We start from the raw sequence: 72,089 nt of genomic DNA on the forward strand, positions 1-72,089 counted from the left end.
AAATGACCCCAGAAGTGTTCCAACCGCTTGAACCCTCTAGACCTAGTACATTTGGACCTGATTTGGATCTGTACTTGGACCGCTTTTCAGCCTCTACACTTAATCTCTAAAAAAAAATGCTGATCTACAAGCTCACAATGCATCATGTTGGGACTTGTAGATAGGCTATTTTTGGCTAATGTTCCCCCCAGAATATGGATGCTGGTGAAATATTTAAATTAATACTCCACCGTACACCAGTGTTGCACAGCAAAAATACTAGATTTAGATAGTTTATCATTTTTGACCATCGTACCCTCCTGATTCACAGGAAAATACAAGTGACAAGATGAAAAACACAGAGCTATAATATGGATTTTCAATGCTATATGCCCAAATGTGATATTTTGCAAGAAGACAGTAACAATGGATAACAGTATGATGTATTTATTGTTGCCATAGCCAATGTTTGTAGAATTATATGTACCCATAACAACAATAACTGGTTGGTAAGCAAACCATACCCCCCCCCCCCCCCCAAATTACAGTATTTGTGTACATCTTAATCAGATGTTTTTCAAACCATAGACCATAGTCACAAGGTGGCCATTTTGCTCTTACTTCACACTTAGGGTGATACATTTTCCTCATACCCAAGTATGAGCAAAATGGCCACCATGAATACTGTATGGTCAATGGTGCCACTTGGTCCAACTGTCGAGTATGATATTCCCAAAACTCTGATAACGTAGGCTAATGAGCTAGTAGCTACAGCTACTGTACATGCAGATAAACAATAAAGACAGCCATCCTGCAACTATCAATAATCCCCCCACCAATAAAATAAAACAGATTGGCACTCTTAATAAATAAATTCTGTGATTATAGTCTATACACAATGTACAAAGCCCAGTCTATTTACGTTACCAGATTATGAAAGGACTCATGTGATTCGGACAATTAAAAGGCTACTACTGGAGTGTACTTTTGCTTGACATAACCATCCATCCCCCAAGTAACAAACGCAAGTCCAACTAAGAATCCAACCGTCACTTCCTGAGTATAACCTGCTTTGATTACAGTAAGCTTTTTTACTGCAAAAAAAGACAAATAACTCACAGGACCTGTAATAATTTCCTCTCAAATCTGTGGACACAAGCTAACCCTAATAAAGATGAAAGGGTTCAACTTGAACAGAAACAGAAACAGTGACCATGTGCCTTCAGTCCCATCAAAAACAGGATGGTTTTCTTCGTACGGTACTAGGCATGTTCCCAGGAAAACAATCGTTCTTCCTTGCAAACATGAAAAGGATTGATGTCTTTTGAAGAAGCCCTGAAATTGTTGTGCGTCTCAGCGTGTCTTGTGGGATGAGTAGAAGGGTTCAGACCTCATTTATCCCCTGGGTCCTCTGACAGCCCATATTTACGCTCCAACAAATCCACCGTAGCGGAGAAGGCACTGAAAAAGGGGAAATTACATTAAACAGTGCAAAATATAATTTTCTATTGTTTCAGATGGCCCCAAATCTATATTTTCAGGTGCTTCCTATTCCTCGATTCATTCCCTGAAGAAGACCTCTGTGAAAACGTGAAACGTTGGTTTCCTATTAAAATGAATACAAATTAAAAACCTTTTTTGCATCGTGGTTACGAGCTGTGCGACCTCTCTTCTTTTGTATACCTTTGCACCGTGGTCAGCACCTCAACAATATTGGTGTGAGCCCTTTCCGCCCGTTTTCTTTGCCAGGTGCTTCCTATTAACACAGTGGTTTGTCCTAGAAGTACAGTACACAGTAAGGGAACCTGTGGCTGTGGCAGTTTGCGTGTGCCAAGGCATGCATATTATTTGAGAAGCAGATATGTGCCTTCACACTAGTGATGCAGGGTTGATTGATACATAACCTGCAGGTTGACCCATGGGCCAGATGGGTTCGGCTAAGCTTTACTAGAAATAAGTCACGGATTCGGGCGGACGGCTCAACACACATACACATGCATTTGTTAAAGTGTTGAGGCTTCACCTACGAGTTCACACTGCTGGTGCATACATTTTTTAGGTCAGAAAGAGGCCGACTTAATCAGAGCAATGTTGAAAACGGACGATGCTAAGGTTGCACGCAAATTAAATGGGCCAAAAAAGTAAGGCGTGGGAGAGAGAGAAAGAGACAGGAGTTCATGTCCATAAAGCTACTGCTTTAAGTGTTAAGGATGCATCGCTTGCTTTCATCATTTAAACACCCCAATAGACATAAAAAGGAGGTAATGTTGATAACGGGGCTTCCACACTATAGGATTGAATCAGACTGCAGGTTATGTCAAACATCCCTGAAAACAGTCAAACAGCCCTGAAAACAATCTGCAGGTGCCCGTCTAGGGAGCGAGGACATGCCAAACAACCTTAATACCCAAGCAGAAAGACTATTTTGACAAGATAAGTACATTGCTTGCCTTTTGACTTCTGCCACAGAAGTCATATTGCCCTCTGAGCTCTGACTCCCAGTCATTGATAACATGTACAACTTCCTCTTTCAGAAGTAACATCAAAATCCTCACTTGCAAGGGCAAATGCCTGACTAAGTTATCTCCCAGACAAACTTGACCATTCCTTACTGACTACATTCAAATAGTAAATCATAAACATGTAGTCAAGAGAGATCGAACAGCTCTACAATTTAGGCATTTAGCAGACGCTCTTAATCCAGAGCGATAAGTAAGCAGTAAGCAAGGAAAACATGAGGTAATACATCAAATGCATAAAAATAGTAACCTAGAAAAGGATCATAGGTAAACCAAGAACCTATCATCAGTCTACTCTAAACAGTATAATATCAAAAGATTGTACTACATACAAACTATGTCAGGTCAACAAATTAACCTGGCATCGGTCTACATAACATGCCATCTAAATTACATTTTAACCTTTGCATAAGCCTGCAAGGTGAAGGTCGTCATGGCTAAGCCAATGCTACGGCAAGTGCTACGGGCTAAGGTGGAGTCTGAAGAGGTGAGTCTTTAGATTGCGGTGGAAGATTGGGAGTGGGTCTGCAGTTCTAACTGCAATGGGGAGTTCGTTCCACTGCTTGGCAGCCAGAAGGGAGAAGAGTCTGGGACGTGTGGAGCGTTGTCCAGGATGTTTTAGGGAAGGTTCTGACAGTTTCCCTGTGTTAACTTATCTGAGTGAGGGGTTGTAGGGTTGGATCAGGCTTTGAAGATATGGGGTGCCATACCTTTGGTTGCTTTGTAGGCCAACATCAGTGTTTTGTACTCTGTGCTCTAATAAACATCACCTGCAGTGCACCTCAGTTCATTCACAATCGCTGACTCGATATGCAGTGTGGGACATTAACTGAAAGATTTGTTGACTTTCACCCCGTGCAAATGGAAGCACAAGGAGTCCCCGCCTAGCTGGGAATAGCACTAACACAGGCCTGAGCCTTGGGCCTGCCTGTTTTGACTACAACTTGCTTTATCTGTACAGTATGTCACAGACACTAACATGGCCTGTTCTCCTGGCAATGGACTATGTGGAGCAAAAATGTTGTATTCCTGTCTTCGCCTTGTTGCCGGTCTCAACGTGTAGTCCTATCATTCTTTTTCACCTCACACTACACAATTTGCAGTCATAACACCCTGTAATATGACACAAACATGTAACTTCACGGACCCATCAGAAACAACGGATTCTCATTTTGAGAATGGTACATAAAACTGAAGAAATATTTTTATCAAATAAAACTGAATAAATGTAACGACATATTAACGTGCAGGGGAAAATAAAATTATAAAAGCAAAAGGTCAAAGCAAAATATTAACACATTCAAGCAAATTAATTTAATATGGACGCATTTGTTGTAGTTTATTAAACAGTGAACATTGACTGAGTGCTGGTAGAATGGTACTCCAATAAAAAAAGTCCCATTGCTTAAATGTTTTGATAAATGCTTTAAAAAGAATAAACAAATAAAATAAGTGTTAAAGATTACACCCTGCTGGTTAAACAAACAATTGGCCCGATTCACTAAGAAATGTACGACCATATTTTGATCTTACCGGCATTTAAGACAATTTTCTTCTTGTCTTAAATGCCGGTAAGATCAAAGTATGGTCGTAAATTTCTTAGTGAATCGGGGCCATTGCCCTTGTCTCACTACAGACTCCAAGGAGGCATGGTAAACTAAACAATGATAGGGATGTGGCCTTGAGTTTCTTGTTCTTGGATTGACTGGGTTACCATAATGAATAAACTAGTAATAATAAATATAGATATGTTATACAAGTGCCTGGTATTTATTGTTTTGAGTACAGCTTAGTCCTATGACACAAGCTCTCCCCCCATATCTTTGTATATACAGTAGGTAAGCTCTTCTCCCTGCTTTCACTTGAACAGTGGTTCTTAAAGTGGGGTTCAGGGACACCCTGGTGTCCTTGAGGGGGTTTCAGGGGGTCCCCAGTAAATATGAGGACCAGTTCCAACACTTGAGCCCACAACAAGCTCACAAATTCCTCGACAGCTACTATAATGCATATACAGTAGTGGTTTGCAGGTCAGGAGGTTCATTAATGTACATAGTTGTGGGTTGGGCGGCACAGACTGGCTATGTTTAGCTCCTTTATCGTTTGGTCACAGACCAAATAGACCACTAAATTTGAATTTCAATAAATTAAACAAATTGGTCATATTACCTTGCGGTACAGACACGATTGTGTAACAAATCTTGCACAGTATTGTTGTTAATAAATGAGGGCATCATTGCAAATGGGAATGTGGCAGTGGCACAATAATAGTTTTATCTCAATGATCTTATTTGCATAATAGCTGGAAGCCAAATGTGTTAATTGGAATTAAAATTCAATTATTTGAGCCATAATTGACTCCATAACATATAATATGTAGATTTGTTTCTGTGTGGGAGCCTGGGAGGCCTATGTAAAATGGTGGGAGGCCATCATAAATTACTGGAAACACTGAATACTAGCAGTCTGTATGTGCCATTACTCACCAACCAGGCCGGATGATACGGTATTTGCCGAGCACCGATAGGTCGACCACTGTTGACCCCAGTCGGCTCTGGTCTCCTATTGGCCCGCCGTCTACCACCACTGCTAGCCTAGGCCACAGATCCTGAAACTCCTGGACATGAACAAACACATCAGTGTTTACATATCTTACATAATCAGTGAATATATCTTTATAAAATATGTGATTGACTGAGACATTGTTGAGAATGTGATCATAAGTTCACATAACTTAGGAGTTAAGTGTCTGTGTATGTGTGTAAAGTTATAAAATCAAAATATATAATAATTTTTGACAAGACTTTGCAGATGGTCATTGCATCTCTACCATTTGTCTAAGAACAATTTCTCCCAACACAAAAAGTTTAATTTCACTCACATGTACAGCCACAGTGCTGTTGTGTGTGCTGATGTTAGCGCTGGTGAGTGCAAGTGGCTCCGCACACATCTGGCAAAGGTGTCTCAGGAAGTCGTGGTCTGGTATACGTACACCCACTAACTGGGGGGGCATAGGAAACAGTTGAAGATTGAGAGTCCATAGGGACTTTTGACAGGTGGTTGATGACAGGGTTATTACTTCCATTTTGAATGATTAGATGGATGAATGAATGTGCACATCATAGGGCTGGGCGATATGACTTCAAATCAATATCACGATTATTTAACTATTCTGTAATAGCGCTATTTTTGCATGCCACCATTGTACATAGTAACCCTAACCCTATAGAACAGGGCTTAAGACAAGTGGTAAATCAGACTATTTTAAAAAAATAGTTTCTTCATGTTGATTCCTTGATTAACAAACAAAATATATACCGGTATATATAAAAAATGAAATATAATATTTAAAAAATATAAAATGTATATTAAAGCTGCATCTTGATTATTTTAAGTCTGTGGCCAGTTTGAGGGATGGACTTACCGGAGTGAAAGGGTTGAGGTCTGGGTTGAGTACCTCTGACCTTTCAAACACCAGAGTAACTGGACCAGGCAGCAAGTCACCTAGAAGCTCATCCTTCACCTTCACCTTACAGTACCTGTCCAGGAACAAGGACATGACACATTCACATCACCCACGGTCAACTGCACTCTTTTGAAGCTTGCCGTTGTTATAGGGCAAGTAGGGCTGGGCAATTAACCGAAAATATTTCAAAACCAAAATGTTGAACAATCGATTAATCGAGAAGCAGATTTATTTTGGCAATTTTTTTTCAACATTTCTTATATATCAACGAATCGACTTCAAATAGATCTTTTACGTTCGTTGTACAATGGTGGCCTGCAAAAATAGTGAAAATCTATCTGCTACTACTGTAGATCTGCTATTTTCAAAGTTTTTTTAATAATTGTTCATTAATCGTAATCGAGGCAAAGGTTTGAAATAATCGTTATATATATTGATTTGAAGTTATATCGCCCAGCCCTAAGGGAAAGCAAGTCTCCCCATTTTGGTCATAAAGGTTGACAATTTTGCTATTGACCGTCTGCAAAATAGTGTAGAAATGTAATATGTTAACAACAGTTTGTCTTTACTTGTTTATGCACCTAGACTACAACATGTAGTCTAGGTGCTAGTGGAGGGGGGTGGAAATGCCTGCGCACAATATGGACAAAATTCCATGCCTCAATAGTAATGCCATAGGATACAATATACCATATGACTATTGGGTTCACACTAATTTTATATTCCAATTGTAGCAACCGTGAAAACGAAACAGTCTTCAAAAAACTACTGAACCTACTTATAAATGTCCTGGGTTTCTCCCACACAAATAGCCAGCGGTTTGTTTCCGTTGCGTCCCTTGATGTTGTACATCTTCTTGATGGCCTGTGAGTTCTGGGCCAGACACGCCAGGCCATAGATGGTGTCAGTGGGCAACGCCACGACGTGGCCCTCCTTCAGAGCCTCGGCGGTGACGTTCAGGATGTCAGCGCCATCTACAGGCCAAAAAAACAAACCTGGGCATCATCTCCATGTCAACTCTTTGCAATACATTGTCACAGCCTTGCAAAAAAAATAAAAAATAGATCTACAACCGACTATAATAGCTTATATTAATGGGTTGCGACCGACTTGCGAGGCTGTCTGGTAATCAGAGGGTCCGCCTGTCGAAGTGTCTTGCTCAGGGATCCTTTGAGCAAGACAGCTCCCCTACAAGTGCTTGCTCAACATGGCCATCTGAGCAGCCATCAGCGGGTAAAGCTGAAACAGAATTTACCCTGCTGCTGGATGCTAACTTGTAGATCAGCTCTTTTTTGGCCAAGCAACATCGTCGTAAGACCCATTGATAACATTAAATAGAAAGCTAGCCCTGAAATATGACTGTCCATATGACAGTCATGGATGGACTTCAACCTGTTTGCACTTTCTCCATTTACATGGATTTAGATAGATGTACATCTACATTAGAAGTACCCATATCTTACGTATTGTTCAATAAAAAGCATTGGAATCCGATCGGATTTTTTTTTTATGTTGATGAATTGAATACATAGGATACGACCCCAATGGAAACAAGAACGCAAGGACTTTTTTTTTGTGTTATCCTTTTAGACCAAGTGTTTGACTGTACTCGTGCATTTCTGTATAATAAAATATTCAATCAATCAATCGGTGGCCATTTCTCAGTTATAAGGAATTAGAGTGCAATATACCTCCCAGCCGATAGGATCGCGTAGCTGAAAGCATATGGCAAAACAACGGAGCAAATGGTCACCGATTGGATTAAAATGCTTTTTATTGAACAATAGCTAAGATACGGGTACTTCTGCGGGCCCGAACATAATTGTAATATCCATTGCCATGGGGTAAGAACTTTATATTTGAAATCTGAACGTTTCTGTAGATGTACGTGCCACAAAGGGAGAAAGTGCAAACACCAGGTTGAAGTTCATCCATGACGGTCGTGACAGACGACCGTCGGGTGTGATCCATGGCTAAATAGAACACGTGCTTCATCAACATGGACAACACCCATTATGAGGACTAATGTTTTGACCTCGTGTTGGGAACTACTGGGTCACCACCATAGACTGTATGGTCACCACATGGACAGCGTTACCTGTTGGCTGGCCCTCATGACGGGCAGAGGGTCCATTGACAGTCGCTGGTAACAGAGGCAGCACTTTGGTCTTCAGCTCTTTACACATCACTGGTCGTTGTGTTGTTGTGACAGCGGCACAACTGTGAGCGTTTCTTGCTTCGATCAATTTAAAACAAAGATAATAAACGCGCTTCATACATAATATACACACACACACACGACTACACCAACACCATGTTGTCGTCGTCGCCTGAATGATGACACCTCTTCCGGGTTACACCCCTTCGTAACGCCCACAGACGGTTTCTTAAAGCGACAATGCAGTGTCCCATTATCAGAGCTACAGAGCACTTTGCTGGAGTCCACGCACGCATGCGCGTGTGCACACACACACACACACACACACACACACACACACACACACACACACACACACCTGTGGACCCCCTGGAACCCCTTCAAGGACCCCTGGCTGGGAGTCCCTCCCAATTTGACAACCACTGATTTTTAGAGTGAGTCCCTCATATTGCCTGTGATGACTGATTGATAAACAGACTCCACCTGTGCACTAGAAAAAAGGTAGAAAAAAAAAACACAGTAGTAGAGCAGCCAAGCAGGAGAAGTGGACTATAAACTCATGGCTTCTATCTCAGGTAACAAAACACAAATGCTTTGTTAGGCGCTCAATTGCTGCAACGTCAATGTGTCTTATAATATTTTGTTATGATCTTCAGATGATAAACAGCCAGGCACACAGGCTGGTCAAAATGCTGAACAAGATGGCTCAACAACAAAGGTCACCAGTTACAAGTCCATGAAATTGCCCATGTTGACCAATAAGATATTGCATATTTGTCGTGAATTCTGTGTAATTTTGCACCAATTGAAACACATGAGTGACCCATTATGTTTTGTCCAACACAGCTCTTGGGAGACATGGAGAGCCAATTGCAAGACCTGGAAGACAAGCGGAAACTATGTGAAAGAGTCTTGAAGGACTGCCATGCTCTGCAGGGCATTCTGGTGGTGAGTTTGTCCAACCTGCACCTTGCTTTAAAACTAGGGGTGCAACAGTTAATTGAACTAGTTGATTAAAACAAATAATTGATAATGAAATCCAATAATTGATTAGAAATCTATCCTTTCTTTTGGGCATGTCTTTATAGGCAAAAAGTTTCAATAAATGTCAATTGTTCAAATAGCTGACAAGCTCAGAGTGCATCAGCGTTGTGAGCTTGTAGATCTGCTATTTGAACTATTGTTGCGTGACACCATTGCACCATTAATCAATTAATTCATCTATAAAACATTTAAAAGTGATTGGTCTGACTTAAACTTTACTTAAACTCTTGTATTTGTGTTCTACAGAAGAAAGGTCTACAGGATGTGGCGAGACCAACTCAGGAGTGACCTGAAGTGAACTTTTCAAATTATGCCAATATTTCAAATTTAATAAATTGAATTAATCTGCATCGCCATTCCTCAGCTTGTTTTACTTTTTTTTTAAAAAGAAGAGCACTGTGACATGGATACCTTTTTTTATTAGTATTATATTGCTCTCAATTCAAAAAGTTATTACTTTATCATAATACAACATTACTTTATACAAAACAAGCATAAGCAAACATTTTCACATTATACATTCTTTTTAAAAAATACAAGTCCTTTACAATTCCTCACTCTTTGGGTGTTAAGACATTGATTTGGAAGCATCTTGTTAATTTTTTTCTCTTTGCTAAAATTACCCTTTGAATATGTTGGAAATGGGAGATATTTCTTCTTCTCCTATGTACAGATTTCCAGAATACATTATTCAGTTTGACACGTTTTCTTGAAACATTCTGCTTCCAAACAAATGCCACCATCAGTTTTTTTTGCTCATGGAACATTTCCGGTATACTTCCAAGAAAGACAAATTGAAGGCTCCAATACAAATACAAAAACAAACAAACAAATGTCTTTGCCTATAATTACAACAAAAAAAAATCAGCTTTCTGTCATACCCCATGAAGGCAAAACCAGTGTTTGATTTAGAGCAATTCCACTTTAAATGGGTAAGATAGGTTTACTTTGAGTACATTAGTACACAGCAAAATCGTGTTAACTCATTGTAAAAATGCACACTTAATTACCCAGATTAACCGTGGCGTACGAATTATCCCAATTATTTTTTTAAACAACTTTGTTTTCCTTGGCAAGCAGACCTAAAGGCTCATGAGTTGTGAGCTTATAGATAGGCTATTTTCGCTATCCCTCATATGACGAAGTACGTACATAGAGATTAAGTGGTAAAATAAGGATTTTGCTGTGCATCAATTTTGATACTGTAAAATAAGTTGACTCAAGTATACAAATAACATTTGTGACCAACTGAAAAAGTCCAAATGTTTGTTTTTACCCATAATGTAAAAATGCTTACATTTGACCAAAAATAATTCTTAAAACAGAATCATTCATTTACCAAGTTCTCATTTCCAAGCAAATCCAGTTGGTTTTAAACCAGTTATCTCACAGAGGCAAAACATTAAAAAAGGATAAGTCGTGGTTCAATAGTCATGAGAAAGCACTCGATAAAAATAAACAATGCCCAGATTAACCCTACTCCACATGTGATCTATCAAATGCCATTCATTGAATTCAAACTTGCTTGTGACAGACTGGCAAACTGTAGGGGGAAAAGTACATTTACAAGTATTTATTTTTGAAAATTGTGTCGTGGAGTTTGATGTTTACATGTCATTAAATGCCAGTCAAAAATTGCATAGTTCTTTTCCTCAGTATGCATGAGTTGATGAGCATAACGGCAGTAAGAGTGGTTCATGGTAATAATTTGACTGAATGGTCAGTCTGAAAGAGAACATTCAAACGGTAAATTGTGATTGCATGGGGATTTAACTATATTTAACTGGAATCAACAGTGCGAAAAAGTATTTTGTGTGGCATATCTAAAACCAAATAAAAGGACCAAATGCATATATAGCAATTATCAAGAGTAATAATGTCTGCTAACAGCCTTGATGCATACAAGGGAAAAGTTCTGCTCATGTGTACTCCTGCACACTGAAACAAAAGCACGTCCAGTTGATGCTAGACATAACTCCAGAGTATTAACATTTATGTACCAATTTTGTTTGATACAGAAGATTAGAGGTGATTGGTGAAATGTATTAGTCTGCCTGGAACTGTCAGCTATATTTTTCTCAGCAGTGATAGTTATCAAAAGTCTCCCAAAATGACTCATCTGTGGAGTTGTTTGGGAGATCGTATTATGATAGCTGACTAAAATTTCTCTAGGGAGTCTGCACTTTGTTTCTTGCCAATATCTCAGTGGGTTTTCCACTATATGGCATTGACTGAGACTAAATTAATATGATTGAGCATAGGGGTATATGAATGGCAAGTCTGAGGCAGACCGTAAAGGCAAGGAGGTTCGTAAAACAGGAGTTAACGCGGTGTAAGGCCAAATAGCTCTACATGTCAAATATAGGGCATTATGCCTTATCTTTCATATCATTGCATTGTGTCCCATCATGTGATACAATGTTATATTATTCTTTCAATAGGAGGCTATGTGTTGTGTACAATGAATATACAGTACTGACTGTACAGAATCCCATAGGCTTGCAAAGCTTTTCAACTAACCATGTCAAAAACATCTCTTTTCTGCATAAATCGTGACTGCCTGCTTAGGGGGAATAATGCAAGGGAAAGAGGGTATTCTTACATCAGCCGCCACCTCTGAGACATTATACAAAAATACAAATTCTAAAACAATCTACATGTTTTATGTTTTTAAAAGATGCTCAACACTACTAAATGTACTATATTTACACTGTCATCGGGACACCGTACCCCCCCCAGTTTAAACGCGCCTTTATAGCAGTCGTACACAAAGTCTGTAGTGGTGCCACAGCTCAACTGACGAGTCGCCAGGTTCCTTACTAAACAAGTTATTGTGCAATAAGCAGGGAAGAGTGCAGCAAAAAGTAGGGCTACTGCTAAGGGGGGCGTCAGACTGGTGAGAATGTGCATGTTGAATGAGTAACAAAATCAAGGGAAAGAAAATCAGTTATGACTTAATGCATCCCTGAGTGGGTTTATCATTCTAAGAAAAAACATGGTGTGTTGACAGCAATTGCCTATACAGCAAGATCCTGAGCGTTGATTTTTTTTACCGCTCCATTTTTACACTTTCAATTAATTAACACTCAGGACTTTGCAGTGTAAAGAGTCAATTTTGGACCCCAGAGGGCTACCTGCTATACTGTGAAGTCTAGGTGCTTTGTTTCTTCATATGAAACTTGCTTTTAGCAACAATACCTATCAGGCTTCTAGGAGGAAAAGAAATCAGTAACATGACACAGAAAGCACAACTAAAAACAAAACAAGCTAAGAAAAGTAATTTGAATAAATTAACAACTAACGATTTTGTTCCTGCAATTTTTAGGAAAAACATTGAAAACAGCATAATGAAAGGATAAAGAATTTGAATAAATTAACATGTACAAATTAAATATTAGTTTAAGTTATAGGCAACTTATTGATGTACTACCTTAATTTAAAAAGGCAAGCAGATTCGCTCACAGGTTCCTTTCTGCTTATATGAACATACACGCAAAGAAATGAAATAGCACAAACACTAAAGAAATCACATTTTCTGGAGTACACAAGTCTTCCTAGAAAAACAGAATACTGAGGAAATTACTTCATATATATTGGCATTGTATGGAGGACATTCAAGGGAATGGACAGACAGCCCCAGCTAATTCCTGCTGGGAACTGTACTTGATATAACCATACAAATTAATTTTGCATACAGTGCATTCTGGTCAGTTGCATACCAGCTTTAAGCATTTGATAGGACCCTTAGTACAGTACAAGGATAGACAGACTCAAGTTTTTCTTTTGTTTCCTTGCTCATGTGTATGAGCTTCAAGCCAGGTCAAAATGGAATCTTCCTCAAATTTCAGCGCTTACATCAATGCCAAAGTCAATTCAGAATACACCAGTGGTATTGTGTATAGCTTGTTGCCTTGCTTTGAGTGTCGCAGGAATGCATGACCAGTTGCCATTTCTCCTGTGTCAGTTAGTATTAAGTTAAGCTAATCCTCATAAGCAATATGCTAATGAGAGCTAAAAAAAAACAAAACTTGGAATCAAGGAGCGAATGGATTCAGATAAGAGCCCTCATATTTTCTACACAATGTCAGACGGAACAGAATGCACTGCAGATAGAGGGTGACCAGTGCACCAAGTAAACACAGGAACACTGCAGAGGGCATTCACAGAGAGAGAACGACTCGAGAGTTTGAGTGGATTAGAGGCCTGTGGCGGAGCGTAGGGTTGGGAACCTATAGGATTGTAACGAATCATTGTAACATTCTCGTTTATTGAAAAGCTTTTGGAATACTGCTCTACCTATTAATTTTGAAATATGAACAAACATCTGTGTAAAAGAGACACAGGTATTGAAATAAATGGACATTACAGCATGTTTCCAACAAAATCTCTAAAACTCTAGTCTAATGACTTTTATGCTGTTTGAGTTAATCCCTCAAGTTAACATTTCCATTGTAAGAAAATGAGCATGGTTGTTGGGGTTTTTGTGAACTACTTTCTATATATAGAAAAATATAACGTGACATTAATGTTACGTTATATTAATAAACGATACATGTATTAACGTTATTCCCAAGCACACCTGCAAGTAACCTAACAGTACACAGTAAAATCCTCAGGCTACAACTGCTGTTTATTTCCTTCCCAATTCCAGTTTGATGATTTCGATTGATGTTAATTTATGGCTCACATTTTCAGCTTATCCTAATGGCTGTCCTATGAAGAAAGAAAAACGTGGTTAACAGCTGCAGCTGCTTCCTGTGTCCTGTGCTGCTCGTATAGTCATGGCATGGTGCATCAAGAGATGTTTAATCAGCCTGATTTATACGTCGTTTTAGGACAACTGTGTCTCTAGCAAAAAAGTAACCGATCTACAAACACGTCATCAAACTGTAGTGTTGCATGTCATGCGCTTGTCTTCGCCCTGCTTAACTGAAGTGCAACAACACTTTTGATTTATTTTCTCTGTTCAACACTCGCTCTGAGATCTGAGTGCATTTCACACTCTGCCTCTCCGCTCACTCACTGCAGGTGACCTCACAGCTTGAGTCACTTGCCCACAGCCAAATAGGCGCTAATAAAGAAAGAATACATACTTTTAAAGAGCAGCTGAAAATTTGGGAATTGTTAGCGAGGACCGTTAATGTAAATGTGATGGAGCGGTTTCGGTTCCTCAAAAGGAACCGGTTCCGGTTCCAGTTCCCAACCCTAGCGGAGCGTGGGCGCAACAGACAAGACAAAGCAGATGAAGAGTGGGAAGCCCCAACGGCCCTGAAGAGGCGTCTCCCGTCAAGGGTTGCCAGTGCCGTCGGTGACCATGCTGAAGTTGTCGGCGACGAGCAGCAGAGCCTCGATGTTGGCGGCCGTCTCGGGGCTTTGCAGGGAGAGGAAGTCAGACACGTCCATGTTGGATAATCCATCACATGGAGGGGGAGGGTTGGCAGCGGCACCTCCAATGACCACCGGCATAGTCTGAGTTGACGCGGAAGAAGAGGTTGAGGAAGAGGGGGTCATTCCCAGTCCTACCACCTCACCCACTTTGGAGGAAGACTGGGTTAAGCTCGAGGGCGACGAGGGGGCCGCGGGGAGCTGTGGGGTTTCGGGGGTCGGCAGCGGTGGAGGAGGGGGGTCTGGAGGTTGTTGTTGCTGCTGTTGTTGCACTACAACTGGAGCCGTGGAAGCAGAGCTATTTGAGCTCTTGTCCTTAGCGGAGTCCCTACAGGCACAGTGACACTGGCAGGACTCCTCCTGTTTTATAATGATGACCGGCAAACTGAGACCAATCTGCTGCACTGAGCTGCCTGGGAATGTAGTTTGTCATAATTCCAAAAGACGAAGATGAAAATGTGTTAGTTAAAAAAAGCATAACATGAAGCAAGTTATTCAGTTCAAATAAAATTAATTGACACTGCTTCATTATGACTTCTGAATATCCATGCGACTGAAACAGGGTTTGGATAATAGCAATATATTCCAACTCGTATTACTCACTATAATTACATTGAAATAATGCAGACTCAGAGGCCACACAGTCCAAATACTTTGAAATATGTCTTTAAACAGTATTCATATAAATTATAAAACTACAAACGCAAATAAGAAATTAAGAAATATCAACTGTCAGACCTGTTTTTCTTTTATCATTTCATAGTGATGTGTTACTAACAGAAACTCAACGACTCCAACCCCTGGGTATAAATCTGGGCCACTGAAACCAATCCAAGTAAAGCTAAGTACTACCCTGTCAGTCAGGATGAATTTACAATTTAACAACCTTTTGGCTGGAGGCCACACCACAACGAGGAATACATTAATCTTACCTGCATTTCCTCCCACTGGTATGGCCGTGGTGAAGAAAACCTTCTCTACTTTTGGAGCTCCATGACGCTGCTGTGAACAAACATTTAATAACCTGGGTCACCACAGTCACAGAAACCAAACCTCATAAACCCTAAAATGTATGGGCTGTTCACACCAAGCACGATAACTGATTCCGAGGGTGAGACCGATTGCATCCCAGATGTCCTTCTGGTGGATTTTGATCAGTTTTTCTATTATTCATCAAATCGCTCTCAAAGTGAACCAAACGATATCGTTCACCAGTGCCACTATCGTTGTCATTACACTTGTGGTGTGGACTCTGCCATCCAATTGAGTAAGAACACATTGTAAAACAATATATTTATAGTTATCGTTCTTGGTGTGAACTCAACTAAGATTAGGACAAATAAAGTCTATTGATAATTCCCTGCATTTCTAGCAACCCATACTTAACCACTTAAACCATATATGCTTTGTTGACCGGGGGTCTATCCTTGGCCCACTCCTTTTTTCCCTCTACACCAAATGTCTTAGCGCTACTCACCACCTGGTCTGGGTTCTGCTGGCTGTTAGCGGCACTGCTGAGAATCCATTGCAGGCTCTGGTCGGACATGACCAGGCGCCCAGCCTGGTCATGCAGCAGGTTCTGTGTGGGTGCAATGGTGATGGTGGCGGGAGTGGGAGTCAGACTGGGGGCGGGGGCAGGGGCAGGGGCGGGGACAGGGGCGGAGACAGGGGCAGGGTTGGTCGTGGCCAAAGGCACAGGGTGAGCCACAGCAGGCAGAGTATCCGTAGATGTGGCTACAACAGCAGTAACAGCAGCAGTGCCCGGCGCCACGTTCTTCAGCACCGGCACCTCAGGAGCAGGAGCGGAGACGACAGGGGACGTGAGAGGAGCAGTCTGAGTGGTGGTGCCTGGCTGCAGGAACGTGGGCGGTGGCAATGCCACGTAATGCTGCTGGGGTGTAGCCTGGGTTGGGTCCTGGACTGATGGCTGGGCAGGCATATCTGGCGTTGTCTGAGAGCTGGCTAGGGCTGTTATGGGTACAAAGGCGGCTGGAGGCTGGGTGGAGGCAACTGCTTTGCTGATGACGGCAGTAAAGGTGGAGGTCTGAGAAGCTGAAGAGGTCTGGCTGTGTTGGGATGGAGCTTCCAAGACTGGGGCGGCGTGGGAAGAACAACAGGACGAGGAGGTTGAAGGATTGAGATTGAAGGAGAAGGAGAATGAGGCATTGGTCACTCCTGGCTGAGCAGTGGTCTCCAGGCTGAAGTGTTCAACGAGGCTCTCTGAAGGAGGAGAACAAGCTGCTGTCAGTAGGGAAAGATCATATTCAATTTCAACTCAAGATGAAAGGGTTTGAAAAGCACTTGCCATTGGGAGGAGCATCATCTTGACTGACACTGTTTTCTGGACTCTGGAACATCAGCTCAAAGATCTTCACAGGAGTCACATTGTTCAGGTCCAAATTCTGAGCCTGGAATACAATTATTATTAGCAACAAAATAAAACCTTAGTAGTTTGATCATTAGAAAATAAAATAGCCGATCTACAAGCTCAATGCCTTACAAGAACAGAGATGCTAGTGTTCACTGGTTATGGGTTGTGTCCACCAAGGTGTTTTTTTTCCTGAGCACAGCGTATCTTTTGAATTGTTTTCAATGGGAGCGCCACGTATTTACGCTGTAATGGAAATGCCAGCAGCGTTACGAGGCACTGAGCATCTATTGTGCTGCGCATTCATGTCGCAGAGAGTTGGAATATTTTCAAATTTGGCCGTTTGGATGAGCGCATTCAGCTGGGGGAAAAAACGCTTTGGTGGACACACAACCTTATTTGGTCCGTCCCTCTTTTCCCTCTTCACAAAATCCCTTTGCCCGAAAATAGCAGATCTACAAACTCACTATGTGTCGTGGTGGCTATTTCTGGCATGCACAACAAAGGACAAAGCAGGCTTTAGCCACTTTCACCCAGACATCACAATTTTGGGCATGTCATAGGCGAACATTGAAAATGTGAGATCTACAAGCTCACAATGAGTTTTAGATTAGATTAGATTTTAGATTTTAGCAATGAGTTGCGTTGTGAGCTTGAAGATCTGCTATTTTTGCAGAATGTTTGCCCCAGAATAGGGATGCTAGGATTCATGTAGTTAAGTGGTTAGCTGTCAAGCTTCAACAAAAAAAACGTCCTGTATCAAGTTTGATCTAATCAGAAATCCTGCTCAAATGTTAATTTGACAGCGGTAAGGCAACAGTTAGACTTACATTATGGATGTTCTCTCGGAGCTCAGAGTCAGTGGAGATGAGGCTCAAGTCACTGAGGCACAGTGAGTGATTTGCATCCTGTAATAAAAAAACGGGCCAAAATTAGTCCAGCCACGTCTTGAGAGACAAGAATTCGATCACAAAGACTGATTGAGATGGAAAACACAGCCATACAATTTCCAAACCTAAATTAATGGCACCAAGAACAATTACCGGCTGATAACTAATCAAATCAGGAACACACAACATAAATCCCCCATGTTTAACAATGGGCTGTCCCTTTGTTTCTCTAGTAGCCCATGAACATATTATGTTAACTAAATAACTGTTTATATGATATGCTATTTCTTATCACACACCATATGCACTGTTGCAACTTTCACCAGCAAAAAAATACAAATACATCTCTTTTTCCAAGATCAATTTTCTTAAAATCGATCAATTTCTATAATCAATTAAATTTAATAGTTTGATTAACTGTTGCAGCCCTAGTATGTAGAGGCCTCTAAACCCCAGGTTCAGTAGAGTTGTTACTGTATGCAAAACAGGGTCTGTGAAGTTAGCAATCAGGGGGACAAATCTTCTGGTGGGTTGTGGGGGTGCTGTGACTCACTTCAGACAGCGGAGTGGTGAGGTGGACAGTAAGGCCCTTGTCATGGCCTCGGACGTGACTCTTCAGACTGTACTGGCTACTGAATGCCTTCTCACATGCATCACTTGGGCAGTGGAACGGCTTCTCACCTATGGGGAGAACAGAGCCACATGGAGTGTGTGTGTGTGTGAGAGAGAGAGAGAGAGAGAGAGAGTGTGAGAGAGAGACTATCAGTCGGAGAGGGCAGGTGAAGGGTTAAGGCTCACCTTGAATCTGAGGCGCAAAACCTCAGTCAATGTACACCAGAGATGCTGCTAGCCCTGCGTCCTGCGTCTCTGACGCACATTTTTAATAAAGGACGCATTAAACCAACCATCACAGCGTCCACGGGACGCATACAACCAAAGCGAGCCGCTAGCCACGCAGTCGTGCTCCAAACCGAGCCACGCAGCCGTGCACCACACCGAGCCGCGAGCCGCGCCCAAAGCGAGCCGCAAGCCGCGCACCAAACCGAACCGCGAGCCGTGCACCAAACCGAGCCGCGATCCGCGCAGAAAAGTGAGCCGCGAGCCGCGCACCAAAGCGACCCGCGAGCGCACACCAAACCGCGAGCAGCAAAGTGAGCCGCGAGCCGCGCACCAAACTGACCCGCGAGCCGAAACACAGACGCGCGACACGTCGTTTTCAGATCGTTATTTTCGGTGCGACACAAGCATAAATCATTTGAAGGGAATCCCACTTTTTAAGAAGAAAACACCAGAGCAATAAATACTGCCGCAAACATCTACTTTTCTTAAACAAATATCTCTGCTCCGTTTACATTCTCTTCCACAAAGTGTTGTTGTTCTTTAGTTCCTATCTATCTCTGCTCCTATGAAGTGTACATTATCTTTTTCATATTATTATTATGAACTTTATATTGTAGTTTGTACCCTGTATTCTGAGTTTGTGACTACAACAAGTAGCAAAATAGAATGTACATTAGGACAGTGGTTCTCAACCTGTGGGTCAGGACCCCCAGGTTCCCCACATGATTTGGGGGGGGGGGGGGCCCAGATGACAGTGAAGTCACAATTTAAGGACTTTTAAGATATTTTTAATACCTCAAGAAAGAAAAGAAAAAAGACTATTACTGCATCCAAACTAATCAACAAACTATACTATAAATACGGTCAAAATTGTGAAATAATATAAGAAAGAGGCGATCTACAAGCAAGGCGTTGTGAGCTTGTAGATTAAAAAAAAAAAAACGACCTTGTAGATCTGCTATTTTGACTATGTATCTGTGGAACTGAGTTAAACTAAATTAAATGCCTCAACTCCTAATTCCAAGCGCTTCTCAGGGTGGGGGGTCCCCAGTTCAAATATGATTATTTTGGGGGGTCGCTGCCTGAAAAGATTGAGATCCACTGCATTAGGATATAATGTACACAGTCACACACACATAGAAGATATGGAGATTGGAGATCAAAGAAAACGATAGAAGGGGGGGGGGGAGACGTGTAATTGGGGACCCATAAAATGTTTCTGGGACCCATTTGAATGACCACCTGTGGGTCCCGGGACCCATTACATTGAAAACCTAGCAAAATCACTGGTACACTTCTGAACAATCTCAACATCTCGGGCTAAAAAACTATCGAGTGATACGGATTTCATGTGAAAACAAAATAGCTACATAGGATGTTATCAATCAATTTTGTGCCATTAAGTTTAAAGAAGAGAAATTAAACATTAACATACCTGTGTGTGTCCTTACATGTGTTTTTAGGTGATGGCTAGCAGCAAAAGCTTTGCCACAGCCATCGTGGTCACACCTGGGGGTGTAAAACACCAATCGCATCAGAGACATGTAATCCTCAATGCAAGCAGAGAGACATTTCTAGAGTTGTTATGATACCATTATTGGATTCCGATACAGCCTAAAATGCTGGATTGAGTATTGGTGAGTATGCAAGTCTATGCACCGATCTGATATCACGTAGTTTATCATGTGATGAAAGCTTATTTATGGCATAAAGGGCAAACAACATGTGGTGCTAGTGGAGGGGTAGTGCTAGTGGGATTTGGGACTATAATAAAACAGAATTGAATTGAACAAACAACTTTTTGTTTTAACCAAAATATATCACTTACTCTACCATACAAATTGGTCAAAAATAAAATTGTATTCACACACAAAAAAAGTTCCAGATTGCAACTTGAAATTAACGGGACAATTACATCAGTATATAGAACAAGCCTACTGAATGCTGCATCAGATAACAGAGGTTAAATTGTATCACCATAGCCTAGGAATACTTGTCCTAACTGGAACAGAATAGAGTAATAAAGTAATGAAACTCTACAACAGATGCGCTCCTCTCCCTTGTGAGATATTAAAAACTCAGCATGAGCTTGGCATTGCTCACCGGAATGGCTTCTCTCCAGTGTGAGTGCGAATGTGCTTCCTCAGGTCGCTGAGGGTGGTAAAGTACTTGGTGCATCCGTCTGATTCACAGTTGAACGTCTTGCCCGTGTGAAGCCTCTGGTGTGCTTTCAGTCTGTGGGGAGAAGCAAGTGTGCTTTATTAAACCACAGAGGGGAACAGAGAGAACAGGATAGAGAAATCTAAGAAGACTTATTTTTTTCAATTAAACAAGTTATTTTTGATAACTTTCACTGGTATATTTTTCACAATAACCTTTCCACATACGTTTTTTGACACATTTGGCAAGTACGCAACTCAAAAGACCCATGACTTTGGTGCCAAAATGACACAGGCATCGGAAATGTCTCTGTGGTGCTCTTGGACAGGAGAGGAAAGCAGTGTAGCATTGGTTGGCTGGCATTAGAAATCACCCTGAAAGGGAGTCAATGACAAAGGCACCACTTTATCAAGCCCCAGGCAGGATGTCGTAGCAACTGAACCAATACTGCCTGCCCAGGGGCAATGCTACAGTTCACCTCATATCACCTCGGCTTGTGACGGCAGACATAAAACGACTCAATACGACAAACTAAGAACAAGTTGGCCAATGGCTGGTTACATTAAAAGGGATAGTTCACCCAAAATATTACTTATTTTCTATCAATTACACACCCCATGAAGCCTTGAATTCACGGAGATTTCTTTGTTTTTATCGTATTCCTAAGCCAAAACTTTGATGACCGGCGAAAAGATGCTAATGTCTCCGGTAGGAGACTCACCGGAGCTGCCGCCGGTCATCAAATTATTGGTTTAGGAATGCGACAAAAACTAAAACATCTCCATGAATTCAAGTCTCCATGGGGTGAGTAATCGATAGAAAAAAATTCATTTTGAGGGTGAACAATCCCTTTAAGGAAGCAATTGAATGGTTATTCATAATAACATACGTATTCGTTTTGTCATTCTGTGCTAAACACAGACAGCTTCCATGAGAATTCAGGTGAAGAAAAAGAATACACCAAGCACATGATTCATGACAAGCTGCAACCAGCTCATACAGTGGCCTATACTAGCTGCATGCTTGTGGATCTTTAAACAACACATCCTTATCCAGCTCACGTCTTATAAAAAAAAGACACAATCTACATTGTTGGACAGACAAAAAAGGGAACATTTGAAAGCACGCCAGAAGCACTTTAAATGACACACAGGCACCACTCATTGCACAGAGGTTCTCTCTAGATTTGGAAATGTCTCACAAATGGCTCAGTCATTCTCTTACAGTACACACCACATGTGACAACAATCGTTTGCTGCGTCAGAGCAGATCTAAAAGAAATGTGTTTCATGAATCTCAATGTGCTACAGCACAAGGAAACAAAACCTAACCTGTAGAGCGTGTTGAAGGCCTTCTCGCAGCCCTGCACATCACACTCGAAGGGCTTCTCCTTGGTGTGGACGCGCACGTGGATCTTGAGGCTGTAAGAGGTGAGGAAGGCCTTGCCGCAGCCCGTCTGATTGCACACGAACGTGTACTCGCCCCTGTGAGTCTTCTGGTGCGTCCGCAGATTACCAGCCGTGCTGTAAGTCCGCGTGCAGCCCTCAAACATGCACTGGTAACGCTTCACCTGAGAGAAAGGAACACATAAGAGAAGAGGAGGAAGAGGTATGAAGTGAGTAACTAACAATGGTGTTTTATGTTCTAACAAACAAAAAGACTGCAGCTAGCATCATGCAATACTGAGGACGTTTGAGGACGAGACATTCAGCTTCAGGTCTGTTACATGTATGTACAAAAGGGCATCATTGTGGGTTAGCCATATACTGTACGTCTTTGCCAACATCCGGCCAAGATTTATCAGAACTTCACAAATCCCGGGAGATGAGGGAGAAACGTACAGTCGGATTTAGCTAATTAATAAGGGGCAAGCCAAAATGTGGAAGCTACAACCACTGAGTCAGCGTGACCTTTCGTGGAGGAACAAACTCGGTGACTCACCACCTGTCAGCACATGGAGCGGTGACAGCAGTGACTTTACCCCCCCCCCCCCTCGCCTGTGCAAGGCCTCCAGCTGATTTGGTTTCACAGCGCCCAGCTCGACTGCAGTGAGGCAGTCTCCTCCTATGTTCACATACAAAGGCCCTCAGGCCACAGGAATAAAAGCAGCCTCTTCTCTTCTCAGAAAAACGCATGCTTGCATTGTCATAGCACAAAGCCAGGGAGGTGGAAGCTCCGGATAGAGCCCTCTCCTCCACAAAAAAACATCCACCCAACCTCTGAAAAAGCTAATTCAGAGGTTACTGACAAATTACGTACTTGACAGTAACCAAAGCAAAACAAGGTGTCTTGTGATGTCTTGGCATACATACATATATATATATAATATATATATATAAAATATAAAATGCTTTCCCGGATTGAATGGGCTAAACTTATTTTGGGCTATATACATTCATGAAATTTGTCCATTTACCCATCCATACTTGCCCCACCAGAATGCATTTCAAGCTACCAAGTACGAACAACAGAGATTGTCAGCACTATAAACTGAAGCATATGATTAGATTAACAGCTACCGTTAGGGTTGGAAAAGATAGGGAAATGAGGCCCATGTCAAATTTCGGAATTCCCTATTAATAACAGTGTTGTTCAATAGTACAGACTGGTTTAATTAAATTTGACCCACAACACCCAGTATATCAAACCAAGCACTCAGCAACTTGACCAACTCCAGCTGTTGTGTCCACTAATTGATATTTGATCACATCACCCAGACACACAAGCAGCACTTGTATGCACACTATGCTGTTTTGCCTGACATGCTTTTCCAAGGCGTTTTTTAAGCAGCTGTGCTTGTAGCTACGTGTCTAGCTGTGATCACCCCCTACAGGCCCATTTAGATTATACTTTAGGCTCTGTCCATAGTTTATGCTGCGTTCATTTAATTTGTCTTTCTGTATGTTGTCTGAAAGTGTACGGATGCTAAATATACGCATCAATAAGGTGCAATCCCGCAAGAAACTGTGATCCCCTGCAAGGCGGACACAGCAAACAGAACAGCAAAGAAGAAAGAAGGTAGAAGGGAGATGAAGATAGATACACATCACTTCCTCCACAGTCAGCAGAGAATCACCATCACGTTGCATTGGGGATTGTGTAGGTCGGTAGAAAATGTTGACTTATCCTGTCCTCTAGCTGATCATGACATAATTGAACCTGCATTTAGACATTAAATATGGATCGAGGTATGTGAACAATGCCCCTTGCGTGTATGTACAGACGTATCCGTTCGGAGTATAAATAAATGCCTATAGAATAAAGGTATAAATAAAAAGGTTGCTGCGACAGACATTCCTTTCACTGCTAACATCTATGATGGGAAAAATGTACAGCATGTCTTATTATTCATGTTCACACAGCCTGAGCGAAATGAACAGCAATGCCCCCAAGGTTAAGTACAGCTCTTATATATGAATGTGTGAATAATAAGGACCACTTACAGTACTACTATACTGCTGCTCTTACTGTGGTCTGGAAAGTGACCAACAGAAAAGATTAACAGTCAGAATGTTAATTTGGGAAGAAGATTTTTTTCTATTTAGACAGCTCAGATCGGTAGCCTGCCTGAGAATATGCAACATATAAAATATCAAAGATTTAGCATAGATGGACAGCAGAGAGAACAAAATAAAACAAAGTCTGCATGTGGGGGACATAGAGGGAACGCATTGAGGGAACAGCTGTGGATGTGTCTCAACAATTACTCAGTAATATTACACCTTTGGCTTTGAGTATGTCCTAGTTTTCTTTCTTCTTTTTATTCAAAGTTGGTCACAACAAACAATCCCCTTCAATAGTGAGATAATGGAGGTGCATGATATAGCGAGGAGGACTGGATGGAATCCAACAGAGCACTAAAGCCTCATTCATACTTAGTTGCGTGACACCTAAAAGAGCAGATCAACAATGCCATCGCAGCACGATGCTTTGTGAACTTGCAAATCGGCTATTTTCGGTGTGTGACACTCGCGCGCAACTAAGTACAACTCAGGCTTTACAACAACATCAACACAGTGGGCCTCAGTGCCACTGGCTGACAACATGGTGACAACAGGGCAACATGGACAACAACCAGAAAGTGTAGTCTGAGCTGCACCGAGGGTGCAATGTTTGGCTCAGCCTGGACGTAATGAGCTAGCTAGTTTCGGATTCGGAAGCCCTTATGGCTGAGGTGATCTGAGGTAGTCTGTTACTAGCAGTAGTTAGTTCGCATTTTACAAGGAAATACACAGATCTGAATAGTAGCACCCTCTAAAGCTGGCTACTACTGAATACAAAGAGTGGCGGCAAATGGGGCCCACAGCCCCTGGATTGAAGTCACATCTGGGGTGCCACAAGGGGGGGTAGTCTCCCCATATGTCTTCCTCCTCTATATGGCCACCCGGGACGCTGTGTTTGAGGACACTCTTGATGTTGGATACGCAGATGACATCGGGCTGTCGAGAGCGATTCCCATATCCAACATCATGTCAGACACATCAATGCGCCTGGAGGCACAAAGGCTGGACGAATGGGCAGAAAAGAACAAAATGATGTTTTGGCATCTGCTGGTGGCGCTATAACAGGCCAATGTGAAAAGGGTGGCATTTCTTCCTCGGCCTAGTGGGAATGTGCGTGTGAAAATCCACGGAAATCGCAAGCTGCGTGCATAGTTTGAGGCTTTTTGTTCAAAACGGACCAATCCTGCAAACTTTGGAAGCCAACCATAGGCAATGAGGATGGAATATGGGAAATCGGACAGATTCGTGTTGATCACATGACTAAAGAGATACTGTGTACCGATTTGCATGACGTTTGGATAGAATCTGTAGGAGTAATGCACAAATCGGCCTCCTGGTGGCGCTATAACAGGCCCATGTGAAAGAATTGGGGCAGAGGTTCTGAATTGGCATCCAGGGAGTGTGTGTGCATAGTTTCGGAGCGACCGGGCCAACGGTGCCGGAGATTAGCTGCTAACACACAGACAGGACGGACACACACACACACACGGACGGACAGGGGCAAAAACATACTCTCTCGCCATGCCTTTCGGCCTGGCGGAGACAACAATAGCAGCGGGCTTATGCAAATGAAAGCATTTAATTCAATCATTTCAGTTCACATTCAGGTTTGCTCTGCACCTGTGCTCTCTGTTTATCTTTTACCCATAAGATCTATTCTTAAATAATAAACAAGCAAGATGTGTTCTTCAGTAAATGGAACTATGCCTATTTGGAGAAAAAGATAGCCCATAATGAAAGCTGGGTTCAAGTTGATCGTAATGGGAGTATAGGACATATGACACCACAAAATGCTCCATTGGCTAGTTAGTTAGTTTATTTATTTTGTTATTTAGTTAGTTATCTATAGCTTGCTAAGCCCAGAAGTTAACAAGCAGCCATGTCAGGCTAGTGGCTGAAGGCCACAAGATTGAAGATAGTGGTAGTCGTAGTTAGAAATACACAGGATCACCAAGAATTGACAAGATCTCCAGAGAACAATATCAACATATTATTAGGAGGACTCATTTTGTAACACAGCCAAACATACATACTATAGAAATCAAGTTCATGGCCCCGGCCTAGGCTGCAATGCCAGCCTGACAGCGTGTTGCGGGTTCGAATCCCGATCCCGACAACCTTTCCTGCGTGTCACTCACGCTCTCTCTCCCCATTTCCTGTCAGTCTACTGTCCTATCAATAAAGGCAATAAAAAAAAATGAAGTTCATTCAGGCCTCACCTCTCTCATCTTGGTCTCTGGGCACTGAGTGCTGAGGGTGAGTGTGGCCCCCTCTATGTTGCGTGGCATAGGGGTGGAGCCTGGGTTGATTATGAACTGGATCTGGTCCGCAGAGATGGTGTGGTGCACATAACCCTGTGACATGCCGTCCGGATCGGCCATGAAGCCGTCGTCGTCATCTCCATCGCCCTCCCCCTCTGTCAGGAAGGTGATCCCGTCTTCATCCCCTCCGCAGTGGACGTCCTCCTCCCCCTCCTCGTCCAGCCGGATGGGGTCCTGTTCGATGAGCACCGTGGTGCGGTCGTACATGCGGCCGGACGACGACGAGGGCTCTGCGATCAGGTCATCGTCGTTGTCAAAGTGGATCTTGTCCTCATCCTCGTCCTCGCCGTCGTGCCCCAGCCCGTCCACCTCCACCTCAAAGTACATGGACGCCTCCGTACGAGGGCCCTTCTCGCTCATGGTCCCGGCCTCCTCTTGGGTGCAGAGGCTGGCACACTCACACGATCTCTACCTTTAACAGAGGAGGTGCACACGATGTAGTCATAAGACAGTAACAGGGAACAAAAAAAAGTTGATCATCTGATTATATTCTCTTATAAATCATACAGTAAGATTTTGGCACAGCAAGACGGCCCATTATGGAGAATTGAATAACATTGTATGTGAGCACATGAGCAGAAAGATCCACTGGCTGTTAGTGATAATACTGAAAGGCTGAGTCAAATGTAACTCTTAAAATACAAAAACCTGCTTTATGGAAGTCTCAGATAACAACATACAACAATTCATCAAACTAGGGATGCACTACACTTACATATTGGGCGATATCCAATAAGAGATTACTTGCATGGTCAAATCAATCGATACCGCTATCATTACAATACACGTTTCCAGTAGGGTTTACCTTACACCTGTTATATAGTGATTGTGATTCTGGGTGGAGATGCAGATACAGCACATTATTATTACCTGATTATTACCTATTAGGCCTACTGAATGAATGCACATATTAGATCAAACAAGTTTTCAAAGAGTTTTCCAACACGTTTGCTTTTATTTGTTCTACAAGCAAACCCCTTTGAAAGCTTCCCCAGCACTGACTGAATCTGCAGCATTTGATCATCATCACAAAAGGCTTTTTCAGCTTCACATTCAAACATCAATTATGGTACTAGATGCCTAAGTTGGTCTGAACTTGGCAAATGGTAGGTTAGTGGGTCTGATCTGACCGAGCAAAATTTATTTTGATACTTTTTTACAGAAGAGAGGAGGGGGAAGGTGCTTGCGCTGCTTTTTATGCTGTTGTTTTTGGTCTGCCAAAGATGTACCCTGGTGGACTTCAATAAAGATGGATATTCTATTATTTTCTACTCACCAACGTTATGTGTAGTGAAAAGCCTGCTTAAACCCTTATTTAAGAGTATAAAGCTGGTGATGACTGATGAGTAAGCTTGCCGTTTGCTGACAGATGTCCCACACCATTCATTTAGAATGTAGAAGGGGAACCAAAGTACAAAGAGAGTACAAATTGACCCTTAAAGCCTGGTTTATACTTAGTTGCATGCTGGTGTGGCATGCAGTAAATAGCAGATCTACAAGCTCACCAGCTTGTAGATCTGCTATTTACTGAGCACGGCACCAACATGCAACTATAAGTATAAATGAGGCTTAAAGGAGGAGTTCACCCAAAAAATTACTTATTTTCTATCAATTGCACACCCTATGAAGCCTTGAATCCATGGATTATTTTTTGTTTTTGTCTAATAATTTGATTCCCGTCTCCTACCGGCTAATGTATCCGGTAGGAGACACAAAGTAGATTATTTGTGTCTCCTACCGGAAATACACACGGTCATCAAATTATTGTCTTAGGAATGCCACAAAAACAAAAATAAATCCATGAAATCAAGGCTTCATGGGGTGTGTAATTGATAGAAAATAAGTAATCTTTTGGGTGAACTCCTCCTTTAAGGGTTCCACACTGAGGCTAAACTAACACCATGATCTCTAGAACTTTCTCCTTTCATTGACAGCCATGCAGTCAAGGGACTGTTGGTTGCTGCTAGCAATGGAAACAACAGTCAATCGTTAGTTTTGCTGGTGGTACACACACAAAAATGACGTTTTTTCACTTTTTATCCAATTTTACATAACAATATTATAATAATAATTTGCTTTAATTTTTTTGGGGTGAGCTCACTCATGTCAACATTACATTATTTATCATCTACTGATGATGTTCGCTTTGAGGAAAAACACCAAGTATTGTTCACCAAACACACAATTCTACTGCAGATATTAATTATATAAATATATATGTATTTATTTTTTTAAACGCACTGACGTTACATATTGAAATAGTATGTGCTAATAATGTTAGCAACACCTCCAGGTTAAAGTGCTAAGGCAAACATCAGAGAGGGAATCATGTCTCTTTTGTCGCCCAAACGACCAACGTTATAGCATATATATATATATATATTATGATGTATTCCATATATCAATGTCATTAATCTATACATGCTGTATTATTCAGACACTGTGACCGGTCACACTAACGTTAGCATAGCAGCTAGCAGCCGTTTGACAACACTAGCATCAGTGGTGGAAAAAAGTACTCAATTTTTTTTTTTTACTTAAGTAAAGGAATCAATACTGTAATGTAGAAATACTCGGTTGCAAGTTAAAGTCCGGAATTCATAATTTACTTGAGTACAAGTGCAAAAGTACTGGTATCAAAATATACTTAAAATACAAAAGTAAAAGTACTTGTTATTATACAGATATGGGATATGGCCCAGTTTACAAGTTTTCAAATGGATAAATCTTTTGAAAATAGCAGATCTACAAGCTCACAATGATCTGCTATTTTCAAATAGACGAAATGCATATAGGGGCTGAAGTGGTTATGTATGTTTTCTAACAATAATCAAAATCTACAAAAGTAACAAGTAACTAGTAACTAAGGTTTTCAAATAATTGAAGTGGAATAAAAAGTACACTATTTGCCTCCGAGATGCAGTGGCGTAGAAGTAAAAGTACTGAGAATTGGAAATACTCCAGTAAAATAAAAAAAATACCTCCAAATTGTACTTAAGTACAGTACTTGAGTAAATGTACTTAGTTACTTTCCACCACTGCTGGCGTCTCCATAACATACACACACACACACACACACACACACACACACACACATAGCTGTGCTAACCTGCTAGCCTATGATGCCATTAGCTGCTCTACTGTCGACGGATGAATTCGCTTCATCTTCCTCGCATTAAGGAGCGGAATAAAGTTTCATTTGGCCATTTAACCAGGCGCGGGACGTCGCTAAAGCCGAGCCAGTGACCTGAAAGAGGATGACATTGTGATATTTACCTTGTGTAGATGAATTATTATTCCTTATCTTTATGGTTTTGGTTGCTTAGCACTTTCTGCTTCCCATCCCCTCCCTTTGGACACCATGATAGCACTGTTGCCAAATGTTGTGAGAGGAATAAGCAACCAGGTCTAGGAAAAGAGGCCCAAAAGAAGCGACTTTAGGCCACATGAGCACTTTAACGGCTATTTGAAAATAGCCAATCTACGCTTAAGTTTGTGTGTATTCTTTTCATGTTACCCGTCTATTTTGTGTATATGTCTGTTTGTTTTTGTTTAAAAAAAAAGGAAGCAATCCATATATATGAACAGAAATGTATAATCTTACCCTGTGCTTCACAATAAAAAAGATTTGAAACTGAAAATAGCCAATCTACGAGCTTGTAGATCTGCTATTTTCAAAAACACTTGCAATAAAATGTGGAATATTTGGATTTTTTAAAAAACATTCTAACTAACGACACACACAAATGCTCCCCTGGGAACAGTTTCACAAAACATTTTCATGAAAATATCTGAACCACTGGTTTAAATAAAAATGTAAACATTTGGAAGCAAGCCTAAATAAGCAACTACACTTTAGAAACAAGCCCAAAAAAAAACGAAACCACCAATTTTTACAGGCAACTTTACAGAAAAAAAAACCTTATAAGTCCCTTATAATAAGCAGACATGGCAACGCTGCATGATATTGATCTCGCGTTAGCCAGACCCCCTGCTAACGCGAGATTATCCTGGGTGTGACGTATGTGTGGGGAAAACTGAAAAATACCACTTTATTTGTTTATTTTATGCACAGTAAAATCACAAGTGTTAATTTAACCACTTAAACCCCATAGGATGGATAACCGGAGTCCATTAATACAATAAAACAGCACAGTTGCAGTGGTCTCGCTACTCTTCCATTGATACATCTATACCCTGGTGTTGGGTAGGACACCTATACGGTTACTGCTTGACAAGTAGTACTGCCTGAAGCTCATAAACATAATATCTCCGTTGGCTATAAGTGGGACTGGCTCTTGAATACTATGCTATATCATAACTCTGAGAGTGTAGTCAGTGTACAAATACAAATGGTTAACTTTGGTACCATTTACAGAATTAGAGCAATATTTTACTGTGTGGTAATACCACAGCTGTCATGCAGTGTTTTTACTTATTCATTTTATTGCATCATGCAGAGTAGTTTACTAGAACAAGAGAGACAGAGTGTTATAAGTGCATATTAATTCCGTTACATGATCACATACATCCACTGTACATCCCTATTGGTTTTAGATGGTTTGAAAAAACATGCATCAAACAAAAATGAGACACTGCTTCTGTTTTCAGCACTTTTTATATATATAAAAAGAACAATCAGCTGCTGGGTGACTTGAAACATCAAAATACAAATTATCTCTCTTTTTTAAATAAACGTTAATATATACATTAAAAATAACCAGCTCTCCACAGCTGCTCTGTGATATACAATAAAAGCTGTACAGCTCACAAACGTCGCTGTAAAACATTATTTAAATCAAATAAGACGATCAATCATACAATCTTATCAGTGGTGTAGTCTAACTGAAATACAGGCATTATATGCCCTCTAGACTTTTCTGTACAACAGTGAGTGCCATCAGTAGAAAGACGGAAACTGAACAGGCGAGAACGTAAACACATGGTAAAGGAAAGGTGTACAGGATAGGTGTCAAACCGATGAAAAGTTGAATGAAACTTTGCCGATTTTCAACCTAAATCCCATTGTTCCTATGTGAGGAGATCCATAATATAGTATGGAAACAAATAGCCTATGTCTTCTGTGTATTTCTTTGCAAAATGTTGAAACAATGGCCTCAAACACAACGTTTCATATTATGGACCGTTCGATGACATGAAATGACGTCTTTCACATCATCGGGTCATCATTTTGGAGAAATACACGTAAGACATACAGGGTCTGTTTTGCAACACTATATTATTGATCTCACATCAGAACCATGGGATTTAGGTTGAATAACGGCTAAGTTTTTCTTTAAGTCTGATTTATACTCTGTCATATTACAGTGTTGCTTAGGACACCGTCGTACGATGGAGTATAAGTTAAGCTTTATGTATGGCTGCAATTCATGTATTATATTTGTCATCCCAGTCCAGCATGGCTGACTGCAGCAATGCATCTTGACTTTACAACAAAAAAAAAAATCGCGACTTGACTACACCACTGGCCTATACAAAGATCCATCTAGGAATATAGAGGAAATCATTACAATGTATTTCAAATACTGAGCTTTACATGGCAATTCTATTTACGTGTTCACTATTCTTCATGGTGGACAAGAGGGATCCCACGCTTCGATTTAGGAGAGATCCTGAATCAAGAAGTGGTGAAAGAACTCCTGTGTTTTTCTCTTTTCCGCCAGGTCCTGCTTTGTAGGGGACCTCAGGAGCAAGGCAGCAAAAATGGTGGCTATGCAGAAAGAAAACAAAAAGGAGAAGATAAAAATGTTGATAAGAAGGCAATCGTCTTCATCTTTATTCCCCAGAACATGCTACTGGTTATGCTGGATGGGGTGTTCATTGAATTATTATAAAGCTAATTCATACCGACATGAAACATGTCAGTTTGCCTGATTATACTGTATGGATTATATTATGTGATCAGCCATGAAAATAATGAACTACAAATCAAGCCATGAAACTATGGATATTATGATCAACTAAGGATTTAAAATGCCAAATTTCATGGGATGTCATCCAATTTGTCACCGACTTGATTTGTCACTGATTTAATTTATCTCTTTCCTTACTTGATGTGTTGACTTAAGCTAAAAAACAGTAGCAACGAATGGCAGAAAAAAGTCAAAACATTTACACTCCATTTCTTACCCAAAATGTTGATGTCGAGTCGATTGAATGCAGCATTTTTCAACAGCTCGCGGAGAAAGGCAGCTAGATAGTTGAACACATTTTTATGGCATCGAGGTAGCATGGAGATAACCTGAAAAGTAGAAGAAAAGCCACCCGCTATATTAACATCAACAGTCTATGAATATTAATGATATTAAGCATGGTGTGATTTGTTAAGGGCTCCTTCCTGACTGACCTTCTTACACTGACTGGCGTTTGAGCAGCACTCTAGGCACTGCTGGTAGAGGGAGTAGGGCACCACAGGCTCCGGGAGGGCATCTAGGAGGAGAAGCAAGGCTTCTGCCACTGAGTGGTTACTGCCAGCTGGTAGTTAATGCATAGTCAAGGGCATATCCTTCTGTCAGAATCTGGATCTGCGTCTGCCCAACCACCTCAGGTAGTGGGCACAGTTATTAGAGAGGCTGTGCTGTAACTTCAACGTCACATTGCAGAACTCTATCCCTGGCTCACTGTCAGTTGGCATCAGCATCATTGATGTCTATGCTGTAATACTTGGTTGTTGTTTAATATCATTATTGTATGCTGTAATGTTTTTATGTGGACTGGACTCTTGGAAGATTGGCCGATGGGCTAAAAGAGATCCAAATAAAAAAATCAATACAAAAATGATTATGTTTATAAATCATTCATGTCCCCAAAACGTAACCTACAGATATTCAAAGCTTAATGAGGCATAAATGAGAAACACCAAATATCTTAACCTATTTTCGCCCCATATGTTCACCTATTATGACATGCTCAGAAATAATAGGGACAATAGGGTAAATGTGGATAAGATAGGACTATCTCATCCAGGTGGTTGGTTATTTTAATGAAAGTGTTAAAGGATACGGAGCGAATCTGGCATGCCTGTATCAAGGCAATCCCTTATTTCCTGAAATTCACTTCGGAGCCCAGGCTGCTGAAAGAGGTCCTCCTGTGAATAAAATAAATAAATAAATTACAAAGAAAGAAAATGATGATAAAACTTTCTCAGCATGTTTACTCTGAGAACATTAGACAAATCTAACCAGCTAATGCGGCACTATTATATGTTGACTGACCTGGACTGACCTGATTGCCCTTCAGCTTTGAGCCTCAGAAAAGATTTATTGGAATTAGAGCATTTAAAATACAACACATATTATACTTTCTGCGGGGCTCTTTAAATTAACATTAAGTTACTTCATTAGCAAGAACCCAGAAGCTACACAAAGTCAGTCAAGCCCTCAAGCAAAACCATTTCTGCAGTCACCCCAGTTTCTTAATGGCTGCGAGAAACTAGAAGAAAGCTTAAAAACATTCCAACTTTTCACTCTGCAGGGTTGCTGTGGAGAGCAGAGAGCTTAATATATCTGTCCTTGTAAGAAAGGCGCACACAGCTGGGAGGAGTCCAAAAGTTACACAATTCACTCAGAATTCTGTAAGGGTATGAAACTGTTGCAAACCAAAATCTGGCCAAGTACAAACAAGGAGATGTGTATTGCATTCTTTGATACAATTCAATATAAAGAGGGTTCACAGTGCTATTTCCTGACCTGTTTGATGGCATTACGGAATAAATGATCCACCATCATCCAGATTTCTTTAGGAATGTCTAGAGGCTTTTCAGTGATTGTGCTCTCGTCCACTGACGTGATCGTGCTCTCGTCCACTGGGGTTTCACTCTGTTGAGGATATAAACAGAACAAATAATGAGCGTACTGCAGTCCAGTCTAAGAGATTCCGTACTGGACATCTCAATCAGGAGCAAACAGAGGACAATGTGTGTGTAGTGCATAGGCCTGTATGTACCGGGTTTGCAACAAATGTAAACACGCAGATAAGATAAGATGTATACATGTACAGCAAACATTATATAAAGTTTCTAAGGGCCAGTGCAGATAAGACAAAACTTTGAATGTTGTATAGAAAAACTGCAATCATGTCCCAAATCCCAATCTCAGTATGGCTGAAGCCGGCTGATGTTAGAGAGGAAATTAACGTTTTCATATGTCAAAGACCATATAGAACAGGGGTCGGCAAGTAAGTCCTCCCTCGGGTACTTTTCTTTTTGTCTAAGCCATTAGTAAGCCAATCGAAGGCTAATAGTCAAGAAACTGATGAATAAAATGTTGCTGGTGTGATCATTCTCGGCTGTGATGGTGAGTAGTTAAGAGTCAAACGATTTATGGTCGGGAAGCCCCAGAACCCACGGATCTGTACATGCAATAGACCGTATAAGACGAAGTTGTACATCTATTGGTATAATTATTGCGACTAGTGTTGTCTAACACTAGTCGCACGTTCTGCTGTCCCGGGAAAACTATTGTTTTCCACTCTGAAACATCATCATGACGTTGATCATGTGATTGGAACTACAACTCTCGAGTCTTGACCCGTCGTTAGAGGCATCGTTCCTTGGTAGATCTTCACAACTGTACCATCAGTCACATGAATCAGTAGGTCACCAATATCACTGTAACAGCTGTACATTTCTTCAGGCAGAAGCCAACATTATATAACATTTTTGTTTTCTTTCTTATTCAGGGGCCACAAGGTTGCTCATCCTTACTATCCATTATCCATGCCAGTTTGACAGTGTCCTAGCAATGCTGAGCAAAAAAAGCACATTTATTTTCAATAGGTTGTTGACAAATGCAATGGATTCAGCAGGTCTGTGTGTATAAATGGCAAAGCTGCATAATAACCTTGGGAGTGATTTTAACTTCTTGATATGTTATGTTAAAAATCTTGATAAGTTACATGAGACCAAGCGGGCTGAAAGAGCCTATTTTAAAGTCTATACAATCCTACTTCTAATGGTCACAGGGGGTTTTTTTCTCCCTGGGAAGTAGGCTAATAATCATATTCTAACAGTCCAGTTTAATATTAAATCTGTCATTTGGCATTCATTTAGATTTTTTCAAAGTTATATAAGCAACAAAGAATAATAAACAAACATAAATTTTCAGAGCAGATTTTAATTGGGTGTGCGGTGTGGTAAGGGACCTTGATATAGGATAATGCTGGCCCAAAAAAGAGAGCCACTCGTCTAAATGAAAGAATGGCAGATTTGTGGATGGGGAGGGAAGTAGTCGCTGATATGGAAATGGTCATCGGTGATTGTTTGTCACTCTGATGTGTAGTTCTTTAATTTTGTGGGAGTCGCCAGTTTTGTAGCATTTACGAAGCTCTCAAATAATGATCAGTTTTGGTGAAAGAAGCCAATGTGGAACAGTCTTGCATTGAGACCGCATTTTGGAACACGTTTGGAAGTACGGAAGGCATTTTTGTTATGCTAATTGCCCTATGGGCTGCCCTTTCCCTAACAAGTTCCTGGCCAAAGGGTGCTACAATAGCTTGGCAACAAGCTGTGGAACGTGTTCCGATACACATTGCACTCCGTGGACCCTTTTAAATAGCAAAAAGCTTAAGAAAAGATAATAAGCAATTTGACCATTAGCGTTGTTGATTTCCCTTAAGCTAGTTTACATAACAGCATTATCACAAAGTGGCATTCCTTGCTGAATTGGCCTTGCTGGTTGTACACAACAACAACAACTTTGAATTACTCATTTTTGAAACACCCAGTCGGACACTTTTGCTTCCTCAGCATTAAGCGCTTCCTCATCACGAGATATTGTATATTGCGGGCTTCCTCTACTGTGAGAACTAGGGGTGCAACAGTTAATCAACTAATCCATTTAATTCATTATGAAACATTCCATTTCAATAATGTAATCTTTTTTTTCTTTCCAAATGTTTTCAAAGATTTTCAAAAATACAGAAAACTGTAGATCTACAGCATTCAAGCTAAATCAGCATTTTTTTGTGCAACACCATTGTATGACAAAGTATAAAATAGGGCTAATTTAAAAAACTCATTGGATTAATCCAAAAAGTCATAGATAGAATAATCTTTAAGAAAATAATCAGCAGCCCTAGTGAGAACCCCGAGGCTGAAGAAGGTGTTCCTGCTCTTTGCACCTGGCGGGGGCACTAACCAGTTCACGGACGGTCTCCCGAGGCATGTCCTGGATGGGCTCCCTCAGCTGGCACAGTGTGTGGATGGAGCTGCCGAAGCAACTGGGCAGGTAGTTGCCGGTCACAGAGATGAAGTAGTCCTTCCCCCTCTCCAAGTGGAGCACTAAGATGTCCTCAATCTCCTGCCGGCCTGAGTTCAGGTCGGGAGCCGTAGAACGGTTGGCGAACACCTCCAGGTCGATATCCACGCGACCGCCTGGGTGTTGAGAGAGAGAGAGACATACAGACAGAGAGAGGAAAAGAGAGATAGATAGTGTAAGATAAATGGGGTATGGCTGGACTTTGATAGATCAAGTGCTGATGCACAATGGTCCAACAAATGTTGTTATAATTGTGGGTCAACAAAAATCTTTTTGGGCCAGCAAAAACACTTGAGGTTACACTTTACTTTGCCGAGGCATTGTCAAAGTGATTAAAAACATACACTTCATTGCTGTCTGGAAGAAACCTTGAACAGTATGTCAAAACAGATTATTTTCAGGAAATAGAAAAAAAGAACCTGTGTTCCAGTGGCTCCATTGTAGTTATTATTTAGTCACGACCCCTTATTAATACTTTTCATTGGTTAAATTAGTACAAAATCAAAAGATACACTTTCACTTTCAAAATACAAACAAATGTGACCCTTGTGATCTTGTCTATCAGCAATTTGTACAACTTTTGAGCGACACCCTTGTACAACAAAGTAGGGTTTTAATTTACAAAAACATGTAAAAAGTTGTAATATGGACATGCAGTAAAAGGTTTCAGCCCAACAGCAAGGACTTGCTAAAACACACAGTGATTCAGCGAGACCCATAACAAAAGGAAAGAGGAAGCGCTGAGACACCTCCAGCACTATCACTCCTTTCCTCCTATCATGAGCCCTAGCACCCCTCCATCATTTAGAGGGCTCTTGCACTGGGTATATCTGAAATTGACTTGCCACCATTAAATGTTGCGATGGGAGAGTGAGTGTGTGTGTGTGTGTGTGTCAACTGATGGCTTAAGTCAAAATCAAAGCAATCTTTCAGCCAGGACATCATCACGCTTCATATGTCATGGTCCTCGCCACGTTGCTTCATCAAACTGATAACCATGGCCGCTTGACGTTAACAGTGACTGCTACTACTCACCCTGAGCGATGAAGCCCTTGGGCGGGCTGGCAGTGAGCCAGGGCTTACAGTAGGTGGCCTCATCTAGCTTCTGGATAAACTCAAACTGACACGGGACCTGTCCGTCGTTGTATAGGCTCAGCGTCTCTGCCTGGTGCTGCATGTATTTCACATCCTTAAAGTGGAACTGGGGGACGACAGGCAAGGGAGACAGAGGGCCGGATGACATTCAAGTTAAAGTTCAAACCCTACGGTTAATGCAATGTGATAAAGACAAAATGCTCATAATAGATACAGAAAATGTAAGACATGAGATGACTATCCATTACCCTGATAGAGCCAGTGGCACTTTACATCCTTACAAGGTAATGTTAGATATAGGCTACTGCAAAAACATTATTGTATTCACCTGGCCAGCACCCACACTGAAACTGAACTGCATCTTTAAAATAATTAATGGATAGATAAATCAGTAATCTGACCAAAATGAGAACAAATAACCTGATTACAGTTCAGGATGGGGGTGATGATGAAGTCTAAGCGTTCAACAGTCGGATAGAGCTTTACAATACAATGCTGAGACAGAGAGAGATGGATTGTAAGATATATATGATGACACGTCACCACCACATACGTCAGGGTCAGTTGGAGACTACTGTGTTAGGGGGCATTATGTTTTGCTTTATCATAATTTGACAATTAAGGGATACAAGCCCTCACCTCTCGCTTGGACAAGGTTACGGACGGAATGCACTCGTTCTCCATCTTGTCTATGGAGCGCACAATCTCTTCAAAGGTTTTCTTGTGGGCCTCCTCGTCCACTACCTTGATCTGCAAGAGCACATGGAACAAAGTACATCAGTGTCAGAAAAAAAGAAGAGAAGAAAACAGTGGAGGACAGAACTCGTGCTTGTAAATATTTCATTTGAAAGAACCCTTAATTGAGGCCATGGCACTTGTCCCGGACATGTGATTAAAAAGAAAAAAGGGAATGAATGGGTATATTTTTTGGAAAAGCAGCTGGAATTAATCGGGAAAGCACAACACAGATGACCCCCTTAAAGGGCAAGACCACTTTGGTAGAGGTTTGGGTTGTGTAGTTACCTTGATATGATGTAACTCCAAAGGTGGACAAGAAATAAAAATAATCGCTCCATTGATTAGAAATTGATAATTCAAAATGGGGTTTGGTGATGTTCTATATTGTCTGAATCAGCTGTGTTTGTGTTCGTTTATGTGCTTAAAGAGTGACTTTGAGAGATGTTTTACCATACAATGTAAGTCAATGAGGAGCACATTTTTAATTATCAATTTCTAATCAATGGAGCAATTATTTTTGATTTCTTGTCCACCTTTGGAGTTACATCATGGCAAGGTAAATACACAACCCAAACCTCTACCAAAGTGGTCTTGCCCTTTAAGCAAGTTTGCTACAGCAGGATTTCATGCATTGTGATAAGAAAGAAAGGAAAAAGATTCTTAGACACGATTGGAGCACTATTAACAGTCAAAAGTCGAACCAAAAATGTATGCATTGTCACATACCTAGTTTAATATGAGTAAGGCAGACTAATGGCACGCTTTTTAGAGCCTATTTTATAAACATTTTAGGATGCTGAATAGAAAAGTGAGGGAGGAGAGGTGGCATCAACTCAATGACAGAATGTATTCTCATCTCACCCCGATCTCAAGCAGGGAGCTGACTGGCTTGTGATCACTGGTTTTCAGTGTCATGTGACTCTGGTAGTGGATCTGTCTGATGTTCTTCCCTCGCCACAGGATCCGATCGCACCAGGCAGGCGCCCGACATTTTTCACTAAACGCACAAGTAACAATGAAATAAAACACTCATTTAAAAATAAAACAATTAAATAAAATTAAACCTACAGAATATATTTCACCACTTTCAACCTGGCATCCCATAGCCTGGTAAACCATAGCGGTTGTGTGAATTCTTCCACTTTTTTGGTGTCTGCAAAACGCCCACCCAGCGTTTGGGGCCAGGCTGTTCTGCAGAACACGATAATGTGAATTCACACGACCGGGATGATTTACCAGACCAGGCTATGGCATCCCTATTGAAAAGAAAATGCCAAAAAATAGAATCGAATTTCAAGCCGACAATGCATTCTGATGTGACGCACTGTAAGCGTGTAGGCTATTTATCATACAATTAAGTATATAAGGCTTAATTGGTTATAAATCATTAAGCTAATGATAGCTATCATTAGCTTAATGGTTTTGTGATTTTTTTTTAACGTGATTAGTATTAGATTTTTTTTGCAGTCCGTCTGCCATTTAGGTCATCTATTTTTCCACTGCGTGTATGAACCCTGATAGACCTGTGAGAAAGTTTACCTTGTGTCCCACTGGTCAGAGCCCGTGTCGTATTTGTAGGTGGGCTGGAAGTCAATTACACCCTCCACGAAACCGACAAATACGGCCTCCTCGTCAATCTGCCTCTTCAGCTGAGAACCACAGGAAGCCGTCAGTAACACATTTAAAACGCATTTTTTCAGTCACAATATATATCCAGTGTGTTCTGAACCCTCAAGGGTCAATAAGTGTAATTGATTCGGTAATCAAAAGCCTTCTGAAATCACAGTGAGTCAAAAGCATTTATCAATGAGGCTTTCATAGTCCGTACTATTCTTTATTCCATTTTCCTCATTCTATCTTATAACTAATCGTCGCTGTCAGGAGGAAACCTTGTATGGAAAAAAGAACCTGAGTTCCAAATGGATCCAATGTAGTTATTTAGTCACAATCTCTTGTTAATACTTTTCATATGTACAATATAATAAACCCACAGAGACACTTAAGCACTTTCACACACACTCCAAACGTGTCGTTATTATCTTGTAGATTGGCTAATTTTGCTACTTTTGTGTGACACTAGTGTGACAAAGTAGAGCATTCATTTCCGGGAAAAAAAAATAAGTTGAAATACATGAGTTACAAGGTTTCTGCCCACCAGCGACGCAATGCTGGAGACAGACAGAACAGAGGGTTGGACATTAACCTGGTCATAGTTGTGCAGATTTTCAAAGTCCTTCTTGGTGATTAGATCCTTCACACGTTCAACATCAAGGTCACTGATCCGGTAGTTGAGGTCTCCAATCCACAGGACCACGCTGTCACACAACGACATGCCAGGGAACAGATCTTTTCATGCTTCTGAGGTGAATGTAAATATTTCTACTGCATTATAGGACACTACATTATAGGATTATGTGAACATCCTTTTTTTTTAGCAAAGAACACCAGTGATGGGGCATATTATGGTGCATTCAGTCATGGCATTTAACACTGGGCATTAATCCATAATTTAAGATTTAAGATTTGACAGCCAAACAAAAGTCAAAGTTGGCAATAAGGATTGGGACAGACAAAGGATAAAATCTTGGGACAGGGTAACTTAACCCATTTTGACCTGTTAAACCTATACATTGTTATACCTTTCAATCCAGGACAGCATCTTTGTCACATTAGTTGTTGATATATACCGTATATAGCGACATAAATATTTTTGAATACATTTGTTTTTCAGAAAGATTTGGTTAGGATTTAGAAGGCATTTTAATGGGTTAAGCTCCTGTTGTGGCGGCATAAGGCCTTGGAAAAGTTCTTGTGAGCCCAATGGGTCCTTATACACAATATACAGTATGTGGTCTCTGAATGCTATGTGAATGGTTTCATACTTGTGCTTCAAGATGGGGAGGGGGGCAAGTGAGGTGTCCAGGTGGCGAAATTGGAGACGGCTGCAAATGTCCTTGTAGTCTTGGTTGCGTCTCTCATACTCCTCAATGTGGGCGGCTAGATGCGAGTTGACCACACAGATGTCGGAGTTGTGAAAACGAAAACGTATCGCCACGGCGCCCTTGTTGCCCTGTGGAACAGCGAGAGCAAGCAAAACAGAGACCGACAGAGAGGGAGAGAGAAAGTGAGTGTACAGAGAAGATATGAAATTTTGGCCCTTGCACAGGGTTCGAATTATCACATTTATCCCAGCTTAAACATGCTCCTATCTGGCAAATGGGAGCGGTGGTTTTTTCCTTCTGCTATATAGAGTGTGCGAGTGTGCGTTCCGTTCTCACCATTCGTCCCATGATGCCGGTGCCCACGGTCTCAGCCTCTACGTCAGAGATAAACTTGGCATGTTCCTTCTTCACGTAGAACAGCAGCATGATGCCAACCAGACGCATATGCTTCACCTGTACAACACACGTGCACACAGAGGGCATAAGAAGTTATACACAAATACCCAGGTGCGCCATAAGTAAGACACTGGCATTTGCAGTAGACTACCGGTCTACTGTAAATGCAACACACAAATTAACCTAAAATCAGCAAAGTTCACAGAAGACCGTTTTCAGGTGATGCCACATGGAAAGTGGCATAGCAGTCACAAGGCCACAGGCAATAGATTGCAATAGAAGAGCGTTTCCTCTGGACAATCAGACACATAAATGAGCTAGCCAAAGTAAAGCTAATACACTAATATCTCTCTCTATAATGTCAATATATATTGTATTGACGTTGCTTTTTCCCCAAAAAAAATTTATTTATTGCTTAATGCTGCTACAATGCTTTTTTCTCCAAAAATAAATGTATTGCTTAATGCTGCTACAATGTCTGAGGAGCCAAACAAAATGCATTTTACTCTTATGCTCCCGTACAAAGATATAACAATAAAGATCACCTCAACCTAAAAAATGGACGCATTTATGTTAAGTCCCATCTTCACCATTGGCGGTTCCAGTGGATGTCAGACCCATTATTACCCTGGCAGAGTTAGTATCATTCTGTATGCTATGTGGATCAAACATTCCATCTGTGAAAGGTCATGAAGGAGGTCACAGCAGGGAGGTTCAAACAGCTTTGGTGTACCTTCATCCCCGAGTGAAACTCACACTTTTTATTTTGTGTGTTTTTAGAAAAAGATCAGGGGAACGGTCACACTAATTTGATATTAATCATAGAAAGAACTTTTGTGAGAGAAGCTCCAGCACCAAAACAGTTATTCACACCTGAAACAATCAAAGCATATGGCACACATATGACTCGCATATAGACACAAATATTAAGCAAGAGTCTCAACAATGTAAGACAAATGAGCAGCTTCTACATGGCTGAAATGAATAAATAAATGAAATAAATATATTACGACCAAATTTGCAAACTGGCACTTAAACGTAAGACGCTTTATCAGAAGTTGTATACAGTATCTGATCAAGATTGACAATAATAAACAACTACAAATCATAATAAATAAAGCCAATTAGGATCTTCCCCCTTGCCTTTTATTTCTCAAAGGACTCCTGATGAAACGGAAACAGTAAACCATTAAACCATAAGCTCGTGACAGAATATCATCCACTATTGCACAAGTGCAGCCGTCAGGTCTATCAGCCTTAACACAACTCAACATTTACATATTGATGTAAAAACATTTATTTTTCAGCCTGCTGAGCTGTCCTGTGTCAATTAGGGAGCAGCCAAGTGTGCTCTGCTCACAGGGTGACAGGTGACTGAGAAATGGCAGGCTATTATAACACCTCTGTGACTAGAATGCTTAATGTGTATAAAGCTCCAAAAGACTTTGTAGAGACCAGAATGACAGCCAAGAAAGAGGAAACCAGCTGCTTCCAGTCAGCACTTCTCAAAAGAAGGGAAGTAGATCAAAGCAAATAAGGGGAAGAAAGGGAATTCTCAAAGGAACTACCATATGGGTCCTAAGTCCTTCAGACTGATGTGGCTACTTTCCAATCACTTTCATCGCGGAATCCTTAAAAGATTTCTATAGCACTATGGTGTGAAACAAATATTATGAGGGCAAAAGAACAGATAACTCTGTGGCAACTGTACTGAAGGGATATCAGACTAGATTATTTTGCTTTTCAAGCCAGACAGACTGAAGAAAAACTGTTAAATTATTCACAGCACATTGAAGTCAAATTTAAACATCTGAAACGTTGCACTAATTCTGGGGGTTCCAAAGCATTGTGCCAACCAGGCGCACCAGCATCACCTGTACAACACACGTGCAACACAGCGATTTCAGGTCTCTCTTAAAAACGTACACCTTCGCATCACCTGCAATACGTATTGCTGGTCAAGAAAGACACACGTTCAAAGCGATTATGGCAGACAACGGGGGTTAGAGAAAGGCAAGGTCCTTACTAAAGCATACTTGGCTTCTGGATGCAGGGCCTCGGACACCGCTGACATCCACTCGGGCTCTCTGGGCGTATCGCTGAAAAAGAAAGCCTCTTTGCTCAGGTCCAGCTCCTGGAAACTGCAGAAGAGGATGGAATAAACAGAGGAAGAAGCACGTTAAAATGCCATTTTAAATCCTGGGTGGTCACGTGGGTATAGAATATGGCATACTTTTTGGCAAGTAGAGCTGACATCTGCGAGGCTATTCCCCAGCAGGGTGGATGCGACTTACCCCACGCAGTATATGTCAGGAGGGGTGGTGTCAGTACAGCTGAGCCAAGGACGGAGGCTTTCCTTTGGTGCTTGACCGTTCACATTGTACGTACCGAGGAAGAAACTAAAAGACACAAAGAGTAAGATCAAGATGAGAAATGAGGGAGATATTGGGATTTATTTTTATTTTTCTCCTGACCAACCTACAACAGTTCTTTGTGGGTTTTCCTTCTTAATAATAATATCTCAAATGTATAAAGCGCTTATTAAAGGGATACTTCACTTTCGGCGGGGGGAAACATTTAAAAAATATATTAAAAATAAATGAAAGTAATGGAAAATTCATGGCCCCCTCACGCATTAGAGTGTCCTACTAATGTGTGAGGGGGCCTTTATTTTGCCATAACTTTTTTCATTTTTTTTAATATATATTTTCAATGTTTATTTTATGTGAAAGTGAAGTATCCCTTTAAGTACCCAAAGCCGCTTTACATGGGGGGAGGAAGAGAAAACAACAAGAAAAAGAAAAAATAACACTAAGAAAAGGCTAGGACTAAGGAATATTTGTTTTACTTTGAAGGTGTTAAAACTATGCCTTCTGTGTATGCTCAATGCTGAGTCATGAAATAAAAGAATATATATATATATACATTTTTAGGAGATTGAAAATGCATGTGCACAAGTACCAGCAGAGGGCGGTGTGCTCTACAAATAAGTTGAACTGCCACTTTTAGTGGGCATGTCCTTAAAAAAAATGTATTTCTTCAACACTCCTGACAAGAAATTCTACAAATAGTAAAAACTCTGTCCTAAGCTATAAGCTGCTAAGTAAGCTTCAACAGTAAAAAGAAGTTTAAGGGAAGTACAGTATTCGACATTCTGAATGCAAGTACAACAGCAACATCAACAAACACATCAGCAAGATGGACAGGAAGTTTGTTCTTCACGTCTACAACTGACAGTCCTCCAAGCAAAATGTGTGAACTCGATGCACTCGACTGTGGTTAAAAGAGAGCGGCTTAATGTAGCGTTGAGCTCAGTGTGTGGAAATACATGCCACATCAAGTTGACTTCTAGGCTCTAAATCATGCTCATAGTCATTCTGTAGCCTCACTTCATTCCATTTCCTGCCCACATTGTCTTTTCTAGCACAGATTCAGTGATGTTTCGGATGCACAACTAGGCCAGCAGAGGACTGCTCAGCACTCTTGCACAGTCTGAAAACACCTTAGCGCCAGAGTTCTCAACGGGCCTGAACATTTTAACTCGAACAGAACCAAGTTGAAGCCCGAGCAAAACCTGATCATCACCTCTAAACAATGGAGGGAATTTGGGTGGAAGAATTGAATACGCTTTTTTATTACACCTAAAATCAAAAGTAAACAACTGAGAAAGCAGCGGTATTGTTGGAGACAGTGTGGACATCTGAACGCCAATCATTCACATATATTCTGTCATGTAAGAAAATACAGTAATTCTGGGACATGTCCATTCTGAATGTATGTTTTGTTCTTGTCTGGAAAATAAAGACAAAGTTAAAACAAATATATATATATATATATATATATCCCGATCATCACATACAATACCGGAGACCGAGAGGGGGGGGGGGGGATAGGGGTTTAGGAAGTTTTGAGAAAAATGTTTCGAGATCGATGGTTCTGATCATCAAATAATGCTTGTTATTGCTGGTTGGTTCTAATCAACTTCTAGCAGGTTTAGTTCAGCCCAAGCCCTCCCCAACCCATTAGAATAAATTGTTTGCCTGAACCCAGCCCTACCCGTAGGCCTTTTTTGGGGCTCGGGGCTGAAACTGAGAACTCTATTCAGAAGAATCACCACTTCACTTTAGTGCTCACAAATAATAACAACATAATAAATAATAGAAAATGTAAAGCATCTATCCAGGCAGAGAAATAGTTCACCATCTACAACATGTCTGCCCACACTGCTTGTTTGTTTCAGTTTTAGTGACAATTTTACACTCAAAACTAGGCCAGCTTAGGACATACAGTAAGTGTACCAACTGCAACAATGCAACTGTGTTCCTCAATTTCAAACTATAGAGCAGGGGTTCTCAAACTTTTTTATGCCATGACCCCATTTTATGGGGGATTTTTTTTGGCGGCCCCCACACCATGTTTATAGGGCAAACATCCATTTGTTTCCATGCATTTTACCCTCTCGGAGTAACAAAAACACCCAAAACAGCTAGAAAAGCAGTAAAGCCACTATGATAAATACTCACAGTATTGCACAAATAACACTCTAGGTTTTACTATGATGTCAAAACCACATTCTCAGAGCAAGTAGCCTGTAGAGGGCGCTGATACACCATTTAACTACCGGTAAAGGTAGGCCTACATACAGTACACCATAATGTCATTACATCCAATAGCTCGTAACAATACTTACACTAGGTAAAAAGTGGATTACAATAGTGGACATTCAAAACGTGCATATTTTGTCTCTACAGATTATTATTACACGTTAATAACAAACATGCAACATTTATTGAGCACAGCAGATTTGTTTGTTCAAACAAAATATTTTTTTGCTTGCATATCATTTCTCACTCAGGAATGAGGCACATGCCATAGAAAAGGCCCGTTCCAGGGATCGTGATGTGTGAGAATGAAGTGGTACCTGAAGTCCTCCAGGTAGGTGTAGAGGTCTTCTTTCTTCTGCAGCTCACATTTGATGAGGTTGTCGCGCAGGCCGGTAAACTGCGGCATGGCCAGCATTTGGGCTTTGTTGGACGGTGTGTGGCTGGACGAGCGCACCATGTCATCCCTGCCCTCGCGACTCCCTTTGCCTGGGCTGGTGGGCGCACAACACAGGAGAGAAGAGAACGGGGTGGGGTAGGGGTTGGTGGATTGGAGACGTACCAAAATAGAAGCACGGTTAGATTGCCACTACTGTGTAACCTCAGTGGCGAGACCACTACTACCTCCAGGAGCAAGGCCAACATGTGTGTTTACATAAAGGCCATTCAGTGGCTTTGCACAGACCAAATGCCTAGCAACAGTAGTCTCTGTAGCAGTTAGTTTCCAGTTTGAGTGTTTAATTGAGGCAAAGTGTTTATCGTGGCATCTTGTGAACATGTATACTGTATGTATATCGTCTCTGTCGGGTGGAAACCTCATATGTCCAAAACTGTTACTTAGCAGATCAAAGGTCTGCTACTTTTGTGCGACACTGTAGTATGATCAAGTAGGGCATTAATTTACGAAAAAAAAGTTAAAATATGGTGATAAGAGTTTTCTGCCCGACAGCAACGATATACTGTATACATACATACTGTAGTGTGTGTGTGTGTGTGTGTGTGTGTGTGTGTGTGTGTGCACACACACACACACACACACACACACACACACACACACAGTTTTTGTGAAGTAATTAAAGGAGTTTGCAGACACTTTTTGAGAAATTATTTCTCACTAAATCAGAACCTGCTACGGATTCTAATTCCAGCAAGTGTTATTATGGAGAGCCGCTAGGCATTATGATCTTTGTAAAAACCACCAAAATGCGATTTTCCTAAGTATCAAAGTTGCCAGTTACCACACCAAAAAAAAGAAAGTGTAATGTATATCCATCCCATACATGTCTGGACAGAAACATTAGATTCTACCCTAGTTACCACGCCACACAGCATCCTAATGGAGCACAGTGCGTCACGGCTCCATCAGACTCCTGGGCTATGCAGCCGAGCTCTATTTCTGTGTCATCAATACGGGACAGGCCAAAAGGGGTGAGAGTGATATTCAATATAGCTTTAACCTTCCAGGAAAAATACTGTCAGTATTCGGAGCGCCTCACAAGTACAAGACACATTCATTTCACGAGTGTGCAGCAATAACAACAATAAAAGTACAGCCAGACGCCCAACGCTATATACTTCATTGACTGGAGTCCCCCAGGGGTCAATAATTGGTCCGCTCCTTTTTCCCCCTCTACACCAAAACGTTTCGCCCCAGAATAGGCACGCTAGGGTTAAAGCGGTGAAGAGACGAGCAAGATCAAAAGAGCTGAATTCCCCTAACCTCAACAGCTACCGTCAATGTCTCCTTAAGTCGGGCTAGGCCCCAAATGGCCCCATCGACTGGCTTTGCGACAAGCACTAAGCACTAGACTGTGGTAAGAACGGTATGCAGGGGAAGCAGGTTGTTGAAGATGCTAGGTCAGCAAAGCTCGCCAGCATAAACAAAAGCTTATAAAATCTCACCTCCCCGGCCTGGACTGCTCTGCTCCGCTGTCAGCACTGTGCTCCTCCTCTAGCGATCCCTTTTTGTCTGTCCTCGATGATTTCCCTGTTTGGAAGGAGGTGGAGGGAGGAACAGCAAGAGAGAAGGAAGAGAATAATCAAACGGTGTTCAATGTTAAGTTTATTCTCACAGTGATAAGCAGGGGAGGGGCCTCCTCCTTGTACAACAGTGGCTAAGGAACTGCCAAAATGTCAGCGCTTTTGGCCATGGAAAAGAAGCTTCTAGAGTACTGTCTTGCTTTGTTGCCTGGGAAGCCATCTCTCTCCACACTGCTACAAGTGCTGCCTATGTGCTATCACCCTGGACTGTGAGAGCTCATTGTAATAACACGCATAAGCAGACACACTCACAATCCTTCACTTTACGCCTTGATAACTAGTGTGTGGAGAATCACTTAAGAGCTAATCATGACTGATGCTGAAGACACACACTCGGGTCAATAGTAAAAGTGTCAAGTCAGGACTCAGCTTGTTGTAGTCAATCGACCAAGGCTGCCTGCTGCAGTTGGTTACAGTTAACGCATCTCAAGTAGTTGGAATTAATGAGGAAGTGTCAAGCGTGAAACAATATGGCCCCTGTCTCCTGAAGCTTGGCAGAGGATTCCTCTGGATAAGAGAAGCAGCTTTCTTTCTCTAGACAGAAAATTAATTTAAAGTAGTTAGGGAAAGCTTTGTTTCAAGGCTTTAAAGACTTTGTTTTATTACTCACAGAGGACAAGATTATGTTCTGCAAGGAAGCAAACTGGCCTTGTATAACTGCACTTCTCTACGTCTGTTGGGCCATCTAGACGCTCATATGTCTTGTGGACTTCTATTGTGGCGGTGAAATAGATTAATTGTTAAGATGTGGTGGTGTATTGGCTAATCCTATGGATTAGTCAGTTTCTAATCGCATCACGTTCCCATACTTAAAAGACTTGTGTACTGGTACTGTGTTACCGCTCTTGAATCAAACAAGACAGACAAAGGCCCATATTTATCTTATTTTCAAATGCTGTCACTGTACCAGACCCTCTCTGTAAAACCCCACACATTTCAGACCGTTGGTAATCATTATGAATCATTAACCTTATGACTGTAACATGCAACCAATTACCCAAGCAGAAACATTTCACAACCATTTCTATAACCATAAAACACTGCCATTCTTCCACCACAGGAATATCATTTAAAAATTTTAACGTTCACAATATACTTCAGTGCCACATTAGGATACACAGTGATACATATTGTATAGCCAACATCAAATGTCATGCAGTATCCCTTTATACTGTATGTAAGTGTTGCTGATGCCCTTGTCCAGTCAATTGTATTTAAGCTATATAGCATATTTCATAGAAGAAAAAAACTAATATTAGCGAGCGAGAGAGCGAGAGACAAGAGTGTCTTATGCCTCACAAAGTTTGTTCAGAATTGGACTAATGTATGCTCCTTTACCAGATTCAGATTTTAGTCTAGGTACAATTAAGAGAGACCAATGTCTGATGGACTGCAAGGTCTGATTATTAATTAGGTTTATTATAGGCATTGAGCAGAGATGTATTATTCATAAGCTAAACCATTGATTGACTACATGAACGCTAATATCCCTATTCTGGGCATGTCATAAGAGAAGATAGATCAGCTATGTTCGGCTATTTTCCAAAGACATTTGGTGTAGAGGGAAAAAAGGAGGGGGCCGGCCAAGAGTACAGACAAAGTATACTATAGGCAGGGTTCAAGTGGTTAAGATCATTTATGATTCACTTTTAAAATTGTTTGATTGTTTTGCTTTCATTTCTGCTCTTTCCCACTCCACTCCATGTATTAATGTTTTTAGTCTGAATCGGTCCCTGTTTGTTTTTAACTAACAAGGATGTTCACAAAAAAAGATGTGTCCTATGATACAATATAAAATATAGATTTCTAAACCAAATGTGAAGTGATTTGCAATTACTTTCGCCACGATAACGTGACATGAAATGTTCAAATGGTTCCATGCCTACCATGAGACTTCCTACTAGTCTATGACTCAACAGAGGCTTTGCACGCACACACCCGTCTTTAACCAGTTGTTTTATGTAGTGTATATTTTCTGATGTCTGCGCAATGGTAGTGCAAGGCTACTAAATCTGAACCTCTATCTGAACTGTAGCTCTGAATAAAGAGTTCATGTGTGTGCTCGCAAACAGGAAATGGAAAGAGGACTGCCCCACTGCGTGATAAGACAACTCCCAGTCTGGTGAGAAATGCCATTGGAAGGAGTGGACCTGTAGTACAGTGCTTAGTTTCAAAAGCTGGCCCTCCGCCCTCACTTACATGTGCCATTACATCACCACAATGTAAAAACAGCTACAAACTGTAAAACTGACATCACAGTGCTACAGTTTGTTGTCCTAAAACACGGAAGTGACTTTGCAATGGGTTCTTCCAGATTTCCAATGCTTTTGTTTTTCAAAGGGTTTTCAATCTATGCAGAAAATAATTTGTCCGGTTAACGTAAGATTATGAGTTTCACATTTTGTCCTGTGACATAAATTACACCCGTTAATGAATTATAAAACTGTTATCTGCTTTTTAAAATCATAAAAACCGTTGCTTTGTGAAGATTATAGTACATTGTTGAAACAAAATCTGTTAATAACAATTATAAGCCGTTGCCTGCTGCAGAGCTTATTGTTGTAACTTATCTAAAACCCAATGCAAAACATTCCTTTGGAAATCTGCGGTGGGATCCCATGGCCTGAGTAACTTCTGGGTTGGCCTACAAATAGACACGATCCCTGCAGCATTCTACTGGCCTTGTTAAAACATGAAACAAGAGATGAAAATGAGCCCTACTGGCTGGGGTCAAGTGCAGACAGGGTTATTAGGTGCTTAGTCAAGAGAGACTGCTGCATTTCGCCAACCCTATGCTCCTCAGACCAGGTCGAAACGGTATTTAAATCACGGCGCTTGTTTAGACTGCTTGGTGCAACGGCTGGGTGGGGTTGGTCATATAAAACAACACGACTATAATGAGTGCTGCAAAGTTCAGACATGAATCACAGGAAAACATTTGAAGACAACAGTATTGTCCCCGACCCACTTTGAATTGCCCTAAATCACATTCTTTGTTCCATTAGGGCTCTCAAAAACTATGGCCATAACTTACCCACAAGTATTCAGTTAACAAATACCGTACAGTCCTTTAAGTCACTACACTGAAAACAGGCTTGCTTTCCCTCAATTGCTTATAGTCCAGTTCTATATGTAATTTCGTTCAAATTTTCGGGGGATTAGGAAAACTTCAGAGTATAACAAATCAGAAAATCCATGATTCCATTTGCGCAGAAGCCAATATGGTGGCCATCTTGGATTTTACAAAATGGCGACCTTTGAATATTCGTTTTTCAATATCTCAACTTCTAGATTACGTAGGATCTGAATTCTAGTGGCTAAATCTACATTTTTAGGGTCAGGAAATCTAATGGTGGTAATTAAAAATATTTACAAATGATCAATGGCACAGATTTGGGTCATAATCCTTGATTTTGGGGGGGAAATGAAAAATGTAATATTTGTTTTTCTCGACTTCTAGATTACATAGGATCATGATTCAAGTGGTTAAATCTACATTTTTCAGGAAATCCAATGGTGCTAATTAAAATCAGTGATCAATAGCACATATTTACATAACAATCTAGAATTGTAGATGTGACAGTTCAGGTGTAGCCATGAAGAATCTCTGTCTAGCGTTGGCAGAGATGTTCACATGCATGGTCTGCACCTGAATGGAATGTCATTTTTGGTGACTGACAGATTACTTCCTGCAAGTTCCTTCCAGGTCTCAGGATGATTGGTTCTGAGGTCATGCATATCAGCAATATATCTGGGCCAAAGTCGCTTGTATTTGATCCGGTCAAAAGCAAAGAACATCTTGCTGAGTGCTTCTGCAGCTTGCAGATGGAGTGCCAGATCAGCATTGCGAGATGTAGCCACAAAGAACAGGACTGTCTCCACTCTCTTCAGGTAGTTCATGATGGACCTGAACATGGCATTTTGTGCTTTCTGTGCTTCCCACTCTTTGAAAGCCAGCAAACGTCTTTGAGCTCAGGGTTCTCCCTGAAGAATTCCTCCAGTACCAGTTCATACAGTGCTACATATGAGTAGATGTGGCCCGAAGAGAACGCTTATAGTGTGTGTATTTGAGGATCTGCCTCGTTGTTGCTGCACCATAGACGTCAGCTTCTATCCAGGCATCATCTATGCCTGAATTCTCTATGGAGGATCCAAGAGCTCTCAGAGCAGCCATGACGGCATGCAGTTCACCAAGTCTGGGGACAACTGTGCGCTTCAAGTCAGGCCTGGCATCCAACAACTGCACAACCTTCTCATAGAGGGCCATGTCAAATGAGATGACAGTAGGATGTTCTTCACCAACTGCCAAACGCCTCAGCTCACTTGTCTGCTTAATCACGGTGAGGAGGGTTGACCATTCATGTGCCACCTCTGGAAGCAGTGGCAGAGATCCAAGCTGAGTAAGAGGCAGACTTGGGGACAGCAGTGAGTATGCTGATATGCATGACCTCAGAACCAATCATCCTGAGACCTGGAAGGAACTTACATTGACATGCTAACCGTGTTACTTAGATGTCAACAGATTAATTCATAGAGAAGATCAAGGTAGCTTTGACAAAAATGAGAAGATAAAAACGTACATACCTACAAAACACAGTTTTCTCAAATAAATGCAGCAGCACATTTTAAATGTGCTGTCCATCTTCCAGGTGGAGAGAGGGTCTAACTGATCACGTGCGGTATGGATCATCACTTTAGCTTTTTTGTCTTCACTCAAATCAACCTTTTATAGCTGAGAGGCCAAGGCTGTGGGATGGGTGATGGCACCTGGCCTCAGTCAAACTAATTGGACTCAGGATTAGGTGTGATCACACACCTGTTGTGCATTGAGGTAATTGATGCACACAGTATAACCCCCAGAATGTAGATTTAGCCACTGGAATCATGATCCTATGTAATCTAGAAGTCAAAATATTGGAAAAACGAATATTACATTTTAATATTTTCCCCCCAAAATCAAGGATTATGACCCAAATCTGTGCCATTGATCATTTGTAAATATTTTTAATTAGCACCATTGGATTTCCTGACCCTAAAAAATGTAGATTTAGCCACTATAATCCAGATCCTACGTAATCTAGAGGTCGCCATTTTGCAAAATCCAAGATGGTCACCATAGCTGAGTGGTTAGTGAGCCCGCCTAGGGAGCCAGAGGCCCTGGTTGCCCCAGGTTCGAATCCAGGCCAGGTCAGCATATGTGTCGATGAAATGATATCTGTCCCTGAGCAAGACTCTTAACCCCTAATTGCTCACAGGTTCTCATTGTAAACAAGACCGCAAGGACTTAACTGAACGACCTGTTAAAAAAAAGGATTATCCATATTGGCTTCTGCGCAAATGGAATCATGGATTTTCTGATTTGTTATACTCTTAAATTTCCAAAAATGTATAGTTTTCCTAATCCCCCGAAAATTTGAACGAACCTTCTTTTTTGGACATATAGAACTGGACTTTATAGTTGCCTTTTTATTTTCACATTTGATTACATTTTATCATCAGCCTATATTTCTTGTAATGTTGTTTTCATGCTGCTAAGCACATGCATACTGTAGGTCGGATCTATAAGGAGGAAGAGGGGAACAAAGACCAATGACATGTTTAACACATACCTCTGCGTGGTATTAAGATGCTTAAAACACATGGGAAAAGCTTGGGAAAGTGGCTAGCTGCATGCAATTTGCGTATGTATGGACTGTGGCAGTAAATGCCTTCATGCCAGTGTTTGTGTCTGTGCCAGCATTGTGTTGAAACAGACAACAACAAGCTGTAATGTCTCATACGCTAACATGCCTCTTGCAACGGTATACAGGATATAGGTCATACTTTCTCTTACTACAAGTGCACAAAAGGCACTCGTTTCAAAGTTCAACATAGTTGCATAACACCTTAATTATCTATGATGCAGACAGAGGGGTTAATAATACAACTCTGCATTTTTGGGCTCAACTTTGACAGTGTAACTTCTTGAGTGACTCACAGCACACTTATGGTCTTATAGTTCCTCGCCTTCACATCTGACAATATTACAGAAAGGCTTTTCTGACATGCCTTCAAATACAGCCTAACCATTTCCATTAAATTTGCCTGGAGGAGATAAACCCCGACTTCATTTACGTGGAAAGTTTACAGACAAATTACACAAACAAACGGAATGAAAGGCTTATTATCAAATTAAAATCAAATTTGGTTTTGCTATCCTGTTTCTCTTAAAGAGAAAGTCATTGGCATGATAGATAGGGTGTGAAGAAGGCAGCTTAAAATCCAACAGAGACACCAGAATGCTCACTGGTTACTCTGGCAAACAACGGTTTATTTTCATGTTACAGTATACATGTCATAGTTATGCTAACATGATTACTGCACCAAACAGTGGTGCAAAGTAACTAAGTACATTTACTAAATTTTCAATACTTTATACTTCTACTACACTATATCTCAGAGGCAAATATTGTAATTTTACTCCACTACAATTATTTAAAAACTTTGGTTGCTAGTTACTTTGCAGACATAGATTATTATATTATAAAACATAACCACTTTCAGCCCTATTTTATACATAGGCTATTTGAAAATAGCCTATCTACAACCTTGTAGATCTGCTATTTTCAAATATTTTAGTACTTTTACTTTTGGTACTTAAAGTATATTTTGATGCCAATACTTTTGTACTTTTACTCAAGTAACATTTTGAGCACAGGCCTTTTACTTGTAACAGAGTATTTTTTATAGTGTGGTATTGCTACTTTTACAAAAATATCCGAGTACTTCTTCCACCACTGGCCACCAAACAACAGCGTATTGTCATGTTATGTCTTGCAAACAAGTCACCGCAAGTCCACATCACTCAAGACCAGCGACAGACATACCATCCCCACCACACTGTCCACAAGACCTACATGTATGATTAGCCTCACAAATCTCAACACAGCAACACTAAAGTAGTAAAATACTTATAGATACAGCGACAGTATCCAATACTTGTTTACCTAGCCCGGCGAACGGTGGCCTTCTAGCTGCTGACTACAGTTAGCTTCCCTGATAGAATCGACAATAATATCATAAGGTGAAGAAGTGGCTAACTAACGTTAGCTAGCAGTACTGGAGCTGGGCTGCAGAGGCAGCTTGCATTGATTGGAAGGACGATGCCAGTGTGCGTTTCATTCCAACGTTATTATTACATATCGCCACAAATGTCACGATCATTCATTTACATACCGGTGTCTTTGATCACCCTAGACATCTCCTTGTATCGCTGCTTCCACGCATTCTCCTGTGCACGGCAATAAATACACTATTTATCTGAGGACTCTGCTGCTACCGGTGTTGCCAGGTTTAGTGCGAGGAATAAGCAACTAGGTCTATGAAAACAAGCCCAGAGGAAGCGACTAGGCCACACACGAGCGCTTCTTAGTTTTTGAAAATAGCAGATCTACAAGCTCGAGCTTGTAGATCTGCTATTTTCAAAAACTGCAATAAAATGTGGAATATTTTGAATATGGTTATATACACTGGTTTAAATAATAATTAAAACATTTGGAAGCAAGCCGAAATAAGCAAGTACACTTTAGAAACAAGCCAAAAAAAAACCTGCAACCCGTAAATACCAATATTTACAAGCAACTTTACTGAAAAAGAAGCCCAAAGTCACTTATAATAGACCGACATGGCAACGCTGCCTGCTGCTCAACTGGCTAGTAGGAGGAGTTGAGTTCTCAAACTGAGTCTAACACTATAACTCTATGGTCTAACACCTATGTCTAACACCCATAGCTCACTAAACTCAGAGGGATGGTGATTGGTTGTAATGTTGACTGACTGATAAATTTGAAACATTTATATACAATACACACCGATATGCCTATAATATGACCTAATCTCACATTGACTAATTAAATTTGAAACATTTAAATACAATACACACCGATATGCCTATAATATGACCTAATCTCACATTGACTAATTTAATTTGAAACATTTAAATACAATAGGCCTACACACAGATATGCCTATAATAGAACCTAATCTCACAATAATCGTGAAAAAAATAAGTCACATGACTTATTTTTTTATTAAAATATTGTATTGGTTAAAATATTTATTTTAAATTACTATTAATATTTATGACTTACTGCCTTTTTAGAGAAGTAACTCTTACTTTTGGATTGTGTATCACTCAGGATGGATATCCGAGCTGGAAAGTTATCATGGCCTGCTGTGGCCTTGTCCCCAATTAAATCCTGGAGAATTTTAAGAATTGTAATGACTGTAACTTGCTAATTTGTTGTAAATTGTAGACTCATGGAGCCCCTTGGATTAATAGTGTAAAGCCACAGAATAGGGACCGGCGGCTGTCCCCATCCCTTAGGGCCAGATGCGAAACTATAGGTGGTCAGTGCTGGCAGGCAAACCTGATCACTCATACACCAGGCAGCTGCATTATCCATTCAGTTAAATAGCCCCCTAGCAAGACAAGACATAGACCCATAGCGCCCATACTGTACACAGTCTCCTGGAGAGACAAGACAAGACGAGGAGGCTCTCCAAAATCCCCTGCACTGACTGGAAGCTGACAGACAGATAGAGCTTTATTGATCCGGCAGGGGAAATTCAGTTGCCAAAGGCAGTACAGAAGGAAAGGAGATACAGCTACGGGTAGCAACAGTAACTAATAGTAATGATAAAGATACAAAAGTTACAAAAATGGTACAAGAAAATTGGTCAGTTTGATGATTTGGAAAGCCTCAATACAGTCTGTACTATGATGTCCACTCTCACAGCCATACAGGAACAGGAGACAGTGAAAGGAAATGTACGCTCCAAAACCGAAGGATAAGAGGGCCTACTCAGGTATGAGTTAATATTGAAAGCTCTCAAGCTCTCCTCAGGCTATTTTAGCATACATCTCCACCGTCAAAGTACATGCCGACGGGTAGGATGAACATTCTCTCTACCCATAGGACGGTTATTTCAACACAATTTCCCTCAAATGACAAACAGACGTCAGCTTCCTGTCACAGCTTTTGTGACACGGAGATATTACAGACTCCTGTACTGTAGCATTTGAAGAGTTGTCTGGCTTGACAGACAGACATAGGAAAGGGTAATGTAAGGGCACTGTGTTTAGCTGGAGGTAACTGCAGCTCTACAGGGGCTACAAAAAAAAAGCTTTCATTGTGTTTTGGTTCAATGGTGTATTGCAAGACTTCAATTTAAATGTCTGGAATTGTTCAGGACCTGGGCCCCTAAAAAGCTTCTAACCAATATGAAAAGATCTGTGCTGATGGAAATAAGCTCAACATTAACGATCAACTAAGTCATACTACCATCAGGAGTTTTGTTACAGAATTCATGAATATGAATGGCACTGATAGCATTCATTTTGCGGGAAGGACATTTCTGGTTTTCCATTGCAAGAGATAAGAAGATGACAAACCTGTTTTCTTCTGTTTGCTGATTTTAGTAAGAGTTGCTGGGAGGGGAGCAAGGGCTTGTTTAACAACTTCTTTGCCCCTGGTCGATTTGGACTTATACTTGTTGAGCCACTCAAACTTGGGCACCTGTGAGGGAGACTTGCAGACATCTGAAGAAAGAAAAACAAGAGATAGATAAATAGATCAGAATAATTATTTTAAAAAAAAACTGAAATAGAAATAGACAGATACTCTCAAAAAATGTGTGACATTTTGTTTGTGGCCATTTAAATGTTCTGCTTATTTTTAATAAAAAAATAACTGAGGTTTAGTTAAATACTTCACTTCACTTAAACATAAAAATTTGATTTTCAATGCAATGTATAACAATTTTTTCTTTTAACCCTATAAAGGAAATGACGCTCTTCTCTTGTGCACAGCGGAAAAGAGACACCTGTCAGCATATCCTCTGTGACCCACACAACTTTCATGATTACTTTCAATGAGACCACACATTAACATTTGTACTGTACATCATGGCAGTCTCAATTTGGTCTACTCACCCTTAGAGTTTCTCACATTCTTTCTATTAACTACAACATCTGACATGCCACTTAAACGTTCCATCACTGGTATGTATCCCTCAGAAGCTAGCAAGCCTGTGTGGCTCCTCGTAGAAGACTGCAAAAAATGTAACTCGAACCACATGTCATTCACCCTCCATCTTCAAGGAGAGATTTCCACTGTGCAAAGTAGTGGGCCAGTGCCAGAAGTGACACATCCTGTCTAAGAGGCTAAGAGACAGCATCTCTAAGCCACTCTTTCAAGTGACACAATTTTCTTCAGAAGAGGACACGATTGAAAAAGAAACAACCTCAAAATAAGAGAAAAGCGGTTTATCTGGAGTGAAAGATCGCAGTAAACTTAGTTCCTCCCCCCAGCCATTGTTGCAAATGCTTTGCAAAGAAATGACAAGCTACATGAACAGCATAATTAAAACTCCACCTCTCTCTCTCTCTCTCCTCTCTCTCTCTCTCTCTCTCTCTCTCTCTCTCTCGTCTCTCTCTCTCTCTCTCTCTCTCTCTCTCTCTCTCTCTCTCTCTCTCTCTCTCTCTCTCTCTCTCTCTCTCTCTCTCTCTCTCTCTCTCTCTCTCTCTCTCTCTCTCTCTCTCCTCTCTCTCTCTCTCTCTCTCTCCTCTCTCTCTCTCTCTCTCCTCTCTCTCTCTTCTCTCTCTCTCTCCTCTCTCTCTCTCTCTTCTCTCTCTCTCTCTTCTCTCTCTCTCTCTCTCTCTCTCTCTCTCTCTCTCTCTCTCTCTCTCTCTCTCTCTGACAAGTACACGTCACATTTCCCTGTTGAATGACAAAGTGACACCACAAGTTGTGTGGTTTTTCAGTGTAAATTAGTTTTTCTAATAATAATGTCTGGGTACAAATCAACATATCCACAAAACCACGTACTGAAAGAAACCAATGTACAGCATACAGTATATTATATTCTCACCTACACCCTGTGATATGCAAGACGAATGTAGCTTCCCTGTCTGTCAGGTTTTTCTAAAGGCAGTGAGTGCAGATTATTGTCATGCCTTCATGCCTTCACGCATCACCTATTGACTCAGACAGGCTGTTTCAGAACAAATACTATTTCCAAACAGTGAACCTAAAATGATGACTCACACACCGTCGGCACTTGCACAATAGGGACAATTTTATTTAAGCACATAGACCTTCTTCAGGCATCTCAATAAAATTGTTGCTATTGTGCAAGTGCAGACGGTGTGCGGGTCATTTTATTTAATTTACATTTTTTATTAAAGATTTATTTTTGGGCTTTTTTATGCCTTTATCCGATAGGACAGGTAGGCTGACAGGAAATGGGGAGAGATGGGGAGTGACATGCAGCAAAGGCCATCAGGATCGGGACTCGAACCCACGACACATTGTCAGACTACACTGAGCCTAGGTGCCTGGACCGCTACGCCAGCGGTCCAGACCTTATTTTATTCTCTACGTTTGATCCCTGCCTACGCACCCGTCTCTGAGCCAATCAGGTGTGCATAAGACTTTGTCTCCTCAAATAGTAAAATCGAAACACATGTAAAACATGAAGAAGGCAGACACATTGTAAGATTAACTTTGTACTGTATGCAAAAGTAGGTGTATTGTAGTGACCTGAGCATTTTATACTTTTGTAGATCACTGGTTCTCAACCTGGGCCTTGGGGGGGGGGGGGGTTCCAGGGGGTCCCCACCCACCTAAATGATTACGGGTCCATTTGTTTCGATTTGTACACTCTCAGAGCTAGATTTATGATGTAAATTGGGGTCCCAGAGATAAAAAGAAACCCCCAAAAACATGAAATGGAGTTCTGTTGCCTATTGCTTGTCAAACTGGGGGTCCTTGAAATTAAAAAGTTAGAAAATCAAGGACATACAGTCCAACGTGAACGTACCACTCCAGGCCCGGTTGACCTCGCTGAGAAAAAGGCGTGAATGGGAACCAAAGGGGAGTGTGAGCTCTAGCTCCTCCTCCTGGAAGCTTACTCTGACCCTGGTGTCAGCTCCTAGAGAACACAATCGAATAAAAAAAAACTAACAAACATTGAAATGAAAATTTAAACGTACATTTGGTTGCAGCAAGGCAAATGGACAAATATACAGAAGACACATTATCATCATGCATTAGGACAAGCAATGAAGAATGTAGAAGTGTGTGTGTGTGTGTGTGTGCGTGTGTGTGTGTGTGTGTGTGTGTGTGTGTGTGTGTGTGTGTGTGTGTGTGTGTGTGTGTGTGTGTGTGTGTGTGTGTGTGTGTGTGTGTGTGTGTGTGTGTGTGTGTGTGTGTGTGTGTGTGTGTGTGTGTGTGTGTGTGTGTGTGTGTGTGTGTGGGGGGGTGGGTGTGGGTGTGGGTGTGGGTGTGCGTGTGCGCGTGTGTGTGCATATGTGCGTGGGGGTTTATCTCTTTCAGATTTACAGCATGTGGGATATATGAAAGCATCAGTCTGTTTGATTTAGACTGTGGTTGCTTAAATTTGCACATATATATAGGCCTATTTGTTTAGTAGAGTGTCTGGGTGCTCCAACCATGAGCAGGTTTGATGTATTACTTTATGGGCCCTGGAACATTGCCAGAAGTGCAGTTTTGCAGTGTAATAAAGAGTTAAAGAGGAAACTCACCCACAACTGCTAGTTCATCCGGTGATGACACTGAAGAGATTGAGATTGAGACAGAGATTAATATGTGTCAACAATATAACAGTTTGTATTCCAGAACAAGGTATCCGGCATAAAAACCTACTTGAAAAAAAATAATATATATATTGCTGAGTGCTGACATTAAAGCCAAGCCACAGGCTGCTCCAATCCGCACCACACTCCGCAAAAACACTGTTCAGGGGTCTGCCATGAAAATAAAGGGGCCACGTATTGCCCACAGGGGCCAAGTTAAGGGCACATGGGGGCCACAGGCACACCATTACTTACTCCAATCCGCACCAAACTTGGCACAAACACTGTTAAGGGGCATAACGGCCTTCAATTGTAGTTATTAAAAAATGCCCACTAATTACAGAAAGAAATTACACCTTCTGTTCAAACTGTTAAATTAAATTTCAGCATAGATAAAAAAAAATTACCTTCCACAACAGCAAAGTCATAAGATATTGGAATGATGTCCTCGAGTGACACATCATCAGCAGTGATGGCCATCCTCCTGTGGTTGTACACAAAAAGCCTGCAGGACAGAATTGTCAGGAAGCATTGTACAAGATTTGCATGTCAATATAACCAATCATGATAACTGTGCTGCCCGGTCAGTAGTCAGTACTCACGCATGTTCTTTTGTGGACTCAACCAAACCCAGTAGTCTGCTCTCAGTCTCCTTGTCAAAAAGGATAACACATTGGACAGCATATTTGCAATTAAGTTAAGAATAAATAATGTAATTTCCCTCGATGCCAAAGAGGAATGAATAACAGATTGCATGCTATTATTGATGGGATCGTGCATGTTAACACATAGATTAATTCAATTATGCAAACAATAATGTAACATCGAGCTGATATCAAGCTGGTCAAACGCTGCCATCTTGTGGATTCACAGTCTAATTGCAGAACTTGGATCAATGCCTTTGAAAGTCACACCCGAGTGGCCGGACTAAGCGGTTTGGTACTTTAACATTACGTTAACGTTAACCCAACACTCAACACTGCAATACTAACATAAATGCACTCGTAAATTGGAATTTATGTATGACATAGAAAAATATAATCCTTGATAAATAGGCACATCATCAACGACCCTGTAATAAGTGTCATTTAACCCACAATCTGGAATCTGTCTGTGTAACGGAAATCAAACTTAGTGAAACTTGAACTTGTTGCTGCAGATATAATGTCACATACTAGACAAATCAACGAAGAAAAGGATACTATAATACAATTCTCCTCTTTTCCCAAAGTCTCCTGAATTGCGACGGATTGGTCCATGTTGAGAACGTGTTGACGTTGAGCAATAAAGTGACAGCTTCTGTTCTGTCAAGAAGACCCTTTCCTGCAAGTCCAAGAAAGTTGAAACAACCTGAACCTAGACTTGAGTGGAACAATTTCTCTACGAGGTTAAATTCCTTTTCAAAGCAGCAGACATGACATGGTCTCTCATGCATTCCGACATGATTCCGACTTTGGATCCAGAAGATTCCAGATGTTGACCCTTTTCCTTCCCTTTCTGTTCCCACAACCAGACTGCCACGCACTGATTCAGGTGTAACTTCAAAGTTGGTGACCTATAGAATTCTGAGACGCAGGAGGTCGCTGTCGTATGTTTAGGAGTCCTCCACGATCTCCACTACAGCGGCATACCCAGTGGTGTAAAGTAACTGTACATTTACTCAAGAAGTACTCTGTACTTCAGTACAATTTTGAGGTATTTTTAATTCACTTGAGTATTTCCAATTTTCAATACTTTTACTTTTCTACTCCACTATATCTCAGAGGCAATTATTGTACTTTTTACTCCACTACAATCATTTGAAAACTTTAGTTAGGCTACTAGTTACTTTGTAGATTTTTATTATTATTGCAAAACATACATTACCTATTACATTTACATTTCGGCCATTTGAAAATAGCCGATCTACAAGCTCCATGTGTCACATTGCAATGCATTGTGAGCTTGTAGATCTGCTATTTTCAAAAGATGTTTTTATACATTTGAAAACTTATGGACATTCTGCATAATGAGTACTTTCTACTTTTGGTACTTTAAATACATTTTGATACCAATACTAATTTTGAATTCCAGACTTTTACTATAATATTTCTATATTGCAGTGCTACTTTTACTTAAGTAAAACATTTGAGTTGTAACTTTTACCACCACTATACATACCTTTCTGTTTTTCACAATTCTTGGTAACAATAACCATCAAGTCAAGATATGACATGTGAATGAGCTGACGGGGAAAATGCAACCAATTTTTTCTAACTGTCCTCTGGCGTCAAAGAATTCAATAGGTCACCAATAGTGGAGTAACACTCCTCCGTCCTCCCCGGTCCTCTCTCGGACCTCTGAGTGACGTCAGATTTGGGCTGTCATCAGCAGAACGTTATTGGATTAGGCCTGGCTGCTCCCAAAAGGATAACCTTTTCAAGTATCCATGATATATAGGCTTACGATGTGATTAGATTTATATTTTTGTCTTGTCTTGTCTTGTCTTGTCTTGTCTTGTCTTGTCTTGTCTTGTCTTGTCTTGTCTTGTATTTTATTTTATTTTATTTTATTTTATTTTATTTTATTTTATTTTATTTTATTTTATTTTATTTTATTTTATTTTATTTTATTTTATTTTATTTTATTTTATTTTATTTTATTTTATTTTATTTTATTTTATTTTATTTTATTTTATTTTATTTTATTTTATTTTATTTTATTTTATTTTATTTTATTTTATTTTATTTTATTTTATTTTATTTTATTTTATTTTATTTTATTTTATTTTATTTTATTTTATTTTATTTCAAGGCGCGAAGCCCAAAGGGCTGAAACCCTATTTTTGACATGAAGAGGGTCTGTGATTCCAAAACTTAAATGTCATAATGGTCAAATCAGGCTGAAGCCTTGCCCAAATATGGAGATATGTTAGACCTTTATCAATCCCAGTGGACTCAGTTTTAGCTTCACCCAGCTGATGGCTGCTCAGGCGGTTGTGATGAGCACTCAGGCGTTATCAGGGGTTAAGTGTCTTGCTCTGGGACACTTCGACACGTAGGCTATACTGGTCGGGCCAAGGGATAAACTGGTGAGCTGCCCCATTTAGATGACATCATAGTACTGACGTCTGATAGGACTGATGCATATTTAGTCCTATCCTGATGCACTATTTACAATGGAAGAATGGACGAGTGTGACCCATTAAGAAATTACCAATACAATGAAAATTGTTTTATAGAAAGGATGTTAGAAATCTCCCTAACTGTCTGGTTGTGGGGGGGGGGGGTGTTCAGGTTACTCTCATGCCCTACTTCATCATACAAGAGTGTCACTTGAAAGCAGTGAAAATAGCATATCTACAAGCTCACAACGCGTGGCAATGTGACTCGTTGTGAGCTTGTAGATCGGCTATTTTCACTAAAACGTTTCCACCTGACAGCAACAATATAAAATGTGGGAAAAATTTATCATTATGCATCTCGGGATCCACATGGGAACAGCATGGCTCCAATGTGGACTTCATGTGGTCAGCCTGTGACGTCATCTTGTATCTGATGTATGATGACTCCAAACCGCCGCCCACTCATTTCATTGAAGGTTGCTCACCCAGTGCTTACCACCCCTGCAAGGGTAATATAAGCGATAGTCTGCCCCTAGCAAAAAGCGGTCTTTTTTTATCTCTGTGTTAGACTATTATAGCCTACAGAAATCATTTATAAGAATGCTGCTCCCTCTATCCTCAAGCCCTTAGATACCGTTTATCATTCTTCTCTCGGTTTTATGTCTGGTGAACATTATGGGACTCATCACTGCATCCTGTGTGATAGAGTGGGTTGGCCTTCCTTGGCTGACAGGCAAAGTAACCTGTTTGTTTTTGAGGCCGTTGACGGGACACTACCACTGTACGTTAGATCTTTGCTAGACTGGAACCATGGAACATATACAGTATGACACTCTCAAATAATGTTCCCCGAATCCCCCGAGTACAGACTGAACTGGGAAAAACTGCCTTTTGTTTTAGTGCCCCAGCCGCTTGGAATGACCTACAGCTCAAACCGAAGATCTGGTCTCCTATAACATACGCTCAATTTAAAACTTTGATTGCAGACCTACCCACAAATGTCTGCTACTGTTTTTTACTTGTGTTGTATTATGTAAGGGAGAAAACTTTGTTTTATTGCTTTATTGATGTGTACATTAAATTGTATTTGGATTTAGATGTATCTCGACGTCACGTGCAAAAGAGGGCAACCTCAATGTCCCTTCGAGAATAAATAAAGGTTTGAATTGAATACAGCATGCAGATTAGTGTCCATTATGCGCCTACTACATCGCAAACTACGTCCATACGTGAGCCTGTGAGTCGAGCCCATTGGCCAAGTCATGAGCTTGTAGAACCAAACTTGCAGTACGAGTTGATCACATGTCAACTTTTGGTTTCCACCCGCCCTCCAGGTCCTGGGAACTTGGAGGTCTTGTTGGAGCCATGCCGTAAGAAATCTGATTTACTTCCTTAGCCTACTGGCAGCATGCACAAGACATCTACCACTGATCGGTCTAGTCACTAGACTCTAGTGGTTTGCGAGATTAGCCCCAAACTCACACACAAATGCAGATACATAGACTCACAGATCCTCTTCTAGACAGCCTAGTGCCAGGTTGATCTCTGATACCATAGGACTCTTGATGTTGTCAAAATAGTCTGTCCAATCAGCTTGCAGCTGTGACGCAACAACTCGGGAGAATTTGGTGATATAAACACGTCAGCGGTGTGCTTACAGGTAATGTTGACATTCTACTGAGATGTTCATTAACAGGCTACTTGGTATCAATTTACGAATGGGGAATTTCTGGTCATCTATAGCAGCATCTACACCATGGATGCTATATGCCCGGGCCGTGGTGTCACATAACTGTGTTGTAATTTTCTCCAAGACGACATGCCCTCATTGTCAAATGGCAAAGGATATTTTCAATGAAATTGGTGCAACTTACAAAGTGATTGAATTGGATGATGAGCACAATGATGAGAGGAGGCTGGCAGAGGCTTTAGCTCGGATGACCGGTGTTAGAACGGTACCAAGAGTCTTCATTAATGGCAGCTGCATTGGGGGTGGCTCTGACACCAAGCAGCTTCATGAGCAGGGGAAACTATTGCCCCTGATCGAACAGTGTTCTAATGTGCAGCAACCAACTCAACCAACTCAACCAACTCAACCAACTCAACCAACTCAACCAACTCAACCAACTCAACCAACTCAACCAACTCAATCAACTCAATCAACTCAGAGGGCTCACACTGAAGGTCCCATGAGTACAAACTGAACCGGGAAAATCAGCCTTTTCTTTTAGTGCCCCAACCGCTTGGAATGACCTACAGCTCAAACTAAAGATCTGGTCTCCTATAACATACGGTCAATTTAAAACTTTGATTGTACCCACAAATGTCTGCTACTGTTTTTAACTTGTGTTGTTTATATGGGAGAAAACTTTGTTTTATTGATTTATTATTGATGTGTAAATGAAATTGTATTTGGATTAAGATGTACCTCGACTAAGCTAGAGGCAATGGCCAATTTCAGTCGACTAAATGACTAATCGTTCTTGTTTTTCTTTATGCCCTCTACAGGAAGGGCCAGAGCAAACTGTTATTCCTGTGGAGGCTCCTTTGGCGAGTGCAACAGGATGCTGCAGATCTGTAGTTAATATCAGGCTTTTTGCATTTGTCTGCTGGGGATTACATCAAAATGGACAGAAACAGACTGAACAAGCTTGTGAAGAAGGCAGGCTCTGTCGTTGGTTCTAAACAGGATGGCCCACCTCTGAGACACAGTGAGTGTAGTAAAAAAATGGTGTCATCGTATTGTCTCCGCCAGGCCAGACGGCCGGATGGCCGTTCAGCCCCTGTCAGTTTGTCCGTCAGTGTGTCTGTGAGCAGCTTATCTCCAGCACCTTTGGACCGATCAGCGTGAAACTTTGCACGTACACTCCCAGTAGGCAACTTTTTAAAATTGGCCTCATGGTGGCGCTATAACAGGGCCCTTTACGTTTTGGCCTAAAACTCTGTATTTCCCCTGGATTCTTTGGATCATGACGCAACTCCCCATATAGGCCGCGATTGCCATGAAACTGTGCACTCACACTCCCAGTAGGCCAAGGAAGAACCTCGTCCTCCACCCGACATTTCTTTTCAATTAGCCTCATGGTGGTGCTATAACAGCCCACTTCATGTTTGGCCTATAACTCTTGATACATTCATACAATCAAAACCTTTTTTTTCATGAATTCCTTGGATCATCATGACATCAGCTCGACAGCTCCTACATAGGCCCGACCATTTGTTCCGGACTTTTTTAGCCATGTTGTGTTTTATTCAAAACAATGTTTTTGCTACTACTACAGATTTTATCCAAAACTCACACGAATCAGTACATTTATCTCGGGTCATGTGATCAAGATGTATTAGTCAGATTTGGCAGATTATGATTTTTCAGCGTATGCCTGGCGGAGACCTGTGGTCAGAGGAGCAACCCTTTCTAGTTGTATGATGGCTGTGGCACCATGACTATTAGCAAGGACCAATCAATTATATGAAGATAAGGTTGAAAATGGGTGAAGTGCTCCTTCAAGCAATCAATGATAGAAGGTACCCATCTGATAACATCTACTCTCATCAATCCCCCTACCCCATCTTCTAATATCCTCTTCAATATATCCATCAGAAATTATACAATGGCTACCATTATTGACCCCATAAATAAATAAATGAATACAATTCTTTGTGTATAAACAGAATTATAGATGACCTCTTGTCCAAAGTGTGCGTTCATGCTTGGGATAAACAGTATGTGCATTCATGCATACACACAAATGGGCATTGATTGAGAGTGCGATGCGAATGTATGTGTGCCTCAATGCCACCGTTGTATCCATGATGTCCACCATGAAGACTACACGTCTTAAGTCAAGTTATTTTAGAACAGCATAACCCTTGTGAATTGTCATGTCATTATTTCTCATTCACTTCATTATTTTGAATGTTGCTTTATTTATATCATATCCCTGGCTAATTACAGTGACAAATAAAATGTATCTTGTATCATGGCAGCCCGCTGCAATCTAGCTCAAACTTTATACACTTGAAGCTAGGGATATCTAAAGACAATTATTAAAGAAAATTAAAAAAAACAAAAGTGAAGCTGCTATTTTCAACACATAGCATACTTTACTTTACTTTATTTGTTTATTTAGACAGGACAGAGCATATTAATGAACGTCACATGAATGTAAATACACCGGATTTTCATGATATTTTATTATAGTTGTTTCATCTTAATTAAAAAGCAATTATCATATTTTATACAGAGCAGAATTGTTGTATTATTGTACTGCAGTAAAAATAAACTTTCAAAAAAACTGTTTTACTGTGCATTTTGATCACATTTACAGAAATGCTTCAGTAAACCTTCAAAACACTCTGTAAAGCCTGATTTATACTTTATAGTATAAATTAAGCACAACAGCCCCTCTGATTTGTTTCTCATAAAGTGCATACAGATTCACTTGCTGCATTATTCCCACAATGGCTTTCGGTTATGAAAATTCACTTGCTGCATTATTCCCACAATGGCTTTCGGTTATGAAAAATCACTTGCTGCATTATTCCCACAATGGCTTTCAGTTATGAAAATGTTTTCCTTTTTTGCTAACAGAAAATATATGCCAAGTTTATGCTACAAGACTCATGCAAAACTAAAATTAGAATACATTCCCAACCAATTTGTTGCAGACACACAATAAATCATTTGATGCTTAACTAACACAGACAACACAGTTGTACTCAAATGCAAAACTAAAATTAGAATACATTCCCAAACAATTTGTTATGGACAGGCATGCAGTAAATCTTTGGGTAACCAACACAGACATTATTTAGGTTGTACTTAAATGCTAAAGTAAAGTTAGAATACATTCCCAACAATTTGTTATGGAAGGACACAGTACATTTTGGATAACTAATACAGACATTAGTTATGTTGTACTCAAATAGTCAGAGTCAAGATGCTGACTTCAAATCCCATCGAAAAAGCAATGTAAGGCTGTCAATTTCTCTATTAAAAATGCAGAAACTGTATTAAAGACATGAAGTTTGGGCCAAAACGACCTAACTTAAATCAGATGAATATCTGATGAAGGCTGTCTTCATCAGATATTCAGCAGATACATGTTTTTAATACAATGAAGTAATTGGGCACTAGGGTGGCACAGGGGTGAAGTACCTGTCCACCACCATGGAGACCATGGGTTCGAATCCTCTGTGGTGCCTCCAGCTTTACCTGTGTTCGTATAGGAGGGAAGCCAGGTGGTGAAGGCAATCTTTGTTGCTGCACCTAAGTGTCTGGGGAATTGGCATAATGACTAAAGTGGGGAAATGATTGGCTCTAAATCATAAGGAGAGAGAAAGAAAAAAATATATACAATAAAGAGTTTTAATGGACGACCCAGCTACAGCTGCAATGACTTGCAATGACAAAGAAAACATGGGTGTTTTGTCTTATAAATGTGATGGCATGGTCTGATGGATTTATTTTTACTGCGTTAGGTTCATATCTTCCACAAATACTGTTTAAAGCCATTTCTCATCAGTTATGAACTTAAACATTGTTGAAGGGGGCAACTCATTGTAAATCTAGATAAGACACAATGCATCAATCATGAGACCCTGCTTGGACACTCACACACGTGCACACGAGCGCGCGCACACATGCACACGCACGCGCACACACACACACACACACACACACACACACACACACACACACACACACACACACACACAGGCAGGCAGTCACAAACAATGTGTTACATTTGAACAGTAGTGTAGTGATAATCTGTGTAGTGCTATAAGCTTTTATCTGGAGAGAGAAGTAAGTACATGAAAGCTCTGGGTTTCGAACTTCTACACACAGTGGCACAGGACGGCCACTTTACATCAGTGAACCGAAGCAGAGGAGGCAAATTAAAAAGCCGATCAGCTCTATGTGGAAGTGAGGACCCCCTGTGGCGATGTTGGGAACGTTTGGTTTGCCGTCCAGCTTTAGACATGAGGTTTTGGTGGCATTGCAACATTCTTGATGACAGGACAAGGGTATGGAATCGGATTGGCACCAGGTTTCACTCGAACAGCTAGTGGTGCAGCCGGCCGTCCACATCACCTTCTCCCCCATCTTGTTCCTCTTCAGCTACAAAAGCATGAGGGACAGATGACAAAGTGGTGAGTGGGGAAGCTAGTGTGTGTGTGTGTGTGTGTGTGTGTGTGTGTGTGTGTGTGTGTGTGTGTGTGTGTGTGTGTGTGTGTGTGTGTGTGTGCGTGCGTGCGTGCGTGCGTGCGTGCGTGCGTGAGAGACATACACACACACATGAAACACACATGAAACTCTTCACATCTTCCTTCCCAATTCAATTTGTCATGTGGCTACTATTCATAATTTGCAATGAGTGTGCATATTGATACAAATCAAGATCATTCTTATAAAAAGTGAAATGCTCATGGTGTATTATTATAGTTTGAACTAATAGGATCATAGGATTTAGTCTAAATCTAAATTATGTATGTGTGGTTTGGGAAGCTACACAGTAAGATCCTCAGTGTTCATTTAACTTAATTTAACAACTCAGAGTCAAATGATAATTCTGAATGTCAAGGTTGTTCTTACCTCACAATGCATGTCGGATTCAGCACAGGGTTGAACATGTGCATCACCAAAAGATTTATAGCATTCTTCTGTATCGTCACATGTAGCTGTGTGGCATTTGTTTCCCTACCAACAAAAGGAAAGGATTGTGTTAATCTCACTTCACACCAAGATCACATAACATTTTCTATAGTTTTTTTTTTACTGCTTTGGTGTCACATGAGTATCAAATCAGGAAATGCACACACGCATGCACAAACCACATTTGTATTACTGTACATGTGAGGAAAATGTTATGAATTCCATTTTTTCAAAATGTTTTGCCTTTTTTTTAACCCTAATCCTAAAGCCAAAGCAAGCTCAAAGGAAAATTGTCCTCACAATGTCTATTTCTCAAATTCTGCTATACTGGGGAGTGGGGACATTTGGCCCTCACAAGCAGTGGTGTGTTCTACCGTGTTACTCTATATACTCTATAATCGTAGCCAAGCGTAGCCCTCTACTAACCATTGGAACATCGTCAGCGTATGTTACTGGAGGCTTAGGCTTAGTGGTAGCTGGTGTTGCCGTGGTGGCTGGTGGTCGAGTGGTCGCTGATGGTGTCCGAGCGGTAGATGACGGTGTAGTCACTGAGATGGTGCAAGAAGAAATGATGATGATTCACAAGGGATTCAATGTACCGTTATAGAATAATGTGACAAAGGTCACTTCAATTTGACAATACAATGGAAAGCATCAATAGGATACGTTGATGGTTGTGTACCTCAGGGTTCTCAAATCCCACCTGAAAAATCTTGTTTACATTTTTTTTTTTACAAATCTTGCATGGGGGTCCCTGGCACTAAATACATGTATTTTCTGCAGCCAAATACATATACATTTGGGGGTCCTTGCTTGACATGAAAAGGTTTGAGAAGCACTGGTCTACCCGTTTGTCTACCTATGGTGGTCGCTATCGTCGTTGACGATATCATGGATGCAAAGGTGGCATTGAGGCAGTCGGTGGAGTTGCAGCAGTCCACACAGCAGCCGGTCTGCGAGGCATTGACGCAGGCA

The 72,089-nt window shown here is 40.9% G+C and overlaps 3 protein-coding genes across 8 annotated transcripts; all 3 read right to left on the bottom strand.

The window, feature by feature from the left end:
• Positions 1-486: 486 nt before the first annotated feature.
• yrdc (yrdC N(6)-threonylcarbamoyltransferase domain containing) lies at positions 487-8,283 on the bottom strand. Its single transcript, XM_080426241.1, has 6 exons — positions 8,060-8,283; positions 6,740-6,935; positions 5,920-6,034; positions 5,377-5,496; positions 4,982-5,112; positions 487-1,440 (listed from the first exon to the last, which is right to left on the bottom strand). The coding sequence occupies exons 1-6, from the start codon at positions 8,235-8,237 to the stop codon at positions 1,371-1,373; spliced, it is 810 nt and encodes a 269-aa protein (XP_080282367.1). The 5' UTR covers positions 8,238-8,283; the 3' UTR covers positions 487-1,370.
• Positions 8,284-9,573: 1,290 nt separating this feature from the next.
• On the bottom strand, positions 9,574-30,003 carry mtf1 (metal-regulatory transcription factor 1). 3 transcript variants are annotated; one of them, XR_013933077.1, is made up of 12 exons: positions 29,907-30,003; positions 26,529-27,042; positions 22,138-22,376; positions 20,750-20,881; positions 20,082-20,155; positions 18,360-18,487; positions 17,747-17,824; positions 16,854-16,956; positions 16,026-16,768; positions 15,481-15,550; positions 13,192-14,961; positions 12,415-12,430 (listed from the first exon to the last, which is right to left on the bottom strand). XR_013933077.1 is itself a non-coding variant. In XM_080426942.1 (11 exons), exons 2-11 carry the CDS (start codon positions 26,988-26,990, stop codon positions 14,450-14,452), a joined length of 2,541 nt encoding a protein of 846 aa, XP_080283068.1. In that variant the 5' UTR covers positions 26,991-27,042; positions 29,907-30,003; the 3' UTR covers positions 9,574-14,449. The 3 variants fall into 3 exon arrangements, 2 of the variants coding, with proteins under 2 accessions (XP_080283068.1, XP_080283069.1); XM_080426942.1 differs by having other exon boundaries at positions 9,574-14,961; XM_080426943.1 differs by having other exon boundaries at positions 9,574-14,961; positions 16,026-16,764; positions 16,850-16,956.
• A 1,226-nt stretch (positions 30,004-31,229) lies between these two features.
• Positions 31,230-62,884, bottom strand: inpp5b (inositol polyphosphate-5-phosphatase B). Of its 4 annotated transcripts, none has more exons than XM_080426187.1 (23): positions 62,558-62,884; positions 61,959-62,037; positions 61,764-61,861; positions 61,306-61,335; positions 60,582-60,692; positions 58,153-58,299; positions 48,582-48,666; positions 47,000-47,173; positions 44,373-44,477; positions 44,105-44,219; positions 42,019-42,135; positions 41,623-41,810; positions 40,944-41,055; positions 40,280-40,389; positions 39,602-39,737; positions 38,642-38,752; positions 37,943-38,108; positions 36,788-37,023; positions 34,340-34,468; positions 33,654-33,738; positions 32,998-33,125; positions 32,781-32,892; positions 31,230-32,361 (listed from the first exon to the last, which is right to left on the bottom strand). In XM_080426187.1, the coding sequence occupies exons 1-23, from the start codon at positions 62,613-62,615 to the stop codon at positions 32,252-32,254; spliced, it is 2,742 nt and encodes a 913-aa protein (XP_080282313.1). In that variant the 5' UTR covers positions 62,616-62,884; the 3' UTR covers positions 31,230-32,251. The 4 variants fall into 4 exon arrangements, with proteins under 4 accessions (XP_080282313.1, XP_080282314.1, XP_080282315.1 ...); XM_080426188.1 differs by having other exon boundaries at positions 61,959-62,008; positions 62,532-62,884; XM_080426189.1 differs by lacking the exons at positions 60,582-60,692; positions 61,306-61,335; positions 61,764-61,861; positions 61,959-62,037; positions 62,558-62,884 and adding an exon at positions 58,693-59,112.
• Positions 62,885-72,089: the final 9,205 nt, after the last annotated feature.

This window comes from Gymnoscopelus braueri (genome assembly GCF_963280865.1).
Source record: "Gymnoscopelus braueri genome assembly, chromosome: 4".
Taxonomy (NCBI): Eukaryota; Metazoa; Chordata; class Actinopteri; order Myctophiformes; family Myctophidae; genus Gymnoscopelus; species Gymnoscopelus braueri.

Coding starts and splice junctions, on each gene's coding strand:
- yrdc (XM_080426241.1), bottom strand. CDS start 8,237: ATGAAGCGCGTTTATTATCTTTGTTTTAAATTGATCGAAGCAAGAAAC. Junction 6,035..6,739: donor GAAACCCAGGACATTTATAA/GTAGGTTCAGTA, acceptor GTTCCTGGACAG/GTACTGTAAGGTGAAGGTGA. Junction 5,497..5,919: donor ACCTCAACCCTTTCACTCCG/GTAAGTCCATCC, acceptor ATGCCCCCCCAG/TTAGTGGGTGTACGTATACC.
- mtf1 (XM_080426942.1), bottom strand. CDS start 26,990: ATGAGCGAGAAGGGCCCTCGTACGGAGGCGTCCATGTACTTTGAGGTG. Junction 20,156..20,749: donor ACTGGAGAGAAGCCATTCCG/GTGAGCAATGCC, acceptor TTACACCCCCAG/GTGTGACCACGATGGCTGTG. Junction 17,825..18,359: donor TCACCACTCCGCTGTCTGAA/GTGAGTCACAGC, acceptor TTTTTATTACAG/GATGCAAATCACTCACTGTG.
- inpp5b (XM_080426187.1), bottom strand. CDS start 62,615: ATGGACCAATCCGTCGCAATTCAGGAGACTTTGGGAAAAGAGGAGAAT. Junction 38,753..39,601: donor GCTCCCTGCTTGAGATCGGG/GTGAGATGAGAA, acceptor GTGCTCTTGCAG/ATCAAGGTAGTGGACGAGGA. Junction 32,893..32,997: donor ACGCCAGTCAGTGTAAGAAG/GTCAGTCAGGAA, acceptor TCTACTTTTCAG/GTTATCTCCATGCTACCTCG.